A 72,089-nucleotide genomic window follows, 5' to 3' on the forward strand; every position below is an offset into this window, starting at 1 on the left:
GTACATATAACTCTATTGTCATACACACATTCTACTCCATCTTTAGGATTTTGAACAATACGAACAGTATGGAACGGTGTAGTTGTTGACAAGGAGACTTACATAAAGCATATTATTGCTGGTTGTATTACGGTACTTCTTATTATATTCTGTACAGTTGGTAGCAATAACAGTGTTTACCAACGACCTACCAGTTTTGGTCGTTTTTTAGGTTAGTTTTGTTGTTTTTACTAACAAGTCATGACAGCATGTCTTAATTTTTATTGTATTCCTATTGATAAAAATGGAATATATAACATGATTTAAACTTTATGACTTGACAGAAACAAGAGAGCATGAGACTCCAGACTGCGCTGCTCTGGGTGGCTTTCTTCAGTTCAACCCTTAGATCTGCAAACGCTTGTCTGTTCACAGCAGCATTTGACACTCTCAAGGATTTCTTCGGCAGAGCAGCAACACCTGTAGAGCCATGTCGAGAACCATGGATAAGAACAGAGCTCCCAAGTAAGTGTTCAAAATTTCAGTTTGGTTTGCTGAGTAATATTTATATCTCAATGCTGCTCAGAAGAACTTTAGGTAGGAATGGATAAGGGCAGCCGTAGTTCAGAGGTGTATGGTGTATGGGCCCTGGCATATTATCACTAGAATGGTGGTTCGAGTCAGAAAAGGACCATTGGTGGTTCTAGGTAGGGCATACAACGACAATTACTCTAGTGTCCAATGAGCAATTGGTCGCAATAAATCATACACCAGAAAGGATACTGTGTGGTAGTGGCATCTGACGGGAAAATCCAACAGAAGAAACATTTGTTAAAAACAGCAACATAATAAATAGAATCTTGAATATTGTAACACTGTTGAATTCTTGTTTTCAATAACCTCGCTTAGTAAAATAAAATAGTGTGCTAAATTTCAATGATTGAACACATATACATTTCATCTGAAGTTTGGAATTAAATTAATAGCTCTTATATTCTTTTGCTTTATTTGTTTTATAGACAACCAATTTGTGAAGTATCTGTCAAAATGATAACATTATTATGTAAAATGATGACTTAGTAATAAAATTTTAATATGACAAATTTTTTTTTTTAAATCCACAGATGATTTTATATTGATTGGGTTAAATCTTTAACAAGTGTTCTACGAGATCAATTTTATTTTGATGTTTAGTCTCGATTTCAATGCTAAACAAATTAAATCAAATCGGATCAAGTCAGCTTTCAGTTATTTTACAAATTGTAAAACTTCTACATATATTGGAACACCACCTTTATTTGAACGCCACCTCCAACAAATGTCACTATAGAAAAAGGGTTGAAAAATACAGAGTAACCCTTTAAATTAACAGCACCTCCATTTTTCCACCATTTTGACATGCTTTGATTTTAACAAACCCCAAATAGAAAGTGATCAGTAGATGCTACCAAAAATCGTACTAATAATAACTCGGTTAACCAATAACAACTAATTCTTTCGTTGCTGCTGTAATGGTTGCCATGATTTTAGTGACAGTATACCTGAGAATATCCATCTTCACAATCATCAGAACTGCACTCTGATTAGAAGCAACTAAGATCTAAATCACATCCATTGTTTTTAGATTTACCCATTTGTAGTTTACAATCTTACTTGAAAACTTTAAAGCATTTTGATGAACAATGAAAATATTCCTCATGAACACCGTACGATGTAATAACAGCCATTTTTATAGCGTATTCCAACTTTAAAACATTAAAATTGTCTTTAAAAATTAAAAAATTAATGTACGTTATGTAACACCAAAGCTTTCTGGCTTTTTTTTAAACTTTGAATGCAACACCATTAAGGATCACGCTAACATTTTATAATCAAAGTAGTTCCTTGTTTAGTCTGGTTTGGTACTTCGACATATATGAAAACGGTTTTACAGAAATGCTGAGGCCGACGACATCAATGTCGATTTGCCGGAAAGAGAGTGTAACATATAGGCGACATTGGCATCACTTCGTCAATAAAACAGTCAAAATTTTCTTCTCAAAATCCTCACGAGCTAGTCGAAAAATACATCGGCACCTTTTATTTGAATTCCAACTCTAATAAAACACCACTATAAGAAAAGGGTCAAAAATAAAGCCTTGGCGTTCAAGTAGAAGTTGACGGTATATATACATGTATATATATTTTATATATATGAAGTGCTCTCATTGCTTGCTTGCAAAGCTATGAAATATAAAAGACCTACTTGCCAATAGAGCTGACCTACTTGCCAAGAACGCTGACCTCGTTGCCAATAACACTGACCTACTTGCCAATAGAGCTGACCTTCTTGCTAATAGATGTGACCTACTTTCCAATAAAGCTGACCTACTTGCCAATACAGCTTACCTACTTTCTAATAAAGCTGACCTACTTGCTAATAGATGTGACCTATTTGCCAATAAAGCTGACCTACTTGCCAATAAAACTGACCTACTTGCCAGTAGAGTTGACGTACTTGCCAATAGGGCTGACCTATTTGCCATTGCTTTACATTCCTAAGATCTGAGAGAAGACTTGGAAGCTAAAGTTTATGGACAACATTTAGCAATAGACTCAGTTGTGAAGACAATACGAGCTCACCTACGTCATCCGCCTCGGAAGGCGCTAGTACTGTCTTTTCAAGGTAGGACAGGCACAGGAAAAAACTTGGTGTCGTCCATAATCGCCCAGAACTTATATGACAGAGGAATGAAAAGTAAATATGTTTATGTGCTCACTGCTGCAAAACATTTTACTCGAAAAGAAAGAGCTGACAATTACAAGGTAAGATTTTGTGGCAGTGAGTTTGAGGGTGAGGATGCTTTTGTGAAAAACATATTTTAAATGAATGCATTGTTCATTCAACATACATCTTTCCCATTGTAAACAAGCCTAAGTTCCATAATGAGTATAGATAATAGTGGGTACCGGTCACTCTAGGCTTGACACTGTTTCAATTCCTATCAGTCTGAAATTGCTTTAACAGGATCAGATTCAACAATGGGTGGAAGGAAATGTCTCTTCCTGCCCTCATCAGCTCTTTATCTTTGATGAAGTGGACACAATTCCAGATGGAGTGATGGATTCACTAAAACCCTTCCTTAATCACTATGAGTCTGTTCAAAGCACTGATTACAGATCATCAATATTTTTGTTCCTTGGGTACGCCTCTTTATCTTTTTTCTGTGTTACAGTGGTTGGGTGACATACCTTATTATACTTTCTTAAACCTTTTTGTTTACTGGTTGTCAAACACTTCTTGTGATGTCATTTAGCCTGTTTTCCAAATAGCTGTGATTCTTATTAGGAATCTTGGAGGAGAGGTGCTGTATGATGCGACATATATTCACCATCAATCTGGGAGAAAACGAAATAACTTAGAAGTGAATGATATGGAAAAAATGTTACGGACAAAAGCTTATAACAACAAGGGTAAGTTTGCAGAGAAGTTTAAGGAGTGTTTTACACAAGTGAGAATTGTTCAACTCTGGATAGCTTATTCTAAAGTTTCATCTTTGTTACCTGTAAATGAGCAAGAGAGGATAACAACTTATATTAAATGATACAGAATGATAAACTGGCATTGATATCTGTTGAAGTAAACAGTAGGTGCTCCTACTGTATAACGTATACCTCTTAAAACAAAAATTTCAGATAACATAGAACATTCATGTGAAGTTTTTGCTTCTTACAACGTAACAAATTCCATGTAACGTATTTTCAAATACACCTGAATAAGCCGCTAGACTTTCTGAAATGCTCAAGACCTTTATAACAATTACATGTAAATACTGTAAAGGTCTGGCCCCGGTAGCTGAGCCAGCTTTACTTTTCCTAGCAAGGCAGTGCAGTCTGAACACTGGGCCTTCCCCTCGTCGGCCTGCCTGACACACCTAGTGGTCGGGTCAGGCCGCGGCTGGGCATCCGCAGTTCAGGCTCACTTGGAAGGCTAGCACGGCCTGCTCTCTGAGACCCTATCTTGGCTAGTTTAGGTCCCGACTACTTACTGGAGGGCCTGATCCCCAATGCTATCCCATTTCTGATCCGGTCCGATCGTAACGTAGCCCACCCCTAGCCTTCCTTAGGTGTCTCCCCCAAGCAGTTCGTGTTTCGAAGCCAGAGCAGTTCTGGCAGAAGGATCCTCCTTATGCCAACCAGGCAGGCATCAAACGTAGGCAGTTTATAAGAATAGGTATAGTGTATTTAGCGTATATCAATACATGTATAACTTCGTCTTGACAGTATAAAATCTGTTAGCAGAATCCCAAAGAGTTGGCTTATGCCTTCTCCTTTTATACTATTTGCTCCGCCCACAATTATATAACATTCATTGTTTCACATCAGGCCTGTGAGGCAGGCCCAGACAATAGGCATAATGGGGTGCTAGCAGGCCTGTGAAGCAGGCCCAAAAATGTAGTATTATATAACAGTTTTACCAGGGTACTATCATACCCCGTTAAGAAATAGGTTAAGAAATATACAACAGGTTACGGTTAACAGTTAACAGGTTAAGAAATATACATAAGTGACTAGGCATAATGTGGTCTCAAGCACAAACATATGGTTTAGTATAGTCCCGTCCTCCACAATACTAAAGTTTAACAGATTCTTGGCCCAAACACCATGTGTAAAGTTTTGCTGTCTCTGTTAAATTTCCTAATTTGATAGCGCACTGCAATATCTAGTCACCCTGTATGATTCACTGCTCCTGCCTAGAATGATTGCCAGTTGATCTGTTGATCTTGGGTGGTCTAATGGTCTTGTGTGGTCTGTCTGACTTGCCATAGTGCTATACGTTTGATTAGGTGTGCTTAGAGTCATTGTTTTGTCAGCCTTTGAGTCAACAAGATGTAGTTTCAGCTTTAGTTTTTGATGCTGATACTTTCTTTTATCGGTATTACGTTTCTTCATTATGCCAATATCTATCGCATACATATATAATCAAGAATTAAACTCAAGGAGAATCACATACTATTTAGCAATCTCCTGGATGTGTTATTAAGGTAAATATTATATCTTTCATTTTATGTGTTTTATTTTATGTTACCAAATGGCTTTGCAGATGACTACCTGTATAATTAGCATACTTCCGATAACCTTTATCAACAATCAAGTTATTGTTTTATTGTAGTTTCACGGTGTTGACAAGCATACATAATAAACTTTTAATAGAATATACACTATACCTCATCACCGGTATGTGACAATATAACTACGAACCAGGGGATTCGCTACACCATGAGCTCCAAGAGTTTTATTGTGCTACTCAATGCAGTGAATTGTGCAACATGAAAGATACAGTGCAGAATATTAAAAAAAGACATGGGCATAGTCGATGGCAAGGAGAAAGCTCCTAATAAATTCTCTGATGCAAGAAAGTACTCGTAGTTTGTAGTCAGACAGAAAAAGGCATTGACAACCATCGCACTTTCTATCAACCTTTCTCTCCTATATGTATATCTGCATAGTGATCCAACCGACCCTATTCCAGTTTTATTCAAGGCCTAATGTAGGTTGTAAAAAGTTGCAAAAACAGCTCCAATGAATGACAAGGCTAACAAACTTGCTCCACAAAAACGCCTGAATGCTATGCGCTTGAAGGAAATTGAAGTTAAAATGTCCAAACCCATTAAATCTATGACAGAAATATTCCACGAGCTGTAATTAATGCAGTAATGGAAAAGGAGGACAAGGTAGTGAATTTACTGACTAGCTTATCGGAGTGATACAATATTTTTGTCACGGTATTAAAAGCAAATGCCGAAGTTCCAAAGATGGAAGCTGTGATTGAGTAGTTGCTTCATGAGGAATTTAAGCTAAAATAAGTTGAAGGTGAGGTGAGCAATTATGTGGAGCAAATGATGCTTGCTCGCGAGGCTAAAAGTAGCAAAAATTTACAATGTTATGAGTGTTCTAGTTATAGGCACATTCATCGCTTTAGTCCTCAAAACAAAAAATATATTGAGCCATGTAAGAAGAAACTTTTCATACATAGAGCTACCAAGCTGAAACCTTTCATACATAGAGCTAACCAAGCTGAAACCTTTCATACATCGAGCTAACCAAGCTGAAACCTTTTATACATAAAGTTAACCAAGCTGAAACCCTTCACACATAGAGCTAACCAACCTGAGACCTTTCATACATACTGCTAACCAAGCTGAAACCCTTCATACATAGAGCTAACCAAACTGAAACCCTACATACAGAGAGTTAACCAAGCTGAAACCCTTCTTACATAGAGCTAATCAAACTACAGCAGACAGGAATGACAGCTCAGATGCCACTTATGAAAGTGCAGTGTTTTTTGTTGAACATGCATTGATCAGCAGAGGTGAGAGAAAAAGTAAGTGGATAGTTGATTCAGGGGCAACATGTCATATGTTCCACTAGCAAGCAGCATTTTCAGAACTGACAACCTGGAAACACCTGCAATTATCAAACTTGGAGATGGTCGAGCTCTTGATGCTAAGGGTAGAAACGTTGTTATTTTGACTATGCAACTATCTACTGGAGGTGTTAAAACGGTTGACACACCCAATATACTGCATGTTCCTCAGCTGTCATATCACCTCATGAGTGTAATGAAAGCATCTAAAGTTGGACTAATCACAAAGTTATAGGCCATGGCTGTGAGATTGTCAACAAACGTAATCACCAAATTGCTGCAGCTAGAAGAATTGGTAGTTTGTTTTAACAACAGCGCTTAATGCATGAGGCTGTAAATGTTGTTGAAAGTAAACAGGGTTGACAAAAGGATTTATGGCATAGATGTTAGAGTCATCTGTAGATTGAATGGCAACAGAAATTCATTAAAGATACATTGATTACCAATTTGACTTCGATTGTAAGAAGAAACTAAGCTTTTGCGAGATATGCGTAATGGGAAAGTGACACCTTTGACCTTTTAAAAACATCTGAAGTGTATCCACAGAACCACTAAAGATGGGGAGCGACGACGTATGCAGGAAGTTGGATAGACATCCGCTAAGTGGAAATGACTTCTTCGAAAGCCTCATTGATGACAAAACTCAATTCATGTAGACATACCTTATCAAGAGCAAGAGTGCTGTCTTCAGTAAGTTTGTAGAATAAAAAGCTTTGGTTGAAAAGTTTTCAGGATTCTAAGTGAAAAGACTGTGCTCTGACAATAGTGGCAAGCATAAATCCAAGGAGTTTGAGAGCTGTCTACAGATTGAAGGATTTAGGCGATGCAAACTTGCCCGGCTTATACCTGCGTAACTCTGATTAAAAGCAAATGAAATGACATTATGTTAACTTAATTTCAACAACTATAACTTGAACCTGTATTAACACAACTTTATTAACAAACTAGATGAACATCTGGTGTTTTCGAGTAACAAAAAAGGTTTGTGCATAAAAAATTTATTAATTTTTCAATTTGTTAAGTTTTTTTCCTCAGTAAATTTTAATAACTTAAGCTAGATTCAAATTATGCTTACAAAAATTGTATATTAAAATTGTTTTTAAAAAACGCTATTTTTAAATTATGTTTGTGAAACCCTAGTACTGATATAATTGTAACAAATTCATAAACTTTATAAATATAATAACTATTTAACAAATATAAGAGAGTGAGGAATAACTGATAATTATAAACTTACACAATAGTACTGTATAGGCTTATATAGAGAGACATGCAGTAGTTTTGAAATATAAAGTCAATTTTCATAACACACCGGAAAAAGTCGGCAGGCAAAACTAGAGCTTCGCAATACTAAATACCTTAAAATGCAAACTGTATATTTTCATTTAAGGCAAAGGATTATGACATAAATAATGTGCGATAGTTTAGGTCAGCTACAATTATATAGGTCATCCGCTATAACATAGGCCTCTTGAGTTGATACTAATAATATGTGTAACTTATGAAATTATCTGTTCTTAGCATCATTATTATATGAGAAATGGCGCTGTTGTTGTCTAAGTTTTATATATAAATTAAGCTTTGACAGATTTGAGCATGGGCTTCTTTTGACCAGCCCGAGTATCTACATGTAGTTTAAACATTCCAGTTTGTAGTACCATGTTTATTCACCAGATACAACAAACTAATAGCAGCAGATTTCCAAGTGATCTACATCTGTTCACAGGTGGTCTCAAGGATTCACGTTTAATAAAATCCAACCTAATCAGCCACTACATACCATTCCTCCCACTTGAGAAGAGACATGTTCGACAATGTGCCAATGATGAACTTATGAAAAGAGATGTTGATTTTAAGAAGAGGAAGGAGCTGATAGATGAAGTAATACGTTTGTTAACCTTCACACCAGAAGATGTGGAACTCTACTCTACCTCAGGATGTAAGCGTGTAAGCGCGGAGATTGATTGGATTATGGAGGAATAGTTTCATCAAACCGGAGAGGAAAGAGCTGAAGACCAAGGCAAGTTATAGTCGACATCTGAGACTTTGAACCTCTAGTCTGCAAGCTAATATACAAACACACAAGCTGAATGCTCGCGTTCGACGGGTAATAAAAAGGTTTTTGCACAAAAATATTATTTTCATTCAACATATAGAACATTTACCACTCTAACTTTTAAATGATTGTGTTTGTTTACTTCTGTGCATGTCTGGCCAATGCTTAATTCAAATATTTAGAAAGTTGAGGCATAGCTAAAACAGGTTGTTGAAAAACATTTCTTACTTCTTATGCTAGGTATTAGCTCAAGACTGAAAACAGCCTATACACTTTGGTAGCTGATGTAGTTACCATTCGCTGAGTTTCTTTACCCAATAAAGTTGAGCAACTTAAGACAGCCTAAATATATATATAATAGAGTGTTTGTTTTATAAACTGTGTATTATAGTGCAGTGCATATCTATCATATCATAATGTTGATGTCATACGTTTGTGATAAAAAAACATTTTCCAACTCTTGCATGTGGCAGTCCAAAAATGTATATCTAGATTCAAAACAACATAAGCGTCGACAATGCTGGTAACTCTATGAATATCAGTCAATAGCTTGCGGTGTGTATGGGGAAAGTTACCTAAGCTTTTGTTCGTGTCTCTTGCATTTATAAACTGTGTATTATAGTGCAGTGCAAACATAATAAATTAGTTGAATGTTTGTTGCTCTGTTCTTAACAGCGATCGCCTTCACTAAAGTTTATTGTTCTACTTCATCATACATGAAGTTTGTCACCTATATATAATTCTCAAAATTTGTGGATATGTGTGGCCCTCCAGCTATAGCTACCCTAGGACACTTATGTATTCGCGGCATCTAACTTTCGCGTTTTCGCGGTGTTATCCTCTCGCGAAAATTTAATGAGCGAAACTAAACTATCATAACGAACGAGCGAAAATGCGAAGGTAAATAGCTTTGTTCATTGATATTCACAATAAAATCGTCATATTAGAAATGCAGGCAATTTTCGTCTGTGGTTGGGATCAATGGGAAATTTCTGGTACACTCATTATAGCTAATACACTGACTGAGCAGCATGGCAAAGCAAATTAAGATTATATCAGTTTAGTCACCGAATTTGTAACTGATGAGGATGAAAGTCTGGTAGGTGAAGTCATAAAATTGCAGAATAATTATTGTAGTGATGAATTTTATTACCAACCAAAAACAATATCAACCCTCATCAGGTCTAACCACATTATCTCTTCCACTGCCAACCATGTACAAATTAGCTACCGGCCTAGTGCCAGCCATTTTACCGAAATTGCCGATATTGCTTCATGATATGTATACAGTATTTTTTCAAGTTCTACTTTAATTATCTGTATAATCACGAAAATCTAAATTGGCTATTATGTCATCAACAACTAATTACCTGTTTTATGACTCGCGCGGGGTAGTTAATGAACTCACAGAAAAATGTTCGTTTTTAGATTAGCAATTCTCAAACAAAAGTTTAAAATTGCTTCGTTGTTTTAGGCTGATTTTATAGAGAAATCTTCGGACAACACAGTCAATTTCATAAAACACTTAAAGACCGTGGGTTATGTGGTCAACAAATAATAAAATCAGGTTACCAGACAATTGCTGAGAAAGTCCGCAAAATGCGTTTATGGCAGTGGCCCCTATATATATATATATATATATATATATATATATATATATATATATATATATATATATATATATATATATATATATATATATATATATATATATATATATATATATATATATATATATATGGATCAATCAGTGAGACTAATGCCTTAATCTACAGTACAGCAACCGTCATCTTGGAGGAGATGGATATTAAGCCACTGCCAACAAGGCTTCAAGCCATTCCATCCTGGCAGCTGAGGCTACAAAATAAGATCAAGGACTTGCGCAAGGAAGTTAGTAGACTCAGTGAAAGATCTAATCACAGTTAGGAGCATCCAAAAAGGGAAGCCACAATAGAAGCTCTAGAATCTGCCAAACAGCAGCTAGTAGCACTGTCGGCACGACTGAAGCGGGACACCAAAAAGCGGGATAACAAGAGAATGAACAAACTGTTCATCAATAATCCATCTAGAGTGTATTCCCAGTTCAAAGGTGAACTGCAGAGGCCAATGTCTGAGCCTCCCCGATCTAGCACTTCAAAGTTCTGGAAGGACATCTGGGAGAAAGAGACTGCTCATAACACTACTGCAAATTGGCTGAAGAGGCTTAAAAAGAGCCATCAACACACTGTGGCTCAGCAAGGACTCACCATCAGCAAAGAGAACATCAAGTGCAGAGTGCAGCGTATGAAGAACTGGGCAACAGCTGGACATGACATGATTCAAGCCTTGTGGTTAAAGAAATTGACATCACTTCAAACTAGAATGGCTAAGCAGATGGAATGCCTAATAGAACAAGGTGACCATCCAGAATGGCTGTCCATAGGACAAACTGTACTTCTGATAAAAGGTCTAAAGCAGGGGCCGATTCCCAAAAACTATCGACCAATAACGTGCTTGCCCACCACTTGGAAACTGCTCTCAGGAATAGTTGCAGACAAACTGGAAGAGCACATGAGTCACTATATGACCAGTGCTCAGAAAGGAATTGGGCGCAACACCCGAGGAGCCAAACATCAGTTACTGGTGGATCGGATGGTCTGTCAAGACAGCAGGAAAAGGCAAACCAAACTTGCCATGGCTTGGATTGACTACAAAAAGGCCTATGACTCAATTCTCCATAGTTGGATACTTGAGTGCCTCAGTATGTACAATGTTCAGCCTGCTCTTGTGGCGTTCATCAAGATGTCAATGACCAAATGGAAGACGGAGCTGGAGGCTAATGGCAAAAAGCTGGCGAGTGTAAAAATTAAGCAAGGCATCTATCAAGGTGACTCCTTATCACCGCTGCTCTTCTGCATATGCCTAAACCCTCTAAGCAATATCTTGGAGGAGACTCAATATGGGTACCAGTTTAAGAGTGGCACCAAGATTAACCACCTCTTCTACATGGATGACATTAAGCTGTATGCTAACAAAGAAAGGGAGATTGATTTGCTAATACACCTCACTCAGGTATACAGCAAGGACATTGGAATGACCTTCGGTATTGAGAAATGTGGAAGGCTAATTCTCAAGAAAGGCCATTCTATGCTCACAGATGGCCTAAGAATGCCAAATGGTACCATCAAAGATATAGAAGAAGGGTACAAGTATTTGGGGATTATGCAAAGCAACAACAACCACGAAGCCGAGGTACGTCACAAAGCCATTACCGAATACAAGAAACGCCTTCGGCAGGTCTTACAGAGCCAGCTCAATGCCAAGAACCAAGTCATGGCAATAAATACCTACGCACTGCCAGTAATAAGATATCCAGCAGGCATAATAAAGTGGACTGAGGAAGCCATCAAAGAAACAGATATAGCAACTCGTAAATTGCTGACCTTGCATGGAGCACTTCACCCAAAATCTGATACTACTAGATTGTATCTTGATAGGAAAGATGGTGGTAGGGGGTTCAAAAGTGTACAGCAGACAGTGAAAGAGGAGGAGCAAAACATCAAAGAATATGCAGCCTCCATGGCCATTTCAGATAAGTTGCTAGCTGAATTTCAATCGGCTGCTCTTACAACGGACCTACGCCCTGATGATGAGAAAATTGACTGGCACACGAAACCTCTTCATGGTGCTTACCACCAACAAATATCTAAGGTTGGCGATCTTCACCAGACATATATGTGGCTGAACAAAGGAAACCTAACGGCCAATACATAGTCGCTAATCATGGCAGCCCCGGAGCAAGTGCTCCCAACAAGGCAACTCCAAACCAAAATCTATCACACTAGAGACGATCCTAGATGCAGACTGAGCAAAGATGCACCTGAGACCATCCAACACATCATCAGTGGATGCAAGCAGCTAGCAGGAAACGCATACACTGAGCGGCATAATCATGTCGCAGGTGTTGTGTATAAAAGTCTATGTGACGAGTATGGCCGTAATAAACCACAACACTGGTGGGAAGCTCCTGGTAAGGTCAATGAAAATGACCGCGCTAAGATCCTCTGGGACTTCTCCATCCGAACTGACAAGCATGTCCTAGCAAACCAACCAGATATAGTTGTGGTAGACAGGGAGAACAAGAGAGCTACTATAATAGATATAGCAGTACCCAATGACTACAATATAGCCAGCAAAGAAAAAGAAAAGGTAAAGAATTATCTCCCTCTTGGAGAAGAGATCGAAAAATGCTGGAATGTAAGAACAACTGTAATCCCGGTAGTCATTGGGGCACTGGGCGCAATAACACCGGCGCATAAAATGTGGCTTGCCCAAATACCAACAACAATCAACTCAGGTGAGTTGCAGAAAAGTGCGCTATTGGGAACTGCTAAGATCTTGAGACGAGTGCTCAAACTCCCAGGTCTGTGGTAGGAGACCCGAGTTAGAGCAGAATTTACCACCCATACGGAGTATCCGAGGTGAGGAAACAATTTTTTTTCAATTTATATATATATAGCTCTGCAACATTATATATAATGCAGTGTATGTATTTTTGCAGTGTGTATCCAGTGAATAGGAATTGGTTAAAATACATCAACTGCGTAAAACTCTTGATTATTAAAAAACTAGTTGCGCTTCCCGGCATTGCCCGGGTATTAAAAATCAGCTTATAAACAGTGAGAAGTGATGAGAGTCGCCTGCCACTTGCTAATAGACTGGCACAGTGCCGATCAAAAGTTTGAGTGAGCTTACTATTGAGCGCTATTCGTCTCCATGATGTTATGCAATCACGCAAAGACCCTGCGTATAATGCAAAGTCATTGAGTATTTTCTTCCATATAGCAACATATATCGGCTTGCCAACACATTAATCTCTGTGGGCAAATTGGTATGGTGTCGGACTGGTGTTTAGGAGGATCTGAGATAAAATCTTATTCGGTGTGAATTTTTTATTCCAAGAATTTGATACCCTAGGACACTTATATTTCGCTAGTATTTAGTTTCGTGAGTAGCACACAGAATAAAATTTCGCTGCAACTTAATTTCGCGGCTCTGATGAGTGTGAAAATATAGTGATGTGAAAATAAATGCAGTGGAAAAAACAGATTACATTCCTCAAGTCCAGTTTGCTAATAAGAAAAAAATTCAATTTGGGACTAGTTCGTATTTGTAAACCACAGGTTGAAATTTGTGGGTGAGATCGGCAATTCATATGGATCACTTACTGCCATTTGTTTTTTAGACTATCAATGACGTCTAGGTTCCTACCGCTGTGGCTTTCACATTCGAATCCCAAGAAAAAGAAAATAGATAGGTAGCAACCAACTTCACAACCAAAACTGTATAACCCTTACGCTGCCATAAACGGATTTATGCGTTTACTAGGGGCCACTGCCATAAACGCATTTTGCGGACTTTCTCAGCAATTGTCTGGTAACCTGATTTTATTATTTGTTGACCACATAACCCACGGTCTTTAAGTGTTTTATGAAATTGACTGTGTTGTCCGAAGATTTCTCTATGAAATCAGCCTAAAACAACGAAGCAATTTTAAACTTTTGTTTGAGAATTGCTAATCTAAAAACGAACATTTTTCTGTGAGTTCATTAACTACCCCGCGCGAGTCATAAAACAGGTAATTAGTTGTTGATGACATAATAGCCAATTTAGATTTTCGTGATTATACAGATAATTAAAGTAGAACTTGAAAAAATACATGGTACATGGTTGTACATGGTTGGCAGTGGAAGAGATAATGTGGTTAGACCTGATGAGGGTTGATATTGTTTTTGGTTGGTAATAAAATTCATCACTACAATAATTATTCTGCAATTTTATGACTTCACCTACCAGACTTTCATCCTCATCAGTTACAAATTTGGTGACTAAACTGATATAATCTTAATTTGCTTTGCCATGCTGCTCAGTCGGTGTATTAGCTATAATGAGTGTACCAGAAATTTCCCATTGATCCCAACCACAGACGAAAATTGCCTGCATTTCTAATATGACGATTTTATTGTCATATAACACTTTTGCTCGGTCCCTTGAAGTTCGAGTTATCCATGTTTGACTGTATATATATATATATATATATATATATATATATATATATATACAGTCAAACATGGATAACTCGAACTTCAAGGGACCGAGCAAAAGTGTTCGAATCATCAGAGCATTCAAGTTATCAGAGCACTGTCACAAGTCCATATATTTACTTATTTATTAGTAGATACATGTACATATACAAACTATAATATAAATCAAAAGCACAAATGGCTTGTTTCAAATTAAATGCTTCTAATGTAAAGTTTAAAACGTTTTCATGAAAAATTATAGATATTTTTTTATCACTTGAGATCGGTTTGTTGTTTGAGGTGATGTTATTGCCAGGACGTTTTTCAGATTGACATTGGCAAAACTTGATCGTTGTTGAAATGCTCAAAAGAAAAGACTTTTTTTTTGGGGTTTTGCCCACGATCAATTTTGCCGTTTTTTCTTGAAGTTTATGCAGATTACCTTACTTTACCTGGGATTCGTTAAGAGCAACACTCCGAGGCAGTTCAATTGGAAGTTTTACGAGGTTTTACGGTACATTATATATCACTCACGCTTTTTTAATAGATATCTATTGAATGTACACATGTATTCTGTGTTTAGGTCAAACGATGAATAGTTTTTTGTAGCTCAGACAACGTATACGTTTAATTACAACATTTTTAAGACGTTTTAAACATTCAACATTCCGACGATGATTCAACACGGAATCAACGTCGGAAAACTATTCATCACGGGCTAGCCGAGTCACGCACTCAAGGATTTTCGCCACGCACATACAAAACAAGATGCGATTTTTGTTTTGTATGTGCGTGGCGAAAATTATTGCGCGCTTGACCTGCCTAGCCCGTGCTATTCATCGTATCGCAGTATAAATCAAATTTCACCAAACTTTTAGAAAAGTCGTTGACAAAAATATTTTGCCGATGGTGGTAATAACGACGCTTATGAATTACGAAAAGATGAAGTTTACCTCTATGGCTTTGAATAAAGTGATTTTCTAAAGCGAAAACAACCGTTTCGGTAGCTGTTGGGCAAAAAAACAGTTCGAATTAACAGTGTTGAGTTCGAGTTATCTATAGCAATTTATCATTACGTGGGAACGGACCAAAGGAAATGTTCGAATTAACCATGTGTTCGAGCTATCCGTGGACGAGTTATCCATGTTTGACTGTATATATATATATATATATATACCCTAGAACACTTATATTTCGCTAGTATTTAGTTTCGTGAGTAGCTCACAGAGTAAAATTTCGAAGCAACTTAATTTCGCAGCTCTGATGAGTGCGAAAATATAGTGATGTGAAAATAAATGCAGTGGAACAAATATAATTAGATTCCTCAGGTTAAGTTCACCGAAAAAAAAATAAATTTGCGACTAGTTTGTAATTGTGAACCGCAGGTAGAATGGTGTGGGCAAGGTCGATAATGCAATTTGATTGCTTGCTGCCATTTGTTTCTTGGACTATCAACAGACCCGTTTTCACTGGCCGGCTGAGCTGCCCCATCTTTTTGAGAATTTTTTTACGGTAAGTACAGTCCAACTCGGATAACTCGCCCTCAGATAAAATGTAACATTTCATCTCAAACACAAGGTCAACTCAAACGGATTTGTTTGGTCAGTTTCAATGCGATGATAAATTCCTTCAGATAACTCGACCTCAACATCATTTATTCGAAAATTTATTTGCCCAACGGCCATGGACGCGGTTTTTATCGCTGTAGAATATCACTTCATTCCAAGCCATAGAGACAAACATCAACTTCTAGTAGTTCTTAGGCATCTTTATTATCATCATCAGAGGCAAAATATTTTTGTTAACGACTTTTATAAAGGTTTGCAGAAGATTAAGTTTTATCAAACACCCGCTTGGCCATGTCCCATCTAAAGCGTAAAAGCCTCCGAATGAACTTAAAATAAAATCCGCAAAATTGATCTTGGTTAAAACGCTCAAAAGAAAAAGATGTCTTTTTTCTGAGCGTTTTAACTGTGGTCATGTTTTTCCTATTTTAATTTAAAAACGTCTCGGCAGTCACATCACTTAAAACAAAACAAATCTCAAAAAATGACAAGTTATTGAAGAGGTGTCAGTGGTGAATTCAAACCTTTTCAGAGCCATGCTGCTTGTGTAGTACTGCGAGTGTCAGTGTGTCTTATTTTCTTTCAACACACGGTGCTCGCTGCATTGATTGATGTCCCCAGCAAACGATAGCGCTACTAATGCATGTGCATTGACATCAAATTCCTATCATTATAAATCATTCTTAATGGGAAAATAATCATAATTAGTTGCAAAATAATAACGTAATAAAATTTTGGCATTCAAATTATTTTGTTGGTTTATATTTTAACGATGCTATGGTGGTCGTTAAAAACGTTAAGATAAATGTCGTTATAAAATTCCATTCTACTGTATCAACGAACAAAGCTATTTAGTTTCGCTTTTTCGCTAGTTTGTTATGATAGTTTAGTTTCGCACATGAAACTTTCGCGAGAGAATGACACCGCGAAAACGCGAAAGTTAGATGCCGTGAATACATAAGTGTCCTAGGGTATATATATATATATATATATATATATATGTATATACTAATAAATTATTTGAAAGCAATACTTATCTTTTTTTTCCAGCTACTGTCAAAAAAAAAAAAAAAAAAAAAAAAAAAAAAAAAAAAAAAAAAAAAAAAAAAAAAGATAAGTATTGCTTTCAAATAATTTATTAGTATATAGCTGCTCCAATATATTTGTTGAGCACTCTAATTTTAGTAATACTAGCCCATAATTCTTAGGAATTTATAGTTTATATATATGTATATATATATATGTATATATATATATGTATATATATATATATACATATATAGCTCTGCAAGCAAGCGATGAGAGCACTACAGGTACGTAAAATATATATATTTTACGTATCTGTAGTGCTCTCATCACTTGCTTGCAGAAAAAATATAGAAGACCTATATTATATATATATTGTATATAGAATATATATTATATATATATTATATATATATATTCATGCTATATATTTAGTTATTTAGTTTATTTATCATGTTAGTTTATTTTTGCGTGCACTATATGTCTAATTAAGTTCATGCTATATATACATATACTAACCAAATTTCCGCCGTTACATTGCTAATAGAATAATTACCTGATGAATTTGAGTAACTTACCTGGAAAACTAGATCTTTACTAAAATCTTTAACAACCCAATACCTGCATTTGAGTCAGCTGAACAACAGTTACATGTCGCGGTCAACAGTACTAGTTATGTAACCAATTTAATGACTATTTGTCCATCGAATCCATTGCATGTGGTATAGTTGAAGGCTAAAGTTTGGTGCTTCTGGACTAGAAGGTCTTGAGATCAAGTTCAGTGCTGTTCGAATTTTTCTTTGCTAGATTCGAATAGCTAAAACAAGACACAAGTCTAACACGATGACAAACACTGAGATGTGTATATAGATATAAATATATAGATGAATGTGGCTCCAGTTATTATTCACGTCTTAGAGTATAGACCTACATTCCAACTCATGTGCAAGATCTTATACTAAAATTATTCTTGCTACTTAAACTCAGTGTTTCCCAATACAACAGCCAAGAGAACAACCATAATATCTCTCACTTGTGCTAGTTTTTGTTCAATTTCCACGAAACTTCTTAGATTGTAGGCTCCTAGGTTTTGAGGCTCTCCAGTTTCTACGTGATTGTTTAGGTTACAAGTATATCGAGAAATAACAGAAATTTGAACAGTTACCATGGCTGTGAGGTGATATGACTAAATAAAGCTATTCTTTCTAGTAGGAATTAGTTAACTGTGAGTTGCTTGCTATTAAAAAATTTATGATGTTACTTCATACAACGTGGATTAGAATATTTTCACATAGCCTTAGCTCTATGTGAAAGATGATAAAAACTATAATTTGATATTTTTCACTTGCCAATAATCAGGTTGAACTTTTAATACATGTACTATGAGAAAAATCCTATTTTGATATATGGTCTCTAATCCAATGTTAGTCAGCTCGAATCAGATCAAATCAGATCATTTCAGTTCAAGTCAGATCAAGTCAATGCAAACAAAATCAAATCGGTTTTTAGGGATTTTAAATGCTGTAAAGCCTCGACATATAATTAAATGCCACCTCTATTTGAACAGCACCTCTAATAAAACGCCACTATAAGAAAAAGGTTGAAATTATTTCCTATGGCGTTCGAATAGAGGTTTTACATTATATATATATATAAATGAACAAACATATATATACATATATATATATATATATATATAAATTGTTTCCTCACCCCGGTTAACCTGTATGGGTGGTAGTTTCTGCTCTAACTCGGGTCTCCTACCAGAGACCTGGTAGTTTGAGCACTCGTCTCAAGATCTTAGCTGTTCCCAATAGCGCACTTTTCTGCAACTCACCTGAGTTGATTGCTGTTGGTATTTGGGCAAGACACATTTTATGCGCCAGTGTTATTGCGCCCAGTGCCCCAATGACTATTGGGATTACAGTTGTTCTTACATCTCAGCATTTTTCAATCTCTTCTCCAAGAGGGAGATATTTCTCTACCTTTTCTGTTTTTTGGTTGCTATATTGTAGTCATTGGGTACTGCTATATCTATTATAGTACCTCTCTTGTTCTCCTTGTCCACCACCACTATATCTGGTTGGTTTGCCAGGACATGCTTGTCAGTCCGGATGTAGAAGTTGCAGAGGATCTTAGCGCGGTCATTTTCATTTACCATACCAGGAGCTTCCCATCAGTGTTGTGGTTTATTAAGGGCATACTCGTCACATAGACTTCTATGCACAACACCTGCGACATGATTATGCCGCTCAGTGTATGCATTTCCTGCATGCTGCTTGCATCCACTGATGATGTTTTGGATGGTCTCAAGTGCATCTTTGCACAGTCTGCATCTAGGATCGTCTCTAGTGTGATAGATTTTGGTTTGGAGTTGCCTTGTTGGGAGCACTTGCTCCGGGGCTGCCATGATCAGCAACTCTGTATTGGCCATTAGGTTTCGTATTGGCTATCGGTTTACTGGCTATTAGGCCACGTATATGTCTGGTGAAGATTGCCAACCTTAGATATTTGTTGGTGCACCATGAAGAGCATTAGGCATTAAGCACCATGAAAAGGTTTTGTGTGCCAGTCATTTTCTTCATCATCAGGGAGAAGGTCCATTGTAAAAGCAGCCGATTGAAATTCAGCTAGCAACTTATCTGAAGTGGTCATGGAGGCTGCATAGGCTTTGATGCTTTGCTCCTCTGCTTTCACTGTCTGCTGTACATTTTTGAGTCTCCTACCGCCATCTTTCCTATCGAGATACAATCTAGTAGTATCATATTTTGGGTGGAGTGCTCCATGCATGGGCAGCAGTTTACTAGTTGCTATATCTGTTTCTTTGATGGCTTCCTCAGTCCACTTTATTATGCTTGCTAGATATCTTATTGCTGGCAGTGCATAGGTATTTATCGCCATGACTTGGTTCTTGGCATTGAGTTGGCTCCGTAGGACCTGCTGAAGGCGTTTCTTGTATTCGGTAATGGCTTTGTGACGTACCTCGGCTTCGTGGTTGATGTTGCTTTGCATTATCTCCAAGTACTTGTACCCTTCTTCTATATATTTGATAGTACCATTTGGCATTCTTAGGCCATCTGTGAGCATAGAATGGGTTTTCTTAAGAATTAGCCTTCTACATTTCTCAATACCGAAGGTCATTCCGATGTCCTTGCTGTATACCTGAGTGAGGTGTATTAGCGAATCAATGTCCCTTTTTTGTTAGCGTACAGCTTGATGTCATCCATGTAGAAGAGGTGATTTATCTTGATGCCACTCTTAAACTGGTACCCATATTGAGCCTTCTCCAGGATATTGCTTAGAGGGTTTAGGCATATGCAGAAGTGCAGCGGTGATAAGGAGTCACCTTGATAGATTCCTCGCTTAATTTTTACACTCGCCAGCTTGTTGCCATTAGCCTCCAGTTCTGTCTTCCATTTGGTCATTGACATCTTGAGGAATGCCACAAGAGCAGGGTGAACATTGTACATACTGAGGCACTCAAGTATCCAACTATGGGAATATGAGTCATTGGCCTTTTTGTAGTCGATCCAAGCCATGACAAGATAGATGAACAGATAGCGACAGATAGCGACAGATAGCGACAGATAGCGACAGATAGCGACAGATAGCGACAGATAGCGACAGATAGCGACAGATAGCGACAGATAGCGACAGATAGCGCAGTTGGTAAGGTGTCGGGACAGTGATCATTAGGTCCTAGGTTCAAACCCCAACAACTGCACCCTTCTGGTGATCCTTAGACAAGACCTTTGTTTGTATAATGTCTACAACTTATATGGTGAGTGCAATAACCAAAGCCATGCCGGCTCGGACATTGCCTGGTCAAACAAAGTTCGCGCTGCCTGTAGCTGAACCAAGACAAGGCAGTGGAAAATGGGCTACTGGGTCAAATTGGATGAAATGGACTCGGACTGATTATACGGATCTCATGCAGTGCTACTTTATGAGGGAACCTCAAAAGTGGGGCTATATGGGAAGGATGTGTCAACTGTGGATAAACATGCGCCCTGAATTGCCACTAACCGCTAAGCAACTTGTAGCTCAGAGGAGTAACATAATCATTGGCATCTCATATCAGAACTTGAGGTAGATGAAATTAGGGAACAGTTCACCTAAATAACCTCGACCAACAAGGAGTGCATATCAACACACACCGTCACACATACACAATCTTGTGTTGACCCACAAGTTGAAGAAGGCATGCACTTTGACCTTGACCCAAGGGTAAAGGAGCTTGCGGAAAATATCATCAACAAGATGCCAGCTGCTAATGATTATAGAAGCAGGGTACCACTACTGAAAGTTAGCAAAACCATACCCAAGAAGCTGTTAGAAGACATTAACTTGGCACTGGAATCGATCTCAACTGGATCAATCAGTGAGACTCATGCCTTAATCTACAGTAAGGCAGCCGTCATCTTGGAGGAAATGGGTATTAAGACACTGTCAAAAAAGGATTCATTCCATCTTGGCAGCTGAAACTACAAAATAAGATCAAGGACTTGCGCAAGAAAGTTAGTGGGCTCAGTGAGAGATCTAACCACAGTTTGGAGCGTCCAAAAAGGGAAGCCACAATAGAAGCTCGAGAATCTGCCAAACAGCAGCTAGTAGCACTCTCGGCACGACTGAAGCGGTTCACCAAAGAGCCGGATAACAAGAGAATGAACAAAATGTTCATCAATAATCCATCTAAAGTGTATTCTCAGTTCAAAGGCGAACTGCGGAGGCCAATGTCAGATCCTCCCCGATCAAGCTCCTCAAAGTTCTGGAAAGACATCTGGGAGAAAGAACCTACTCATAACAACACTGCAAATTGGCTGAAGAGGCTTAAAGATAGCCACTGTGGCTTAAAGAACACACTGTGGCTCAGCAAGGACCCACCATCAGTGAAGTTGACATCAAGTGCAGAGTGCAGCATACGAAGAACTGGGCAGCACCTGGCCATGACATGATTCAAGCCTTCTGGTTGAAGAAATTGACACCACCTCACACTACAATGGCTAAGCAGATGGAATGCCTAATAGAAGAAGGCGACCATCGGGAATGGCTGACAAAAGGACGAACTGTACTTCTGATAAAAGATCTAAAGCAGGGGCCGATTCCCAAAAACTATCAACCAATAACTTGCTTGTCCACCACCTGGAAACTGCTCTAAGGAATGGTTGCAGACAAACTGGAAGAGCACATGAGTCACTATATGACCAGTGCTCAGAAAGGAATTGGGCGCAACACCCGAGGAGCCAAACATCAGTTACTGGTGGATCGGACGGTCTGAAAGATCCACCAGTAACTTATATGTATATATCTACAGTATATATATCTCTGTGAGAGGTGCGGCACTATTAGCCTTTGTGCAAAGCTCATCACTTTTGTGATTTGAGCACTCTGGTGCCAGCACATTGGCTTTCTTAAAGTCTGTGAAGCAACCTAGTTGTTTCATGGCCGGAAGTCAACTTTCATTGGTAATGGGATTTGTGTCCCTTGCCTAAGCTCTGAGCTGCACGGATGAGGCTTCAATAGCCGAAGCAGTACTGTCTGTAGCATGAGTATATGTTCCCTCACTTCGGTTTGGTTGAGCACTCTGTGAGAGGTGCGGCACTATTAGCCTTTGTGTAAAGCTCATCACTTTTGTGGTTTGAGCACTCTGGTGCCAGCACATTGACTTTCTTAAAGTCTGTGAAGCAACCTAGTTGTTTCATGGCAGGAAGTCAACTCTCATTGGTAATGGAATTTGTGTCCCTTGCCTAAGCTCTGAGCTGCACTGATGAGGCTTCATTAGCCGAAACAGTACTGTCTGTAGCATTAGTATATATATATATATATATATATATATATATATATATATATATATATATATATATATATATATATATATATATATATATATATTGCACAGTCTGCATCTTTGCACAGATGCAGACTGCGCAAAGATGCACCTGAGACCATCCAACACATCATCAGTGGATGCAAGCAGCTAGCATGAAACGCATACACTGAGCGACATAATCATGTCGCAGGTGTTGTGTATAGAAGCCTATGTGATGAGTATGGCCTTAATAAACCACAACACTGGTGGGAAGCTCCTGGTAAGGTCAATGAAAATGACCGCGCTAAGATCCTCTGGGACTTCTACATCCAAACTGACAAGCATGTCCTAGCAAACCAACCAGATATAGTAGTGGTAGACAAGGAGAACAAGAGGGCTACTATAATAGATATAGCAGTACCCAATGACTACAATATAGCCAGCAAAGAAAAAGAAAAGGTAGAGAAATATCTCCCTCTTGGAGAAGAGATTGAAAAATGCTGGAATGTAAGAACAACTGTAATCCCAGTAGTCATTGGGGCACTGGGCGCAATAACACCGGCGCATAAAATGTGGCTTGCCCAAATACCAACAACAATCAACTCAGGTGAGTTGCAGAAAAGTGCGCTATTGGGAACTGCTAAGATCTTGAGGCGAGTGCTCAAACTCCCAGGTCTCTGGTAGTTTGAGTCTCAAGTAATCACTGTGTCAAGTTGAAGCAAACTCGGCAAAAGCCCATACAAGACAATGTGGAGTAAAAAGTATAACTATAATTGGAGAACTAGCCTGCTAGAAAAATGCCATAAGGTAAATAAACACAATAAAAATTTAAGAGCGTGTACATGCATGACTGTCTAACTGGTCATAATATAACAATGAGAGTTCATGTTCAGACCACCATAAGCAGGTGGTTTGAAAGATGCGGTCAGTTTACTCATGTTAATACTGCTCAACTGTCATGTTTGTATAACCAGTAGGCTTTTAGGCTGGTTGCAGAATCTGATATTCCTCAGATCAAAGTGCGATGTACATACTCAGTATCTTGCTTACCCTAGGACCCTTATGTATTCGCGGCATCTAACTTTCGCGTTTTCGTGGTGTCATCCTCTCGCGAAAATTTAATGAGCGAAACTAAACTATCATAACGAACGAGCGAAAACGCGAAGTTAAATAGCTTTGTTCATTGATATTCACAATAAAATCGTCGTATTAGAAATGCAGGCAATTTTCGTCTGTGGTTGGGATCAATGGGAAATTTCTGGTACACTCATTATAGCTAATACACCGACTGAGCATCATGGCAAAGCAAATTAAGATTATATCAGTTTAGTCACCGAATTTGTAAATGATGAGGATGAAAGTCTGGTAGGTGAAGTCATAAAATTGCAGAATAATTATAGTAGTGATGAATTTTATTACCAACCAAAAACAATATCAACCCTCATCAGGTCTAACCACATTATCTCTTCCACTGCCAACCATGTACAAATTAGCTACCGGCCTAGTGCCAGCCATTTTACCGAAATTGCCGATATTGCTTCATGATATGTATACAGTATTTTTTCAAGTTCTACTTTAATTATCTGTATAATCACGAAAATCTAAATTGGCTATTATGTCATCAACAACTAATTACCTGTTTTATGACTCGCGCGGAGTAGTTAATGAACTCACAGAAAAATGTTCGTTTTTAGATTAGCAATTCTCAAACAAAAGTTTAAAATTGCTTCGTTGTTTTAGGCTGATTTTATAGAGAAATCTTCGGACAACACAGTCAATTTCATAAAACACTTAAAGACCGTGGGTTATGTGGTCAACAAATAATAAAATCAGGTTACCAGACAATTGCTGAGAAAGTCCGCAAAATGCGTTTATGGCAGTGGCCCCTAGTAAACGCATAAATCCGTTTATGGCAGCGTAAGGGTTATACAGTTTTGGTTGTGAAGTTGGTTGCTACCTATCTATTTTCTTTTTCTTGGGATTCGAATGTGAAAGTCACAGCGGTAGGAACCTAGACGTCATTGATAGTCTAAAAAACAAATGGCAGCAAGTGATCCATATGAATTGCCGATCTCACCCACACATTTCAACCTGTGGTTTACAAATACGAACTAGTCCCAAATTGAATTTTTTTCTTATTAGCAAACTGGACCTGAGGAATGTAATCTGTTTTTTCCACTGCATTTATTTTCACATCACTATATTTTCGCACTCATCAGAGCCGCGAAATTAAGTTGCAGCGAAATTTTATTCTGTGTGCTACTCACGAAACTAAATACTAGCGAAATATAAGTGTCATAGGGTAGCTTCAATTGGGTATAAAGAACCCAAAGGGAACAAACTGTTACTAGAAGCAGTGGATTACTGGTTGAGAACTAACAAAAGGAAACTAATATAAAAAGAGAATGTTCGATCTGAGAATACTGAAGAGGTCAATTATTTACTCTCATCATTGAAATATTTTTTCTCTAAAAACTAGAAGTTGTGTTTATTTAACCTAGTTCAGGTTTTCAGTCTATGTTTTACCAAACTCAGATACCTGGATTACTAGCCGGTACACTACCAACTGAGCTACTCAACCACCTTGCCATATTGAGGAATAATTGTACAGTTATTTATTACACTTGACAATCTCTCATGGCACACAGGACTACCAGCATACTAGCACTTATAGATTTATCAGGTAAGGCAGTTTTATAACAGAACAAGTACTGAGACCTGTGTACTAGTAGGAAAAATACTAACTAACATGTTGAAATACATATTAGTAAACACGGAGCTAGAAAGTCTAACCTAGTTGGATGGAAATAAAAACAAACCATACATTGCTGTGGCAGAAAATTAGACCACTGCTAAAATTGAGAGGTGATGTGACTACGGACGGACGATACTTAATGTCAGTGGTTGGACAGCTATTAGAGCCTTAGTTAGTTGTGGGATTCTTCGACTAATATCAGCAGGCTCAAGTGGTGCTTGGTTGGTGGAGCTATGAAGTTGCTTCAGGAAATGTTGTTAGTAGTTATTGTCTTTGCAAATAATCTAAAATATTATGTTTTAATATGGCTTATATGCAGCGATTGTCCACTGATTTTATTGTCCACTGTCAGCAGACAATAAAATCAGTGACGAGATTGGTTAAAAGGGAGATTTACTCTAAAGTTAGAGCATGAGGAATACAGAAGGGAAATCACTATCTGTTCCTTCAACTTTTAAAACCAAGTACTATATACAGGTATTGGATTATTCATTTAAATAAGACTTAAAATTTATTTGAAATTTTATCTTAGTGAATATTTAGTGAAATAATAAGTGACTATAAGTTTGATGACCTAGGTGAAGTTGTCTGCCATTTTTACGTCTAGATTAGTAGAGAAGATAATTCCTAAGTTAGTGTTGGGCAAGCACGTTATTGGTCGATAGTTTTTGGGAATCGGCCCCTGCTTTGGATCTTTTATCAGAAGTACAGTTCGTCCTCTGGACAGCCATTCTAGATGGTCACCTTGTTCTATTAGGCATTCCATCTGCTTAACCATTCTGTGTTTGGTTATTAGTAATGCACAGCTGTTCATGATAGACTAGTGGCAAAATCCTAGTTTTCTAACAAATTAATCTAAAAGAATGGAGAAGACGAGTCTTGGCCTGTGTTTAGTTATTAGTAATACACAGTTTTTGAAGACATACTTCGAAGTGAAATATTATTTTTCCGAACATAAGTATCTATATGAACAATGGGTATATGCATCCTTGTATGGTGTTGCCGATTACAATGTAAGACTCGGTGTCAGTGATTTTGAGGCGAGGCTGGCTGTGTGCCGAACATATAGAATTATGGAGAGGACAATTTCTAACCTGTGTTTACTTAGCAATAATAGGCAATCGGTTATTCATGATATACTCAGGTGTATTCGTATTTCCTAGTTTCCTAAATTTGAACTTAGAGAGAAGACAACTCCTTCTCTATGTTAGGTTGTAGTAACCCATGGTTATTCATGAAGTACTCCGAGTTTATTTTTTGCACTTTAACCTCAACTTATTGAAAATGTTATAAATCCAAATTCTCTTAATAACTAGTATCTGGTTTGACTAGTTATCATGCTCTGCTTCATTGAACTACAAGTTGACTAAATGTTTTATTTCTATAACCTGCAGAGTTGCCTTGTTGAATGTTGTCAATGGCTGAAGTTAAAATCTTGAAAATCCACGAAAGGAAAGATTTCTGTACTGCAAAATTAGAGGATAGTTTTGATTTGAGAAGTCTTCAACATGATAGCACAATAGATAGACCAGCTGGTTCATAAATTAAAAAAATTTGATCTTAATCTTTTTAATCTACGCACATGAAGATCTAAGGCAAAGAGAGTTATCAATTGATTAAACATACATGTGCATAAATTGGATGTTTCAAGCACGGAGTGATTGAACCGGCGAGTGAATGATGAGTTGTTTATGTAAAGATACTATTGTATAGGAACAATATATGCCATGATTATTGAAAATCAATATTACAGGTTAGTTATCAAAGCAAAAGGTTTCACTGAATACAGATACTTGGTGGACTTCAATAAAAGGGTTATTTTATGAAGATCTGTGGAGAACTAGCAAAAAGAAGTAAGTAATTTCTTGTTGGGTTGTTGGTGCAATATAGTCACAAGAAGACCTTCACCTCGATGAAATGTGATTGAACCAATGTGTTTGACACCTCCACCTGCTATTACCTTTCAACAGAGTCTATAGTGATTACAAACTCATCCAAATTGGACACAGTGTCTACTGTGGACAAAATTAGAAAAACTTTAAAATAACCTTTTAATACCAGGTTTGATAGACTTTGTTTGATTGGGTATTAAAGTAGCTATAAGTTAGAGACCTGGGTTGTAATTGGTGGTGATTTAACTAGACGAATATTAGAAACAAATCCACTTCATAGCGATTTGAGTAAATTTTCACTTGGTCTGATCAAATTAAAAGGCAATTTGGGGCTCGAGTTGAAAAAATAAACTGATCTGGGAAATAAATAACCTGATAATATATATGCCAATAAAGTAATATATATATATATATATATATATATATATAAATCTCAAAGTTAGTCTGATGTTCATCTGTCCAGCAAAAGCTGATAAATTTTTGGTAACAGAAAATCCCCTTTATCCTGGATTAGAACTCACAACATTCAAATGGCCAGACTATTAAATTGTGTGCACAACCACGAGACTAAGCTGATCTTATCACATCCATTGCTATTATACTGTATACCCTTTCCGAGATTGCGCAAGGTAAATCTGAATTTTTTAGTATTAATTAATACAGTGTGCTCTCGGGTCACGATGCCCTTGTTATAAGATTTTTTCCAGTGTAGCTACGACAAGGACGATTTATTTTCACTTTTTACGCCATAGGATATAAACAATAAGTACTTTTAAAATTAAAAGTTGCATATATATAAAAATACAAAAATATATATACGTATTTATATTTTTGACATAAGCGCAGTGTCCATCTGCCTGTACGACACCACGCTAAGAAAATAATTTTCACGTATGGAAATTGAACTGAAGTACTCGGGTATACAGGGTTGTGTTGTTTGAGGTGATGTTATTGCCAGGACGTTTTTCAGATTGACATTGGCAAAACTTGATCGTTGTTGAAATGCTCAAAAGAAAAGACTTTTTTTTTTGGGTTTTACCCACGATCAATTTTGCCGTTTTTTCTTGAAGTTTATGCAGATTACCTTACTTTACCTGGGATTCGTTAAGAGCAACACTCCGAGGCAGTTCAATTAGAAATTTTACGAGGTTTTACGGTACATTCTATATCACTCACGCTTTTTTAATAGATACTTATTGAATGTACATACGTATTCTGTGTTTAGGTCAAACGATGAATAGTTTTTTGTAGCTCAGACAACGTATACGTTTAATTACAACATTTTTTAAGACGTTTTAAACATTCAACATTCCGACGTTGATTCAACACGGAATCAAGGTCGGAAAACTATTCATCACGGGCTAGCCGAGTCACGCACTCAAGGATTTTCGCCACGCACATACAAAACCATAGAGTTATCTCCCCCTAAAGTGATAACAATACGAGCGTTTCCGGTGCCTACAAGGAGCGTTTAAGCCACGCCTCTTTTTTGTGCTAGTCAGTCGTAGTGATTGACTAGATCAATAACATCAGCCATGAGAAGGGTTAAACAAGGAGCATGAATTTCCCAGTTAAGATAGTAATTAATGCTCATATTAAAAAATGATGATTATAGTTTATTACTCTAATATATGCTTATTATTTAAAGCAATTCAATTCCTACCAGGATCACTAAACATATTATGGAAATGTTTACATTTTCATATCCATTTCCATCAATGATATACAGCCCCCACAGCCCCATACAGCAATGGTATACAGCCAATGATATACAGCCCCCTGTATATCACTGTTTCCATAAACATAAATATTTCCATAATTTTAGGGAAATGAATATGGAACTTTTATTTTAGAAATATGGAAATGTTATTGAAATGGAAATAATATGGAAATGTTATTGAAATGGAATTAATATGGAAATGTTATGGAAATGGAAATAATATAGAATTGAAGTAGGGAGATGTTATAAAAATGGAAATGAATTAAGGAAATGATATAGAAACACTATGGAAAAGAAGAAGGGAAATGTTATGGAAATAGAAATAATATGGAAATGAATTATGGAAATGGAATTAATATGGAAATGAATTATGGAAATTTTATGAAATAAAAATAATATGGAAATAAATTATGAAAATGTTATGGAAATGGAAATTGTGACATACACGTAATCCCTAATACCTGCATGACTTGCAAAGGCACTGAATAGATAGTGTTAAGTAAATGAGTTAATGCAATCAGTTACTCATAGATAAGATAGATAGTCATACTGGGGTTGTATTACATTAGTGTGATGGGAAGCTAGTCGACTGCCATCAACTATGAGCTGTGCTACCCGAGTTGCTCGAGTAATAAAAAAGTCTTTGGACAGAAAATTTATTTTTATATAACATTTACCATTCTAACATTTAAACTTCATATAATGAGAAAATATTTTTAAGCAGTTCAAATGAATTAATAGGAAAAAGAAAACAACTGTAAAGGTTTTCAAGCTTTTTCAAAAAACTACAACTTTTAAATTTCATATCATGAAAGAAGTGTTTTGTTGAAATAAATTAGAAAAAAAAGCTGTAATTGTGTTTAAATGTGAAATAATTAGCCAGTAATGGCTAAATATAATCTGTTTAGCTATGATTACAATAAAAAATTATTTAATAAATAAAGTAATAAAAAAGTCTATTTTATTTTTAAATAATTAAAATTTAGTATAATTAAGTATAATTAATTTTTATCTAACATATAACAACATTTGCCACTCTTTCAAGATCTTTGCTTGCTTACATCAAGCAACGATGTCCACTAACTAGTGGACATCTTTGCTTCAAGCTAGTCTATGTATTTGATTGTTATGTATTGAAATCTAATATTACATGCAAGGGCTGTTTGTGGACTGTGGGTCAATGAATCACTCTATCACCATACAATGACAATACTTTCAGTTGATGGCAGTTGATTAGCTTTCCATCACACTAATGTTATACAAACCCAGTATGACTATCTATCTTATCTATGAGTAACCAATGATATACAGCCCCCCATGTGTGGAGGCTGTATATCATTGGAGTAACTGATTGCATTAACTCACTTACTTAATACTATCTATTCAGTGCCTTTGCAAGCATGTAGGTATTAAATTGCTTTAAATAATAAGCATATATTAGAGTAATAAACTATAATCATCATTTCTTTAATATGAGCAATAATTACTATCTTAACTGTGGAAATTCATGATCATTCTCATGGCTGATGTTATCGTTCTGTCAATTACTACGATTTACTAGCACAAAAAAGGGGCACGGCCTAAACGCTCCTTGTTGGCACCGGAAACGCTCGTGTTGATGAATGCGCAGTTATCACTCTAGGGGGAGATTACTCTATGTACAAAACAACATGCGATTTTTGTTTTGTATGTGCGTGGCGAAAATTTTTGCACGCGTGACCCGGCAAGCCCGTGCTATTCATCGTATCGCAGTATAAATCAAATTTCACCAAACTTTTAGAAAAGTCGTTGACAAAAATATTTTGCCGATGGAGGTAATAACGACGCTTATGAATTACGAAAAGATGAAGTTTACCTCTATGGCTTTGAATAAAGTGATTTTCTAAAGCGAAAACAACCGTTTCGGTAGCTGTTGGGCAAAAAAACAGTTCGAATTAACAGTGTTGAGTTCGAGTTATCTATAGCAATTTATCATTACGTGGGAACGGACCAAAGGAAATGTTCGAATTAACCATGTGTTCGAGCTATCCATGGACAAGTTATCCATGTTTGACTGTATAACTCTATTATACTCCATTTATAACTCTATTGTACTACAGCATATATAACTTTATTGTATTTCATATATAACTCAATTATACTCCATATATAACTCTATTGTACTACAGTATTTATAACTTTATTGTATTTCATATATAACTCTATTATACTCCATTTATAACTCTATTTTGTTCCATATAACTCTAATGTCATACACACATCTTACTCCATATCTACATTGTTGAACAATACACAGGAGACTCACATACATCATATTATTTCCAGGTGTATTATGGTACATCTTATTAAATTCTGTACAGCTGGTAACAATAACAGTGTTTACCAAAGACCCACGAGTTTTGGTCGTTTATAGGTTAGTTTTGTTGTTTTTATTAGAAAATAATGACAGCATTTTTCACTTTTATATTGTTTTTCTATTGATAAGAGTGGAATGTATAACATGATTTAAACTTTATGACTTGACAGAAACAAAAGAAAATGAGACTCCAGACTGCGCTGCTCTGGGGGGCTTTCTTCAGTTATAATCTTAGATCTGCAAACGCTGGTCTGTTCACAGCAGTGTTTGAAAGTCTCAAGGATTTCTTCGGTAGGGCAGCAACACCTGTAGAGCAATGTCGAGAACCATGGATAAAAACAGAGCTCCCAAGTAAGTGTTCAAAATTTCAGTTAAGTTTGCTGAATAATATTTATATTTCATCGCTACTCAGAAGAACTTTAGATAGGAATTGGTAAGAGCAGCCAGCTCAGAGGTGTATAATGTATGGGTCCATGCATATTATCAGTAGAAGTGGTTTGAGTCAGATAAGGACCATTGGTGGTTCTAGGTAGGGCATCCAACGGCGATTACTCTTGTGTCCAATGAGCAATTGGTCACAACAAATCATACACCAGGAAGGATACTGTGTAGTAGTGGCATCTGATGGGAAAATCCAATAGAAGAAAATATGGTTAAAATAACAACATAATAAATAGAATCTTGAATATTGTAACACTGTTGAATTCTTGTTTTGAATAACCTCGCTTAGTAAAATAAAATAGTGTGCTAAATGTCAAGGATTGAGCACATGCATTTGATCTGAAGTTCGGATTTAAATTAAAAGCCTTTATACTCTTCTGCATTATTTGTTTGATAGAAAACCAAAATGCAAAGTATCTGTTAAAATGATAACATTATTATGTAAAATGATGACTTGGCAATATAATTTTAACATCTTTTTAACATTTTGATCAGATAGAATTTTTAACACATGTTCCACGAGCTCAATTCTATTTTGATGTTTAGTCTCAATCTCGATGTTAAAAAGATCAAATCAGATTTAATCAGATCAGATCAAATCAGCTATCTTACATATTGTAAAACCTCTGCATATATTGATACACCCCTTTTATTTAAAAGTCACCTCCAAAAATGCCATTATAGAAGCAGGGTTGAAAAAGGCAGAGCCACCCTTTAATTGAACATCACCTCTATTTGCCTGCCATTTTGACATCCTTCGATTTTTACAAACCCATAAAAGCAAGTGATCTGTAGAAAAGTGTTCACAAAATTACACTAGTAATGACTCAGTTACTTCAATAACAATTTATTATTTTGTTGTTGCTATAGTGGTTGCCATGATTTTATTGTTGGTGTACCTAAAAAGATTGATCATCAAAATCATCAGAACTGTACTCTGATTCGAAGCCACTAAGATCTGAATCACATTCATTGTTTTTCGATTCTTTCATTATGTGATTTACAATCTGACCTGTAGACTTTAAAGCGTTTTGATGAACGATGAAAATACTCTTTATGAACACCTCATGATGTAATAGCATCCATTGTTATAGCGTAATCCAACTTTAAAACGTTAAAAATGTCTTTAAAAATTTAATGTACGTTATGTAGCTCCAAAGCTTTATGGCTTTTTTCCTAAAACTTTGAAAAAACCACCATTGAGTACCATGCTAATATTTTATAATCAAAGTAGTACCTTGTTTAACCTGGTTTGATAGTTCGACATATATAAAAACGGTTTTGCAGAAGTGCTGAGGCCGATGACATTAAATCCGATCCGCCTGGAAGGAGAGTGTAAAATATAGGCGACATTGGCATCACTTCGCCAATAAAATAGTCAAATTTATTTTCTCAAAAATCTCACAAGCTAGCTGAAAAATACATCGGCACCCTTCATTTGATTTTCAACTCTAATAAAGCGCCACTATAAGAAAAGGGTCAAAAATAGAGCCCGTAGCATTCAAATAGAGATTTTACGGTATGTATATGTGTGTATATATGTATGTTTTACGTATCTGAAGTGCTCTCATTGCTTGCTTGCAAAGCTATAAAATATAAAAGACCTACTTGCCAATAGAGCTGACCTACTTACCAATAGATAGCTGGTCTACTTGCTAATAGAGTTGACCTGCTTGCCAATAGAACTGGCCTAATTGCCAATAGAGCTGACCTACTTGCTAATAGATCTGACCTATATGCCATTGCTTTACATTCTTCAGATCTGAGAGCAGACTTAGAAGCAAAAGTTTATGGACAACATTTAGTGATAGACTCAGTTGTAAAGACAGTACGAGTTCACTTACGCCGTTCCCCTCAGAAGGCACTAGCACTGTCTTTTCAAGGCTGGACAGGCACAGGAAAAAACTTGGTGGCATCCATAATCGCCCAGAATTTATATGACAGAGGAATGAGAAGTGAATATGTTCATGTGCTCACTGCTTACAAACATTTTAAACAACATGAAGAAGAATGGGTTGTTTATTACAAGGTGAGATTCTGTATCAGTGAGTTTGAGATGAGGATGCTTCTGTGAAGAACATATTCTAAATGAATGCATTGCTCACTCAACATACATCTCTCATCATTGTAAACTTGCTTAAGTTCTGTAATAAGTATAGATAATAGTGGGTCATTACAGACTTGACACTGCTTTAATTCCAATCTGTCTGAAATTGCTTTAACAGGATCAAATTCAACAATGGGTAGAGGGAAATGTCTCCTCGTGCCCTCGTCAGCTTTTTATCTTTGATGAAGTGGAGGACATGCCAGATGGATTATTGGATGCACTAAAACCATTCCTTGATCACTATGAGTCTGTTCAAGGCACCGATTACAGATCATCAATATTTTTGTTCCTTGGGTATGTCTCTTCATTTGTTTTCTGTGTTACAGTGGTTGGATGACATACCTTTTTATATTTTGATGTGAATAAAATATGATATAAATAATACTAATACTAAATATGATGAGCCTGTGAAGTTTTGATCTGATCAGGGAAATGGAATCAATGGCTTTCTTAGTTAGAGCTGAAACGAGACCAAGAAATGCAGGGTTGGGCCAGACTCAGGCTCAGCAATGAGGGCCAATATCGAGTCGGGCCGTGTCAGCACGCGTGATTTTTCATTCATTTAAGGTTAAGAGATAGCTCTATTGCAGCCTAATGTTGTGACACCAATAACCTAAGATAAAAGAACCCATCATCACACCAATCATTATATTTTGTAGCCTGGTTTATGTGAAAACTCTGTGAAACTAAGAGGCTGCCAGTCTACTATGATCATCTTGATGATATTCTTTGTAATAATTATCGCCCGTGGGCGGCTTGCTGACGATTTTGATTTTTCATTCATAAAAAGCAGATAAAGTTGGTTGTTTACCTCTTTATCAATCTTCTGTTCTTTGCTAGATTGAAGGATCTTAGATGCGCTTTCAAGTTTCTAACAATGCCTTCGTTGTAAATGCCTCAATAGTATTGTGGTGGACCCTTCTTTGTGGCTTAACTTTCTGTTGCACATTGTACAAATAATTTGGTCTTTCCCTTTCATGATTGGCCTTTTCATGAACTCCAAGACCACCAACATGTTGATTACTTCATGCCGAAAAACGTTGTGAAACCCATAGTCTAAAGACGATTGTCGCAGACGTAAAAATATAGTCTTGACTCATCTTTTTTATTTTGCCTGGTCCTTCCGCGCTAAGGCTAAGCAAGACTCTATTTCAATCGCACTTAAACAGCGATATACAATTGCTCTCGTTTAGCCATAAACCTATCCGTGTCTTTGTATAGGAAGACTCGAGGGTCAGGTGGTCCAATCTGGGCACCTCTGACCCAATGGGTCAAGACCGGACGAGTTACCCGGGCTAGCTCTAGTTACAGTGGTTGGGTTACATACCTTATTATATTTTCTTAAACATCTTTGTTTACTAGCTGTCAAACACTTCTTGTGATGTCATTTAGCCTGTTTTCCAAATAGTCGTGATTCTTATTAGGAATCTTGGAGGAAAGGTGCTGTATAAAGCGGCACACAATCATCACCAATCTGGGGGAAAACGAAATGACTTAGAAGTAAAAGATATGGAAAAAATGTTACGAACGAAAGCATATAACAGCAAGGGTAAGTTTGCAGAGAATATTAAGGAATATTTTACAAAAGTGAGAATCGTTCAACTCTGGGCTAGCTTATTCTAAAGTTTGATATTTGTTACCTGTAAATGAGCAAGAGAGAAGAACAACTTATATTAAATAGTTTAAAATGATAAACTGGCATTGATATCTGCTGAAATATACAGTAGACACCCCTATAACATATACCTCTTAAAACAAAATATAACGTATAATATTTATGTAAAGTTTTTACTTCCTGCTAAGTGAAAAATTTCATATAATGTAAAGAGTCAATTCTTGCGAGTTTTAAACTTTGGTTTTAACGTTAAGTTATCTCGCCGCACTTGCGGAAGAAAAACCACTGTGCGTATAAAATTATATATAACTTTTGCGACGTTCTAGTTCATTGTAGTAGATATATAGATAGATAGACGACGGCCAGGTAGAACCGCTTTTTATAAAAAAATATTTTAGTGTTTTGTCTTATATAATTATTATACGTATGTAATAAATATTTGTTATCAGTTTTACTTTGCAGAATAGACTTTGTTGCATAGAAAAATAAGAAAATCGTTGTAAATGAGCGTGGAAATCGTGCAGTCCCTATATCAACTTGTAAATTTACTACAATCATTAATTATCTATAAAACCAGTGAGATTGATCATGAAAAAATTTGTCGACACAAGCCAATAGTACTGCAGTTACGGTACAGCCTACAAATTAAAAGAGTTAAGTCAAGTTTTTCCTTTTGTATGACCAAAGGGGTGAGTTTGTAAAGATCTTGGAACAAATTAGGCAATTTACGTGTATTTTACTGTTCATATAACGTAAATTACCTATAACATAAACATTTCTGGAATGGATTGTTTACGTTATAGTAGCAGCTACTATATAAAGATTATAATTAGCTGATGTCACATGACTTTCCCCAATAACTGTCCTACATACTCATACTTGGTTCAACCAAACAAGACTTAGTGTGCTTTAGTTCTATGATTACCTTCCGTATTGTCGTTATGTCCTCCTTGTTGTTTTCTTATTCAGTAGTTCAAATACACCTGAACAAGTTGCTAGACGTACAGTAATACTTCAACTTACGAGTGCTCCAACGTACGAGAAACTTGAGATACGAGCCAGCTTTTAAGCAAGTTTTAGCACTAACATACGAGCCATGTTTAAGATACGAGCACGGGAGTCAGCTGCCAAGTATGCTGGAGGTGTTTTATGAGACCAACCTGAACAAAATGTTAGACTTTCTGAAATGCTGAAGACTTTGATAACAATTGCACGTAAATCCTAAAGTTTAACAGATTATGGGCACCGACACCATGGGCTCTTAAAACTTGATTGTGCCACTCAATGGAGTGAACTGTGCAACATGAAAGACACAGTGCGGAATGATGTTTGGTAAGAATGAGACATGGGCATAGTCGACGGCAAGGAGAAACCTCCTGATAAAGTCTCTGAGGCAAAGAAGTACTCGTAGTTTGTAGTCAGACAGAAAAAGGCATTAAGAACCATCGCACTTTCTGTCGACCTTTCACTTCTATATCTAAATGGTGATTCATAAAGCTAACCAAGCTGAAACCCTTGATACATAATGCTAACAAAGCTGAAACCCTTCATACATAGAGCTAACCGAGCTGAAACTTATCATACATAGAGCTAATCAAGCTGAGACATTTCATACATAGAGCTAACTACATGTAACCTGAAACTCTTCATACATAGGGCTAATCGAGCTACAGCAGGCTGGAATGACAGCTCATATGCCACTTATAAAAATGCTTTGTTTGTTGTTAAACATGCATTGATCAGTCAACGTGAGAGAAAAAGTAAATGGATAGTTGATTTAGGGCAACATCTCATACTTTCCCCCAGCAAGCAGCATTTTCAGAGCTGACAACCTGGATACACCTGCAATTATCGCACTTGGAGATGGTTGAGCTCTTGATGCTAAGGGTAGAATCGTTGTTACTTTGACTATGCAACTGTCTACTGGAGGTGTTAAAATGGTTGACACATCCAATATACTGCATGTTCCTGAACTGTTACATAACCTCACGAGTGTAATGAAAGCATTTAAAGTTGGCCTAATCACAAAGCTGTAGGCCATACTAAATATATTAAAAATGCAAGCTGTATATTTTCATTTAAGGTAAAGGATTATGGTATAATTAGTTTATGAAAGTTCCAATTACCGTATATACACTAGGTCATCCACAATAACATAGGTCTTTTGAGTTAATACTGATAATATTTGTAACTTATGAGATTATTTGTTCTTCAAGTCGTTATCATATGAGAAATGTTTCTGTTGTTGTCTACGTTTTATATATAAACTAAGCTTTGACAGATTTGAATATGGGCTTCTTTTGACCTGCCCGAGTAACTAGTTTAAAAATTCCAGTTTGTAGTACCATGATTATTCACTAGATGCAACAAACTAATAACGTCAGATTTCCAAGTGATCCACATCTGTTCACAGGTGGTCTCAAGGTTTCACGTTTAATAAATTCCAACCTCATCAGCCACTACATACCATTCCTCCCACTCGAGAAGAGACATGTTCAACAATGTGCCAATGATGAACTTATGAAGAGAGATGTTGAGTTTAAGAAGAGGGATGGGCTGATAGAGAAAGTAATAAGTCAGCTAACCTTCACACCAGAAGATGTGGAATTGTACTCTACCTCAGGATGTAAGCGAGTAAGCGAGATGTTTGATCTGATTATGGAGGAAGGCTATTACGAACCAAGAGAGAAAGGAAATTATGACAAAAGCGAGTTATAGTTGACATCTGAGACTTTGAACATCTATTCTGCAAGCTAATATACACACACACAAGCTGAATGCCCGCACTTCATGGTAATAAAAGGGTTTCTGCACAAAAGATTGTTTTTATTTAGCATATACAACATTTACTATTCTAACTTTTTAATGAATGTGATTGTTTATTTCTGTGTGTGATCAGCCAATGCTTAATTCAAATATTTTGAAGTTTGAAGCAAAGCTAAAACAGATTGTTGACAAACATTTATTACTTCTTATGCTAGGTATTAGCTCAAGATTTAAAACAGCCTGTACACTTTGGTATCTGATGTAGTTGCCATTCGCTGAGTTTCTTTACCTAATGAATTTGTGTAACTTGAACTAGTCTCAATATATATTTAATAAACCGTTTGCCATTTGTAGTTTTTCTATTTATATATTTGATTTTATATATTTATACAGCATTTTTGAGCTTTTTGACACTTACTTTTGTGATTTTTGCACCACTAGGGAGGTAGACAAATGGCGATTTGCCAATTTTTGAAGGTGATGGGTTTTCCAGTAGATATATCGATCCCTGAAATTTTCTGTCATGTGTACAATATGTAATACAATACAATATGTAATACAATATGTAATATCTAAATACTTTGATTGTTGTTGAACGGAATGCATTAAGGCACATAATTTAATAGCAACTGGCACAAAAATTAGCGATCAAGCGTAGTCAGTAATTGATAGAATAACAAACAAATTATAATGTCATTCCAACAGCACTATGGATGGTCATTCATAAATAGCAAAAAATGGTGATAATTCATGATAACATGTGACAAACTCAATGTTGATCAGCAACAATTAATTCTAATATTGATATCAAACATTCGTGAATAAAAACAAACTTTCTACAATTCTCGTCCGCATCAGCTCAAGAATATTCACCTAGGTAAAAAATAGCATAAACATCAACAATGCTAGTAACTGAGTAAGTCTCGAACACCGATGCATACATGTAGCATACAGATGTGCATAGTGAAAGTTACTTAGGGTTTGTTCATGTATATATATATATATATATATGAAGTTTATTAAAAACTACAGGTTAAAGTCATTACTACTATTAGTTTCATGCAATCGTGTTGCAATCTTCAGGTAGATTGCAACACGATTGCATGAAACTAATAGTAGTAATGATTTTAACCTGTAGTTTTTAATAAACTTCATACACAGCTCTAATTGACTCAATTATTGAGCACTTCACTTTACAGTGTAAACCACATATACTATATATATATATATATATATATATATATATATATATATATATATATATATATATATAGCTATTGTTCTTCACAGAAGCATCCTCACCTCCAACTCACTGATACAAAATCTTACCTTTGAATAGGTAACCCATTCTTGCCCGTGTCGCGTAAAATGTTTGCAGCAGGGAGCACACGAACATATTCTCTTCTCATTCCTCTGTCATATAAGTTCTGTGCAATTATGGATGCCACCAAGTTTTTTCCTGTGCCTGTCCAGCCTTGAAAAGACAGTGCTAGTGCCTTCTGAGGGGAATGGTGTAGGTGAGCCTGTGAGTTTGTAATCACTATGAATTCTTTTGAAAGGTAATAGCAGGTGGAGGTGTCAAACACATTGGTTCAATCACATTTCACAAGTGTGAAAGTCTTGTGACTATGTTGCACCAACAAAAAGTCGCTTACTTCTCTGTGATAGTTCCCCACAAATCTTCACAAAATCACCATTTTATTAAAATTCACCAAGTATCTGTATTCAGTGAAACATTTTACTTTGATAACTAACCTGTATTATTGATTATCAATAATCATAAATTAAAAAGATTTGATCTAATTTTTTTTAATCTACGCACACGGAGATCTAAGGCAAAGAGAGTTATCAATTTATTAAACATACATGTGCATAAATTGGATGTTTCAAGCACCGAGTGATTGGACCGGCGAGTAAATGATAAGTTGTTTTATGTAAAGCTACTATTGTATAGGAACAATACAGGTTTTGTTGCAGGTTTTCAGGTTCTTAAGTTTTTTTTGTAATTGTTTAGGTTACAAGTATGACAAGAAATAACAAATTTGAACAGTTACTATAGCCAAGAAGTGATATGACTGAATAAAGCTGTTCTTTCTAGTAGGGATTAGTTATTTGTGAGCTGCTTGCTATAAAACGAACACTTCTAAAGTACTTTTTTCAAGTTTATGGAGTTATTTCATAAAACGTAAATTAAAGTATTTTTACATAGCCTTAGCTCTATTGGAAATATGTTAAAAAGGCATAATTTAATATTTTTAATTTGCTATTGATCAGGTTAATTCTTTAGTTCATTTTAAACGATAACAATCCTATTTTGATATAGGGTCTCTATTTCGATGTAAGAATGATCAAATTAGATCAAATCAGATCAAATCAGCTCTCAGCTATTTTACATGCTGTAAAACCTCCACAAGTATTTGAATGCCACCTTTAAATAAACGCTACCTCTGAGAAAACGCCACTTTAGAAGAAGGGCCGAAAATTACAATGCCACCCTTTAATTGAACACCACCTCTATTTGACCACCACTATAACATTCTTTAATCTTTACGCACCTATATTAGAAAGAGATCAGTAGAAAATTCACCGCAAAATGGTACCAATAGCAACTCGAATTCATCAATAACGATTAATTATTTTGTTTTTGCTGTAGCGGTTACCATGTCAATATGTAACTATGTACCTGAGAAGACCAATTGACACAATCATTAGAACTACACTTTAAAATCTCTAAAGTTCAAAGTTACTAAAGTCTAAATCTCATTCATTGTTTTCAGATTCATCCATACTGAGGTTTACAGTCTTACTAGATAGCTATAAACCGTTTTGATGAATGCTAGAACACTCTTTATGAACATCGTATGATGTAATGGCAGCCATTATTATAGCATGTAGTAGCTTTAAAAAAACATTAAAAACACTGTGAAAAGTTTAAAAATTCACTGCCCATTTACCAACTCCAAAGCTGAACAGTTTTTTCCTTGAACCTTTGAAAGCGATAATATTGAAATAATTAATAACAGTACTATGCTAATATTTTATAACCAAAGTAGTTCCTTGTTTAACCCGATTTAATGCTTGATGATATATGATGATGATGATGATATATAATAATAAAATGGTTTAGCACAAATGCTGATACCAACAGCATTAATTTCGATCTGCTCGAAGGAGAGAGTAAAAAATATTTGCGGCATTGGCATCGCTTTGCCCATTAAAGGGTTAAAATTATCTTCTCAAAATTTTAAGAGCTAGTTTGATAAATCCAGACTCACACTATATTTGAATTTCACCTCTAATTAAATGGTACTATTAAGAAAGGGTTGAAAAATAGAGCCTCATGGTGTTCAAATAAAGGTTTTACAGTATATATACTTGTACGTACAAGTATTTCATGTATCTGTAGTACTCTCATCGCTTGCTTGCAGAGCTATGAAATATAGCACATCTATACTTGCCAATAGAGCTGACCTACTTGCCAATAGAGCTGATTTACTTGCTAGTAGAGCTGACCTATTTGCCAATAGAACTGACCTACTTGCCAATAGAACCGACCTAATTGCTAATAGAGCTGACCTACTTGCCAATAGAGCTGAACTAGCTAAATATATTACTTTATTGGCAATAATTTTATTTCAAATAGAAGTGTTTTTTAAATTATGCATACAAAAATAGTAAAACAAAATGACAAAAAAAGCGCAACAGCCAGTAAATCGAATGAAGAGTTTGACAAATAGTGTTTAAAATGACTTCTTTTGCTAAGAGAATGAATATTAGGTAGAAGATTGTTGAAGCAGCTTGCTATGATGTTTTCAAAATAATTGGTAGTAGCTGTATGCAATTTGTTCATATCACGTATGTTAAAATGAGTTGAGAACCTAAAATTGTCATGGGAAAAAAGAAGACAAACGATGAAAATTCTTAAAACCTTTAATTGAAGTAAAATAAACATTCAGCATAGGCAGAGTAAGAAGTTACAGAGATTTGGAAAGATCATTCGTTGGAATAAGATAAGCAGGAGTATGTTGATTTGGAATTAAGTCACAAATCACGAAGTGGAGTTATCCGACTTTGAAGCTGCACTAACTGAATTTATAATATTGGTAACGATTTTTGCAACACGTGCATCTGGACCAATCAAAGAGTGATCTGTCTAAATCTGAAGTTAGTTTAGCCAATAGAAGTCTCCAACCCTCAGAAAAACTCCTGAGAACTGTTTCTATGCTAAACAGAACATACTGAAAAATGGCGTCCGATAAAAGTAATCGATTCTTTTTTGCCGATTTTAAAGATAACTCTGACATTTTGAAGACTTTTAATAAGTACTTTAGCATTTCAACTGATGTCAAAAGCGATGAAAGTACATGTAAAGGGAATGACGATGATATTTTCTTAACGATTCTTATAAAAATTATTATAATACTTAAATAACAAAATATTTATTTGATTTTATATGATTATTATAAGATTTAATTACAAGAATAACTATTCGAATTTACAAGATCGGAGTATATAGTGTCAGATGGTGTGCAATATGTTACTGTTAATATTTTTTTAAGGTTTTGTTGGTGATACTACGGCTGTGCCTAAAATCGCGATAGCCCTACTGCCCGCCGTTTTTGATAACAGCAAAATTAAAAGTAGTACAATTTCTGATAGATATATATACAGCTATTTCTATGACAGCCAGCTAAAATCTGCATAGACTTTTAAATTCAGCATAATATTTTGTATATAAATACAGGAATATAGATAGATATCAAAACTTCTTGATATTGGTTGCTATGACGTTTTGAAATGTAAGCAAAATTGTGCATTGGTTTCCGTTTCTCCAACTTTAACACCAGTTTTCTAAGAACTATGTTTTTGAACTAATAGTGACCGCGCATTCAGTTTATTGATCTTAAAATCTGCTGTAATTAAGCTAGAATCAAAATTTATTTTGCAAAATAACTGAGAATTTCCTCCTTCTGCTAGTGTAGATAACTCCAAATCTCACACACCCGACTTAACCATGGTTTCTGAGATCATGAACCAAATGCTCTTTTTCACAATAAAAATAAATTCTTTGCGACATATTTTGAAGCTAGATTATAATAAGTGTGTATACCATAAATAGTATGGCAAAAGATAAACTTATAATAAAACGCAATAACAGATTTTGAGTTCATGTATGGCCTGCAAAACTGGAGCAGAGTCAATGACTTTGTAACCTTATTACAAATAGTTTTGACATGATTACTCCAAGAGAGATGATGATCTGTCACAACAAATCCTAGCAATTTTGTCTCACGTCTACAAGTGATAGATTGACTGTTAAACTTAAGAGTTAACTGTTTCGAAGACTCTCATCAGTATTAAAAAGAAGAAAATGTGATTTTTATAAACCGATTGTCATATGGTTTGAAATACACCAGCTGCTGATAACTTGCATGATAAGATTGCAGTTTGCCTCAAGGCATTGTACATCTTGGTGATGACTCACAAAGACAGTATTATCGGCGTAAGCAAAGCCTCTTGGAATAAGTCTAAGAAGATAATTTATATATATTAAAAATAATACTGCATGGGGAAATAAGGGACCCCTGTAGAACACCAACAACTATTTCTTGCATCAAGGATGTTTTGTCATTTACAAAAACCTTTTGACACCTTTGGTAAAAATAGGATAGAAGTATTTGCAGAGATTTACTTCTAAAACCAGCAAATTTCAATTAATGAAATAATATTTTGTGATTGACAGTACAAAGCTTTGCTGAAATCTAAAAAACATTAAGCAAATCTTTTCATCCTTGTTTTAAAATTTAAACAATCTGTGATTAGTTTATGAACAGCATCAGCGCATGGGTGATTTTGTGGATGTGAAATATCATGTTTGGACAAATGAGAGCAGATGTGAATATTTAAGTGTTTTTCAAAAACTTTGCATAAAATAGGGAGTAGGGGAGAAGTGGGTAATGTAGACAGTTTTTCTTTTCGTTACAGTTACCACTATTCTATTCAATTTAAAATACTCGAAATAATATATTTAGCTTGCAGAGTTTGTTGGCTCTCTTTTCTTAATTGCATGTTCTGTAATACAAGCAATAGTTCTTCCAGAATCCACCATATCGTAAACCACATTATTGCTCACATTACCCACCATCGGTAGGTAATGTGAACAGGTGCACTGGGTAGTGTGAAAATGTCATTTTTTGTCATTAAAAGTAAAGATTTCTCAGATATTTAAATAACTACAAGTAATATATGCATTTGGTTATATTCAATTTAACGTAAACTGTACAGGAATAATTCAAATCTGACAATATAAGATAATAATTCTACTAAGTCATGGTAATAAATCAGATTGTCTTTTAGTGTTGTTGGTATAACAAATTATGTCTCTCTTAAATTGAATGCCGATTGCTTAAAACTAAATATGAGTCAACTTCTGGTTCTTTCTGTATTTCTCTGTGACAGCGGTTTAGGTAAGACTAATTCGAACTGGCTGCGGCTCACATATTTACAATCTGGTAGGTCTGGCTCAAAAATTTCTACTCCTGTGCCGGTAAAAGTCTACTTGCAACTCTTCAGAGGCAATAGTTTTAATTAAATTAAGGCAATTAATTTAACATTCATTTTTCTAATTACAACAATTAAAAAACCTCGCGTCTACTAATCACAATCAATAGATGGTACAAAACAACATTCACTTTCGCATTCGTAGTTATTGGCGAATAATTGTTGGACTGAGAAATTTACATTTATGTATATTAGTAAATTTTCTAGTAAGCCTAGTAGTAGTAGTAAAAATTTAGACTTGACATTGAAACTAGCAAATTAAGCAGCTTATATCATATGACTTGCAGCACAGGGTAATTTGGGCATGGCATAAGGATAATGTGGACATGTCCACATTACCCCATTTTATATATTATTACAAATTTTGAAAAACCTCATTCATAGTCAAGAGTTGCCTTCTGACAATCAATAGAGATAAACAGCACAATATGCTTTGTTTGTGTTCATATTGCCCCAAAAGTTCCAACAACATTCACACTATGTAACCCAATTAGTAAAATTTAATTAAAAATTACTATTTGTATGATGAATATTAAGATGCTTACAGATCGATGTATGATAGATAGAGACTTCCAAATTAGCTTCTTCTAACAGGAAAAGGAAAGGTTTTATAATATGAAACAAGTGGAATTGGTTATAAACTTTAGCTAATCATTTAACTGTCCACATCACCCAGCTGTCCACCTTACCCACTTCTCCCCACTAAGATAGAGCAAAAATTCGATGGATTAGAGCTTGCCAATAGAGCTGACCTACTTACCAATAGAGCTGACCTACTTGCTAATAGAGCGGACTTACTAGCCAATAGAGCTGACCTACCAGCCAATAGAGCTGACCTACTAGCCAATAGAGCTGACCTACTAGCCAATAGAGCTGACCTACTAGCAAATAGAGCTGACCTACTTGCCATTGTTTTACATTCCTCAGTCCTGAGAGCAGATTTGGAAGCTAAAGTTTATGGACAACATTTGGCGATAGACTCAGTTGTAAAGACAATACGAGCTCACTTACGTCGTCCCCCTCAGAAGGCACTAGCACTGTCTTTCCTTGACTGGGCAGGCACAGGAAAAAAACTTGGTGGCATCCATAATTGCCCAGAACTTATATGACAGAGGAATGGAAAGTAAATACGTTCATGTGCTCAGTGCTACCAAACATTTCACTCAACACAAACTTTCTCCAAAGTTTAACAATTTTTTTGTGATCAGAATAAGCATGATAATCATTTTGCAGTTAGAATGTTCTACTTATATTTAGAAGCAATGCATTGAACATGATTTGCTATACTAAAAAAAAGGAGAGACAAAGACACCGTTTGATGGATAGGAAGAGAAACGCAAATTAGAGAATTGTAGGAGTGACGATGCGACACCCATTTACATGTATTGTCAAAATCTAACTTAATGGGTACGTATTAAAAACTAGTACCAGGCAGAGTATGCTGCCGTACCAGATCGCTTGTGGATACTTTACCTTGAGTACTCATCTTTCCTTCTTTTCAATCATACAAGCAATCACTGTGTCAAGTTGAATCAAACTCGGCAAAAGTCAGTACTAGACAATGTGGAGTGAAAATTAATTATAACTATAATTGGTGAAATAGTATGCTGGAAGAATGCCAAAAATCAGATCGTCACTATAATAAGAGCCGTGCCTATTACATATTGTATATATTTGCCAATTGAGTATCACTGATGCTTGAAATGTGTGTGTATACGCTTATACCATTGACCGTAAAACTGCAAAGCAAATGTACATAATAAAAGAAGCTATACAGTAAGTGCATAAAACCCAAGCAAACTGAATGTATGAACCAACCAAATGAAGCCGTCTTACCTCTAGTTATCTTTCCATACAGATGAGCAAAATTCTTGCTACTAATAGCGTAGTATAAGCAAGGACGAGTGTTTCTTGGCGAGAAGTTTTCCTTTGTCCTGTCCATAACAGTGATAAGGGGTGCTTTTATATGGCATGACAAAAAAATAATCCTATAGCTGGTGTTGTAAACTATGAGGTGCCTAACGGATAGCATGATACTTATACACATACATGTAAAGCTTGCTTAGTGGTCTACGGAAAGCCTGCACATAGCGGAAGAATATCTCATGATAACCTCCATTACAGTGCCTGTCTGTTAAAAGCCATGCTAATAGCGTTAGAAAAAACCACTTGCACTGGGGTTGAACACAGAGACACCTGCTCTCTAGAGAGGTGCACTGACCACTATGCCAAGCGACCACATTGCCATACTATGGATTCATCGTGGGCATACTACACTTGCCACTTTTTCATGATGCACGAGACTGTTTCTGTACTAGTAATCATAATAGGAGTTTGACAGTGTGTACGTGCATGAGTCTGTAAGTAAATAGAAGTATGTTCAGTAGAATTAATCTTTAAACCAACATTAGCAGATGGTTTAAAAAATACAATCAGTTAATTCATGCTAAACCTGTCCATAATAAAGATTCGCTTTCTCAGATCTCTTTGTTGGTGTTACCCAAGAGCTCTAAGGTTAGTTGCGGAATCTAATATTCCTCCATATATAGCACAACTAAGTGTGCTTCCCGGCGTTGCTCGGGTACTAAAAATCAGCTTATAAACAATGAGAAGTGATGAGAGCTACCTACCATTTACTATTAGCCTGGCACATTGCCAATGGAAAATAGTATTAAAAATCAACTTATAAACCATGATAAGTAATCAGAGTTGCCCGCCACTTGCTATTAGCCTGGCACATTTCTAATGAAAAATTCCAGTTAGCTAGTTAATAAGCGCTAGGCTTCTAATTACGGTACACCATGACGTTGCATCAGCGTTGTCCAGCTGCAGCTATTCTAATAATTGCTATAGCTGGAGGGACACACATACTTTCATATTTGTATATATAGAAGTACTCAATGTTTCGTTGAGCTTCAATTGGAAATACAAATCACAAAGGGAACAAACTGTAACTAGAAGCAGTTGATTACCGATTGAGAAATAACAAAAGGTGACTAATATAAAAAGAGAATGTTTGATCTGAGAATACTGAGGAGGTCAATTAATCCACTTTCACCGTTTAAATATTTGTTCTCTAGAAACTAGAAGCTGTGTCTATTTAACCTAGTTCAGGTTTCAAGTCTACGTTTTATCAAACTCAGATATTCAACTTACCATTCAAGTGCACTACCAACTGAGCTACTCAACCACTTTGCTGTATTTCAGAATAATTGTGGACATACTTACTAGACTTGACAATCTCTCACGGCGCACAGGACTACCAGCATACTAGTACATATAGCTTTATCAGGTAAGGCAGTTTTATAACAGAACAACTACTGAGAGCAGTTTAATAGTAGGAAGACTTAACCTTGCAAACCTTGCATTAACCATGAAACTAACTAACTTGCTGAAATACATGATGATGAAAATATGAAGCCAAAAAGGCTAACCAAATTGAACAGAGATAACAACAAACTGTACACTGCTGTGGCAAAGAATCGAACCACTGCTAAAATCGAAGGATAATGTGACTAAAAATGCTACGTAATGTCAGTGGTTGGCCAGCTATTAGAGCATTAGCTAGTTTTTGGGTGCTTAGGCTAATATCAGCAGGCTCAAGTAGTGCTTTGTTGGTGGAGCTATGAAGTTGATTCAGAAAATGTTATTAGTAGTTTTTGTCCTTGCAAATAATCTAAAATATTATGTTTTATTATGGCTTATATGTAGCGGCTGTCCGCTGTCAGCAGACAATAAAATCAGTGATGAGATTGGGGAAAAGGGAGATTTACTCCAAAGTTGGAGCATGAGGAATACAGAAGGGAAATCACTATCTGTTCCTTCAACTCTTAAAATCAATTACTATATAAACATATTAGATTATTCATTTAGATAAGATTTCAAATTTATTTAAAATTTTATCTTAGTGAATATTTAGTGAAATAATAAGTGACTATAAGTTTGATGGCATAGGTAAAGTTGCCTGCCTTTTCTCTACGTCTAGATTGGTAGAGAAGATAATTCCTAAGTTAGTGTTAAATTCTGTGTTTAATTATTAGTAATGTACAGCTGTTCATGATATACTAGTGGCAAAATTGTAGTTTTCTAAACTTTCATCTAAAATAATAAAGAAGACAACTCTTGGCCAGTGTTTAGTTAGTAGTAATACACAGTTTTTCTTGATTTACTCGAGATGAAATTCTAGTTTTTTAAACATGAATATCTTTATGAACAATAGGTAAATGAGTCTTTGTAATGTGTTGCTGATTACAAGGCAAGACTCGGTGTCAGTGAGTTTGAGGCGAGGCTGGCTGTGTGCCGAACATATGGAATTATAGAGAGGACAATTCCTAACCTGTATTTAGTTAGCAGTAATAGACAGCTGGTTATTCATGATATACTTGGGGGTATTCGTATTTCCTAGTTTCATAAACTTGAACTTAGAATAATAGAGAAGACAACTCATTCTCTACGTTTTGTCAGTAGTAACCAGCTGTTATTCATGAGGCACTTGGGGTGTATTTTTTGAAGTTTAACCTCAACTTGTTGAAAGTGTTATAAACACAAATTCTCCTAGTAGCTAGTATCTGGTTTGACTAGTTATCATGCTCTGCTTCACTGATCTACAAGTTTACTAAATGTTTTAACTCCATAATCTGCGGAGTTGCCTTCTTCCTGAACATTGCCAATGGCTGAAGGTAAAATCTCGAAAAGCCACGAAAGGAAAGATTTCTGTACTGCAGAATTAGAGAATAATATTGATTTGCGAAATGTTCAACATGATAGCACAATAGATAGACCAGCTGGTTAATAAACTAAAAAGGTTTGACCAATTTTTTTTAATCTATACACACGAAGATCTAAGGCAAAGAGAGTTATCAATTGATTAAACATACATGTGCATGAATTAGATTTTTAAGCATCATGTGATTAGACCGGTGAGTGAAAGATGAGGTGTTTATGTAGAGCTGCTATTGTATAGGAACAATATGTGCGGTGATTATTGAAAATCAATAATACAGGTTAGTTATCAAAGCAAAAGGTTTCACTGAATACAGATACTTAGGGGACTTTAATGAAAGGGTTATTTTATGTAGAGTTGTCGGGACCTAACGAAAAGAAGTAAGTGATTTTTTGTTGGCTTGTTGGTGCAACGTAGGCACAAGACTTTCATCTTTGTGAGATGTGATTGAACCAACGTGTTTGACACCTCTACCTGCTATTACTTTTCAAAAGAATCCATAGTGATTATAAACTCATTCAAATTGTACACAGTGTCTACTGTGGATTAGATTAGAAAAGCTTTGGAAGAACCTTTTAATAACAGGTTTGATAAACTTTGTCTGATTGGGTATTGAAGAAGTTTTAAAGGTTGACTTGCAATAAAATTCACATTACAGTTATTTGGTATCAAAAAATTTACCATGTCTTAATCTGCTGTTGTAGATGCAAATTATGTGGAAATGTGATTACAAGCTCTTAAAAGCTCAAAAACAAAAAGCTGCCGTAGATTGGAATCAGTTTATTTCTCTGACGTAGTCATTGCATTTGGTTATTGTTTTGTCACATGATGTTCTCACGTGAATTGAAAAGCCAATAAAAAGCTCAATATGAAACTTCTCGTATCGCTAGTTTATGACCAACACTTCGGGTTTTACCGAAGACCCCGTATCAAATATAGATGCTCGCTACTTTGCAGTTTTGTTTCGGCTTGGTCTAATCGTCTAGTCGTAATCTGATCATGTGACCCATACTTCACAAATAACTTCTGCAGCATTTTTCGATTATCACAGGTGACCAACAGGTTTGTCATGTTTATCTGACAATCATATGAACTCCTTCGAGTCAAGGTTGAAAATTTAAACGAATTTTTGCGGTAGGTTTTGAGATATCAGTGCTGAAAGTGACAGCATTACAATGACGATAGAATAGACGCGTAAGAACAATAGACATGGTTTTATTGAATGCGTGAAGTATATTTGTGAAAACCTTTTGACGAATGAGATTGCGTGAAACTGTAAACAGAAGCCATCTTGTACAACTACGTCCCATTCAAATCGCAAGTCTAATAACAAGTGTGAGTAACCACTAAGCTAAGTCATTATTATCACATCCATCCTCCAGCTCTTATCATATACTGTACATCCTTTCCGGGATTGCATAAGCTAAATGTGCACTTTTCAGTATTAATTAATACAGTGTGCTCTTGGGTCACGGATGCCCCTGTTATAAGATTTTTTCCAGTGTGGCTACGACAATGATGATTTTTTTTCTCTTTTTTCGCCATACGACATCAACAATACGTTTTCTCAAAATTAAAATTTCTATATATTTATATAAAAACACAAATATAAATTTATATACATGTACATATACATGTATATATATATATATATATATATTTGACATAAGAGCAGTATCCATTCGTCTGGACGACACCATGCTAAGAGCATCCAAAAAAAATTTCCACGCATGGGAATTGCATTGAAATACTTCACACATCCATGTATAGAAAGTGAGTAAAGAAATACTCCCCTGATCATCAACTTATTACTAGTACATATATCACTACAATAAAAGTGGAAATTTATCGTGACTGAACTAACAACTCTATTGCAATTCATATATAACTCTATTATACTTCATTTATAACTCTATTGTACTCCATATATAATTTTATAGTACATCATATATAACTTCATTGTAGGGTATTTATAACTATATTGTGCTATGTACAGAACTCAACTGTACTCCACATATAACTCTATTGTACTCAATATGTAACTCTATTGGACTCCATATATAAGTCTATAATTGTGCTCTATATATAACTCAATTGTACTCCATATATAACTCTATTGTGCTTTATATATAACTCAATTGTTCTCCATATATAACTCTATTGTGCTCTATATATAACTTTATTGTAGTACATATATAACTCAATTGTACTCCATATATAACTCTATTGTGCTTTATATATAACTCAATTGTTCTCCATATATAACTCTATTGTGCTCTATATATAACTTTATTGTAGTACATATATAACTCAATTGTACTCCATATATAACTCTATTGTGCTTTATATATAACTCAATTGTTCTCCATATATAACTCTATTTGTTCCATACATAACTCTATTGTCATACACACATCTTACTATATCTTTAGGTTGTTGAACAATACACGGGAGACTCACATAAAGCATATTATTGCTGGTTGTATTATTGTACTTCTTATTATATTCTGTACAGCTGGTAACAATAACAGTGTTTACCAAAGACCTACAAGTTTTGGTCGTTTATATGTTAGTTTTGTTGTTTCTACTAACAAATCATGACAGCATTTTTTACTCTTTTATTGTATTCCTATTGATAAAAATGGAATGTATAATATGAATTAAACTTTATGATATGACAGAAACAAGAGAGCATGAGACTCCAGGCTGTGTTGCTCTGCGTGACTTTCTTCAGTTACATCCTTAGATCCGCAAACGCTGATCTGTTCACAGCAGCTTTTAACGCTTTCACGTTGGCAGCATGGTTCAGAATCGTTCCTCTCGATGATTTATTCCGCACAGCAGCACCATCTGTAGAGTCTTGTCAGGAACCATGGATAAAAACAGATCTTCGAAGTAAGTGTTCAAAATTTCAGTTGAGTTTGTTAAATAATATTTACATTTCATTGCTGCTCAGAAAATTTCAGGTAGGAAATGATTAGGGTAGCCATAGTTCAGTGGTGTATGATGTATGGGCCCTGGCATATGATCAGTAGAATGGTGATTTGGAGCACAGAAGGACCCTTAGGGGTGTTAGAAAAGGCACCAAACCACAATGTGTCAAATCTCCTGAGCAATTGGTCACAATAAATCATACACCAGGAAGGATATAATGTGCAGTAGTGGCATCTGATGAAAAATCCAACAGAAAAAGAATTGGTGAGAAATAACAACATCATAAATAGAATCTTGGATATTTTAATACTGTTGAAGTTTTGCTTTGAAGTACCTCGCTTGAAATAGTGTGCTAATTGTCAATGATTGAACACATGCATATTTGATCTGAAGTTTGAAATTAAATTAAAAGCTCTTATGCTCTTCTGCATTACCTGTTTGTTTAGGAAGCTAAAATGCAAAGTTTCTGTCGAAATGATAAAATTATTATGCAAAATGATGACTTGGCTATAGAATTTTAACATTTAAAACTTTTTTAAAACCTACCATTGATCAGGTTAAATTTTTAACACATGTTCTAAGAAATCAGTTCTATTTTTATGTTTAGTCTCAATCTCAATGTTAAACAGATCAAATCAAATCAGATCAAATCAGCTTTCAGCTATTTTAAATATTGTAAACCCTCGACATATATTGGAACACCACCTGTATTTGAACGTTACATCCAACAAATGAAACTGTAGAAAAAAGGTTGAAAATACAGAGCCACCCTTTAAATGAACACCACCTCTATTCGCCCACCATTTTGACATTCTTTGATTTGTCGTGTGATCAGTAGAGGCTACCAAAAAAATAGTACTAATAATAACTCGGTTACATCATTAGCAATTAATTTGGTTGTTGTTGTTGTGGTGCTTGCCATGATTTTAGTGACAATGTACCTCAGAAGATCCATCATCAAAATCATCAGAACTGCACTCTGATTCAAAGTAACTATGGTCTAAATTCTAGCCGTTATTTCCAGATTATTTCATAATGTGGTTTACGATCCTACCTGAAGACTTTAAAGCATTTTGATGAACAATGAAAATAATTTTATAAACACCTCACGACGTAATAGCATCCATTTTTATAGCGTATTCCAACTTTAAAATGTTAAAAATGTTTTGAAAAATTAAAAATTTAATGTGTGTTATCTAGCTCCAAAGCTTCATGGTTTTTTCCTTTAAAACTCTGAAAGCAACACCATTGAGGACTATTCAAATATTTTATAATCAAAGTAGTGTCTTGTTTAACCTCGTTTGATACTTTGACATATATGAAAACGGTTTTGCAAAAGTGCTGAGGTCGATGAAATTAATGTCGATCCGCCGGGAAGAGAGTATAAATTTTAGGCAACATTGGCATTGCTTCGCCAATAAATTTGTCAAATAATCTTCTCAAAATTCTCACAGGCTAGTCGAAAAATACAGCGGCGCCCTTTATTTGAAGGCCAACTTTAGTAAAGCACCACTTTAAGAGAAGGGTAAAAGATAGACCCCATGGCGTTGAAATAAAGGTTTACGGTATGTATACATGTATACATATTTTGTGTATCTGAAGTGCTCTCATTGCTTGCTTGCAAAGCTATGAGACATGAAAGACCTACTTGCCAATAGAGCTGACCTATTTGCCAATAGAGCTGACCTGCTTGCCAATAGAGCTGACCTACGTACTAATAAAGCTGACCAACTTGCCAATAGAACTGACCTACTTGCCAGTAGAGCTGACCTACTTGCCAATAGAACTTACCTACTTGCCAATAGAACTTACCTACTTGCCATTAGAGCTGATTTACTTGCCAATAGAGCTTACCTACTTGCCAGTAGAGCTGACCTATCTGCCATTGCTTTAAATTCTTTAGAGCTGAGGAAAGATTTGGAAGCTAAAGTTTATGGACAACATTTAGCAATAGACTCAGTTGTAAAGACAATACGAGCTCACCTACGTCGTCCCCCTCAGAAGGCACTAACACTGTTTTTTCAAGGCTCGACAGGCACAGGAAAAAACTTGGTGGCGTCCGTAATCGCCCAGAACTTATATGACAGAGGAATAAAAAGCAAATATGTTCATGTGCTCACTGCTGCAAAACATTTTACTCGAAAAGAACGAGCTGCCGATTACAAGGTAAGATTTTGTATCAGTGAGTTGGAGGTGAGGATGCTTCTGTGAAGAACATATTCTAAATGAATGCATTGCTCACTCAACATACATCTTTTCTCATTGTTAACTAGCTTAAGTTCTATAATGAGTCTAGATAATAGTGGGTCACTAGAGACTTGACAATGCTTTCATTCTAATCAGTCTGAAATTGCTTTAACAGGCTCAGATTCAACAATGGGTAGAGAAAAGTGTCTCCTCCTGCCCTCATCAGCTTTTTATCTTTGATGAAGTGGACAAAATGCCAGATGGATTGTTGGATGCACTAAAACCATTCCTTGATCACTATGAGTCTGTTCAAGGCGTTGATTACAGATCATCAATATTTTTGTTCCTTGGGTATGCCTCTTTATCTGTTTTCTGTGTTACAGTGGTTGGGTGACATAACTTATTATATTTTCTTAAACGTTTATGTTTACTAGCTCTCAAACACTTATTGTGATGTCATCTAGCCTGTTTTCCAAATAGCCGTGATTTTTATTAGGAATCTTGGAGGAGAGGCGCTGTATGATGCGACATATAATCACCATCAATCTGGGGCAAAACGAAATGACTTAGGAGTGAAAGATATGGAACAAGTGTTACGAACGGAAGCAAATAACGGCAAGGGTAAGTTTGCAGAGGACATTAAGGAATGTTTTACAAAAGAGAGAATTGTTCAACTCTGGATTAGGTTATTTTAAAGTTTGATATTTGTTACCTGTGAATGAGCAAGAGAGGATAACAACTTATATTAAATAGTTCAGAATGATAAACTGGCATTGATATCTGCTGAAATATACAATAGATGCTCATATAACGTACACCTCTTAAAACGCAAATATCAGATAACGTAGAATATTTATGTGAAGTATTTGCTTCCTACTACATAAAAATTTCTATAAAACGTAAAGTGTCAAGTCAGGCGAGTTTTCAAATTTGATTTTAATGTTAGCTTATCTCGCCGCACTTGCGGAAAAAATCCACTGTGCGTATAAAGTTACATATAACTTCTGCAACATTCTAGTTCATCGTAATAGATCATTAAATGTGTCAACAAAAATGAAAATAGGATAGCTGTGCAGTTGTTCATAATTACAAAGGCGATTTAGTAGTGCAGGTGTTACAGAATCGGTCTACAAATCGGAATGGCACGAGTTAAAGTATCATCAAAAGTTATCTTATATATTAACCTTGACCCCCTAGATACAGGTAGATGACGGCCAGGTAGAACCACTTTTTATAATAAAAATATTTTATTGTTTTGCCTTATTGTACACGTAATAGATATTTGTTATCAGTTTTACTTTGCAGAATAGACTTTGCTGCTTAGAAAAAGTGAGAAAATCGTTGTAAATGAGCGTGGGAAATGTGCAATCCCAACCCACTTATTGTAAAATTATTGCAATCATGGTCTATAAAACCAGTGAGATTGATCATAAAAAAATTTGTCGATGCAAACAAATAATACTGCAGTTACGGTACAGCCTACAAATTAAAAGAGTCAAGAGGTGAGTTTGTAAAGATCTTGGAACAAATTAGGCAATTTACATGTATTTTACTGTTCATTTAACATGAATTATGTATAATATAAACATTTCTGGAACGAATTATTTATGTTAATGTTACGAGCATCTACTGTATAAAGATTATAATCAGCTAATATCACACGATTTTTCTGATAACTGCCCTACATATTGACACTCGGTTTAATCAAACATGTGTGCTTTAGTTCTATAATTACTTTCCTTGCCGTTGTTATGTCCCACTTGTTGTTTTCTTATGTCCAGTAGTTCAAATACACCTGAACAAAATGTTAGACTTTCTGAAATGCTGAAGACTTTTATAACAATTGCATGTAAATGCTAAAGTTTAACAGAATATAGGCCAAAAAGAATTTTATTGTGCTACTCAATAGAGCGAACTGTGCAACATAAAAAAACAGTGCAGAATGATGCTTATTAAGAATGAGACACGGGCATAGTCGAGGGCAAGGAGAAAACTCCTGATAAATTTTCTGAGGCAAAGAAGTACTCGCAGTTTGTAGTCAGACAGAAAAAGGCACTGACAACCATAGCACTTTCTGTCGACCTTTCTCTTCTATATCTAAATGGTGATTCAACCGACCCTATTCCAATTCTATTCAAAGCCTATTGAAAGTTGGAAAAAAATGGCAAGAGCAGCTCCAATGAATGACATGGCTAATAAAATTGCTACACAAAGACGCCTGAATGCTATGCGCTTGAAAGATGAAGTTAAAATGTCCAAATTCATTAAATCTATGACAGAAATATTCCACGAGCTGGCTGTAATTAATGCAGTAATGGAAAAGGAGGACGAGGTAGTGATTTTACTGACTAGCTTACTGGAGTGATACAATATTTTTTTCACCCTATTAAAAGCAAATGCTGAAGTTCCAAAGATGGAAGCAGTGGATGAGTAGTTGCTTCATGAGGAATTTAAACTAACATAAGTTGAAGGTGAGGTGAGCAATAAAGTGTAAAAAATGATGCTTGCTCACAAGGCTAAAAGTAGCAAAGAGTTACAATGTTATAGGTGTTCTAATTATAGGCACATTCATCATTTCTGTTCTCGAAACAAAAAATATATGTTGCCATGTGAATAGGAACCCTACATACGTAAAGCTATCCAAGCTGAAATCCTTTATAAATTGAGCTAACCAAGCTGAAACCCTTCATGCATAGAGCTAACCAAACTGAAATCATTCATGCATAAAGCTAACCAAGCAGAAACCCTTCATACATAAAGCAACCAATCTGAGACCTTTCATACGTAGAGCTAACCAAGCTGAAACCCTTCATACTGTTGTGGAATGTGATCCACTGAGAACTGAGCCTAGGACTGAGCTAAGCCAAGCCGAGCTGTGCTCAGTCCGGCAGAATGACAAGGTGAGAGTTAAGCCCGTCAGAGCCAAGCCGAGCCAAGTAGAGCCAAGCCGAGCCGGGTCAAGCAGAATGTGAGGCAGGGCCTACCCGCTATATGAGCCTGAACATTTGTGCTAGAGAGCAGAGCTGTTCTGGGCATTTTCATTGCCTGTTACTTGAGCATTCTTGCTTAACTTATGAACTAAGCAGAAAATATATGTCTAAACTCATGCACCGAGTGTTGTACTTGTGGAGGAAAGTGAAGGTCCCACAAAACCTTTATACTGGTGGCAGCAGTGGGATCTTTGACGGTCCCAAGAACTCCACCACAAGACTCGCATCAGGATCACTGGACTCTGGATGAAGTTGACTGCCTGAAAAACGGCAACACTGCTCCTACTAGAAGAACTTCTGAAGAAGAACTGGCAACAGGAAGAAACCCAGAATGGAACCGGTGGCCACGGACTCAGTTGAGGCACTGCTCTGGAAAAGGAGCAGAAACCTACTGAAAGCCAAAACATGACTGTAAACATGGCCAATAGGAGAGCACAAAGCACTGATCTGGGACCCGATCGACTAGTCGAAGTATTAGAACAGGTATTGCAGCTGCCAATGACGCAGGAACCGGCACCACACTTCAGGACTCCCCAGCACGCTGGAAAGGGAGATGTGGAATACTTCATTGCTTGCTTCATGGAGGTAACCGACGCCAACCAGTGGACAGAAGGAACAACCCTGTTGCCTCCCTGAAAAGCATTGGGCAAACAAGCTGAGGACTACGGGCAGGCTGAGGACCAGGAAGTCATTTTCAATGCCCTCCGGACTAGATTTGAGCTATCCGCTAAGCAAGCGCTAAGCCAGCTTAACTCCCTTAGGCAAGAAAAAGGAATGACGCTTCAGGAGCATGCTATGGAGGTCGAAAGGCTAGTGCGCATTGCGTGCGGGGACCTGCCGAATCGACACCGGAATAGCATGGCCATGGAGACCTTTTGCAGCTCACTAAGGGACCCGGCCCTGCAGCGACATCTGTTGGCCGCACATATGCCCACACTAGCTGACACTGTATAAACCGGAAATGATTACCTCCAGATTCAGGGAGGCGAACGCAAAAACCCACAGGGTCTTCAGTACGAGCCCTGGAGGGAGGATCCTCTGACCAGGTGAACCTCGGCCAAAACCGATTTCATTGGATGACTAGCCGGGCTAGTCCAATCTCTCACGGAAAAGATGGAATGGCTCCAGAAGCAGGTTCACACTCCAACCGAAAGGAGTAACCAGCCAGCTAACCTTTGCTAGGGCTGTGGCCAATCAGGGCACATACGGAAAAATTGCCCTCGCTACTCAAAATCGGCTTCAGGAAATGAAAAGAGGCCACATCAGTAGCTCTGACTACTGGCTGTGCCAAAGCCAAACAACCCCAGAAACACAGTAGGACTACACGGGTTTCGGTGACAGCCGACGGTTGGTCGCAACCAGGAAGGACTAGGCTGAGGAAAATTCATGCACAGAAAGGCCTGTGGAGACACGAAACTACTACCAGTTTTTGAGTGAGGCTAGTCTGGACATTCCCACTGTCCCAGATACCACCTACGCCCCTCCGTGCGAACGACAGGGACGTAGCCTGAAACGAAGGAGGGTGACTCTCAAATTCCCTCCACCCCAGACATTGAGAACCACCCCCACTGGACTGGATGGTCGAAAGCCTGCCTTAAAAACAGCAGGACCAATCCCTTCTCCGCCTTAGGTATGGCAATCACAGGAGCCGCGGGTCTACCCCGGATGTGGGACGGCCTGAGGGACCGACCCCGCCCCACCGCGGAGAGGAAGTCTCCCAGGCCTCACGGAAGATGTCTTGGAAGACATCACTAGGGGCGCAAGCCCTCAGCCGATTTCACTCCACCAGCTATTTCCTCTCAGGAAGAGTGGAGGGGCAGCCCATCCAGTTTTTTTTACATACAGGATGCACCACAAGCTTTATCAATAAGCAGGTCTTTGACCGTTTGTCAGGAGCCGTACGGGACCAATTCGAGGAGAGTGACAGCCACAGGTTATTGACTGATGGAACACGGCTCTCCTTCTATGGGGTAATCCATTTGACCATCCGCCTGAGCGACATAAGGACGTAGGAAGTCTTTGTGGCCAGCCGTCTAAGCGAGGCTGCCATACTCAGAATGCCATTTTCCGTGGCCCATCAGTGCTCTCTCGAGTTTGAGCAACCGGTGGTCCGAGTAGATGGTAGGCAGCTAGTCTGCACAGATAGGCAGGAAGGGCTGCTACAGAGCAAGGTACAGGTGATCATGGAAGTGGTGGTCCCTGCCCGAACGGAGATGGCGATACACTGTTGCATCACCACACGGAACTACTGCCCCATGGGACTGATTGAAGGATTTCCCGACGAACTCCCGGTAGCAAGTAGCCTGAATCAGCCGGGACCCAAAGGACAGGTCATCACCCGCTGCATGAATGCTATGGAACAGCAATTGACCTTTTGGTCCGGAGCTACTATCGGAACTTACACCGGGGTAGAGACCCCGAAAGTTGAAGAGTACTACCCTTATTGTATGAAGCCAATCCAACTTCAATCAATGAAATGCCAGCTCACCTTGAAGAGTTGTTTCAGGTGGACCGGCTGAACTGTGAGGGGACAGGCCAGATGGCAAGGTTGGCATCCTTGCTGAGTCGATATACCACCCTGTTCAGCACGGATGACAACGACGTAGGGAGGACCTCCAAGGTAGAACATTTCATTTCGCTTAAGGAGGGCACTCAGCCGATCTGACAACCCCCACAGACTCAGACCGGAAAAGGAGGCAGAGGCCGACAGGCAGGTTCAGGATCTACTTAAGAGGGGGCTTATCGAACCAGCTGGAGGAGCTTAAAGATCTCACGTAGTGTTGGTTCAAAAAAAGGATGAGAAGTGACGCTTTTGCATAGACTACTGAAGTTTGAACGCCGTCACCGAGCAGAACGCCTACGCCCTACCCAGGATTAATGACAGCCTGGATGCCCTGTCTGGCATCCGCTACTTCAGCACTCTTGACCTGGTGAGCGGGTATTGGCAGCTACCCCTAGATGCAGAAGCGCAGGAGAAGTCGGCTTTCTCAACACGGTCCGGATTGTGGAAGTGGAAGGTGTTGCCTTTCGAACCGACATCCACCCGAACCACCTTCCAAAGGCTCATGGAACGCGTTTTAGATGGCCTCCACTAAAGAACGCTGCTACTGTATCTTGATGATGTTATAGTCATCGCACCGGACTTCGATACGCGCTTGCATCGGCTAGAGGAGGTTTTCCAGAGACTCTACAGGGCCTGTCTGATACTAAAGCCATCCAAATGCAAACTGTTGTATTCCCAGGTCCACTGCCTGAGTCACATAGCAAACCAGGGTAGAGTCTCTGCAGACCCCGACAAGGTAAAGGCAGTCACGGAGTGGCCCAACCCGCGTGGAGTGAAGGAACTCCAAGGATTCCTTACAACCATCGGCTACTACCGACAGTATATCTCGGAGTTTGTCACTATAGCACATCTCTTGCACTGGCTGACAGCGAAAGGACAGCCCTAGAGATGGATGAAAAGGGAACAGGTTGCCTTCAACAAGCTGAAGGACAGTATCAGCACCGCCCGATCTTGGGCAACCCACACTCCCGGTGGCAGTACTTTCTGGACATGGACGCCAGCGGATGTGGAGTGGGAGCCGTGCTTTCCCAAGTACAGGAGGGCTGCACAAGGGTCATTGCCTACTACAGCAAAACCCTCACCCCTTCAGAGTGCAATTACTACGTCAATCGATGAAAATTGCTTGCGGTAGTCAAGGCAGTTAAGCACTTTTGGCCTTATCTGTATGATCAGGAGTTCTTCCTACAGATGGACCACACTTTACTCTGGTGGCTATGTAGGAGGAGGGAACCCTCGAACCAGGTAGCCTGGTGGCTTGAGATCCTGACGGAATTTTGCTACGTTCTAGAACATTGGTCAGGGACTCGCCACAGGAATGCAGATGGGCTAAGCAAGCAAACCTGCGAGGACTGCCAGAACGCAATAGCAATGAGCAGAAGAACGGGAGCCCCTCACTCACAGAAGGAGTTGGCAAGGGAACAAGGGCTGTTAGGCACCTGGGTACCAACCAGTTGCCTGGATGAGATTCTCGTTCTTGACAGGGCGGGATCGACCCTGGGCACCGTCGCATACCCCGGGAGCTAGCTGGCAACTCGCACGGGACTCCCGCCACAATAGTGGCGGGACTAAACCTGGGTGCCAGAGGTTCCTCTGAGGGGCTATTGGCCACATCAGGGATTACAGAACTGAAGGGCAAGCTGGCAAGGTCGCAGGCCACCGGAAAAGGACCAATGGCTATCATGTACCTTGCCATTGACACAGGAGAAGGAGTACCAGCGGAACAGCTGGAAGTCGGAAGCAGGGAGCTGGATATCCTGCATCAGATGCGAGGGTCTCTGCGCATACGACAGGACGGCATGCTGGAAGCGCACGTGGCCCCACAGGGCCATGCCAGATGGTGCGCCGTCTTCCCCCAACCATGCAAGAGACAACGGTGTGGTAAAAGCATGCCCTGGCTCACTCTGGGATGGAAAAAATGATAAACCGCCCCAACTGACTTGGTACTGGCCCGAACTGATGTCCACAGTCAGACGGCTCATCAAGAGTTGTGAAGTGTGCCAGGCCGCAAAGCATGGAGGGACAAAGGTGGCCGGAAGGAAAAAAAGGCTCTACACCAGACGACCCTGACAGAAAGTAGTCGTGGACCTGTAGGGGCCATTTCTGGTCTCGCCTAGGGGGAACAAGTGGGTGCTGGTCCTCACTAACCACTTCACTTGATGGCAGAACGCACTGGCACTACCTGATGCCACGGCCCCGGTGGTCGCAAACGCACTGGATGAGCAGGTCTTCTGCTACCTGGGGTTTACTGAGCAGATCTACACAAACCAGAAAGCGCAGTTTGCGAGCCAACTAATGGCCAAACTGTGCCAACTCCTGAACGTGAGGAAAACCCATACGACTCCTTACCACCCACAGACCAATGGAATCGTGGAACGGAACAACTGGGGACTCGGAGATTCTTTGAGGGCATTGCACCTGGCCAGTGGACAGGCCGAATGGGATCTGTTGCTTCCCCAGCTGATGAGGGCACATCGAGGCACCCCTCACTCCGCAACCGGAGAAACAGCCAACATGCTGATGTTGGGACAAGAGCTGAGGTTGCCGGACCAGCTGAAAAGTCACCCCCACCTACGAGTTCTTTCCGTCCCAAGAGCACGCCCTCAAGGTGCAGCTAAGGCTACAAACGGTACACGAGGCACTACGACAGAGCTAGATAGAGATGAGACAAGAGGACCGAGAGGAGCCAAAGCTGTACGCCCCAGGCAACTAGGTATGGCTCATGAGCAAACGCCGGAGACAGGAAGAAAATCCTAAGCTGCAAGCGAAGTTCATGAGACCATACCAGGTCCTGAAGGCCTAGGGCAACTACACATATCTAGTGGAGAGACAGGGCCAGTCTTTCATTCAGAGCGAGGCAAGACTGAAGTCCTACCATGCTTGCCCGGAAAGACTGGGACAAGCCCCGGCCACTCTGGAGCCAAAGAGGGGCCCTAACATGAAAGGGGCTCAACCCAGCAGTTCGGAGAGAAAGCCGAAGGAAGTCAGGAGCGACCCAGTGCCAATAATGCCGCCCCAACTGGAAAAAATTGTTGATGGAAGTTGCAGACAAACAAAGACAAGAGACAACTCCCAAAGAAAACCCGGCAAGACCGGAAGAAGGGGAGCGCCAAAGACTGGGTTCAGTAAAAATCAATCCGGTCCCACTAAGAGAAGAAGTTCCAGGAGAAGAAGTTCATCAGCTCCAATCCGGCTTAATCCGAGACCAGCCCGAACCACTAGGATGCTGGAACGGTACAGAGATAGGCTATGCTACTCCATGGAATTGTCGGAAAAGGGTCCGGAAATCAAACAGGAAGGCAGCAAAGCGGTCCTCACAAACGCGACCAAAGCTTTCCTTTTATAATACTCGTTCTGTCTGGACGACGTTAGATCACTCGAGTAGATGGACAGCGAAGGTAACACCTCGCTACAGGATTTATTGACTTCGGTAACAACTAGCTTGAAAGAAGCTGAGGAAGCGCTGGGTGCACCGGAGCCGGTAGGTGTAGCAGCACCCAAGGGAGATCAAGAGTGGGAGGAGGCGACTGCCGAGGCCAGCACGAGCTGCTCTAGAAACGTTGTCTTCAAAGCGAATGACGAGGACCTGGACAGAACCTTGACAGGAGAGAAGGAAGTCTGCTGAGTGACTACCATAAGCTCTCTTTCAGGGTCTAGATTGGAGACCGTGGTCACCAATGGAGGAGAGGTTGTTGTGGAATGCGATCCATTGAGAGATGAGCCTATGGCTGAGCTAAGCCAAGCCAGGCTGTGCTCAGTCAGGCAGAATAACAAAGTGAGAGTTAAGCCAGTCAGAGCCAAGCCGAGCCGAATAGAGCTGAGCCGAGCCGAGCTGAGTAGAGCCAAGCTAAGCCAAAGCCGAGCCGAGCCGGGTCAAGCCTAGTCAAGCAGATTGAGAGGCGGGGCCTACCCGCTATATAAGCCTAAAAATTTGTGCTAGAGAGCAGAGCTGTTCTGGGCCTGTTCTGGGCCTGTTCTGGGCCTGTTTATTGCCTGTTACTTTGAGCATTCTTGTACAACTTATGAACCAAGCAAAAAATATACGTATAAATTCATGCACCGAGTCTTGTACTAGTGGAGGAAAGTGAAGGTCGCACCAAACCTTTAAAATACATACAGCTGATCAAGCTGAAACTTTTCATACATAGAGCTAATCAAGCTACAGCAGACAGGAATGACAGCTCAGATGCCACTTATAAAAATGCTGTGTTTGTTGTTGAACATGCATTGATCAGCCAAGGTGAGAGAAAAAAGAAATGGATAGTTTATTCAGTGGCAATATGTCATATGTTTCACTAGCAAGCAGCATTTTTAGAACTGACACCTTGATACACCTGCAATTATCACACATAGAGATGCTCGAGCTTTTGATGCAAAGGGTCAAAGCGTTCTTACTTTGGCTATGCAGCTATCTACTGAAGGTGTTAAAACAGCTGACTCGTTCAATATACTGCATGTTCCTGAACTGTTACATAACCTCGTGAGTGCAATGAAAGCATCTAAAGCTGACCTAATCACAAAGTCATAAGCGATGGTTGTGAGGTTGTCCACAAATGTAATCACCAAATTGCTGCAGCTAGAAGAATTGGTAGTTTGTTTTGACTGCGGTCTAAATTCATGAGGCAGTAAATGTTGTTGAAAGTAAACAGGGCTGACAAGAGGATACATGGCATAGATGTTACGGCCATCTGTAGATTGAAGGGCAACAGAAACTCACAAAAGATACCTTGGTTACCAATTTTGACTTCGATTGTAAGAAGAATTTACGTTTTTGCGAGGTATGTGAAATGGGAAAGTGAAACCTTTTACCTTTTCAAAACATCTGAAGTGTATCCACAAAGCCACTAAAGATGGGGAGCAAATACGCGTGTAGAAAGTTTGACGCTAAGCCGCTAAGTGGAAATGAGTTCTTCGAAAGCTCCATTGATGACAAAACTCATTTCATGTAGACATACCTTATCAAGAGCAAGAGTGCTGTCTTCAGTAAGTTTGTAGAATAGAAAGCTTCGGTTGAAAAGCCCTCAGGATTCTAAACGAAAAGGCTGGGCTCTGACAATAGTTGCAGGTATAAGTCCAAGGAGTTGAAGAAATGTTTAAAGAATGAAAAAATTTGACGATGCAAACTTGCCCGTCTTATACCTGCATAACTCTGATTAAAAGCAAATGAAATGACGTTATGTTAACTTAATTTCAACAGCTATAACATGAACTTTTATTAACACAACTTTTTTAACAAACTAGATGAACGCCTGGTGTTTTCGGGTAAGAAAAAGGTTTTTGCATAGAAAATCTATTTTTAATTTGCTAAGTTTTTCTATCCAATAAATTTGAATAACTTAAGTTAGATTCAAATTATGCTTACAAAAAATGTATATTAAATTTATGTTTAAAAAACGCTATATTTAAATTATGTTTATGAGACCATAATACTGATATAATTGTAATATATTCATAAACTGTATAAGTGTAATAATTATTTAACAAATATTAGAGAGTAAGGAATAACTGATAATTATAAACTTACATGATAGTACAGTATAGGCTTATATGGAGAAACATGCGGTAGTTTTGAAATATAACGTCAATTTTCATATTATGCCATAAAAATTTGGCAGGCAAAACTAGAGCTTCGCAATACCAAATATATTAAAAAAATACCAGCTGTATATTTTCATTTAAGGTAAAGGATTATGATATAAATAATTTATGTAAATTACACTTACCGTATATTACTAGGTCATCCACAATAACATAGGCCTTTTGAGCTAATACTAAAAATATTTGTAACTTACGAGAATATCTGTTTTTAACGTCACTATCATATAAGAAATGGCTCTGTTGTTTCTATGTTTTATATATACTAGAAATTCCCCTGTCATACAGCCCACGACCAAAGTGATAATGGAAAAAGAAAGGGTACTGACGGTTGAAAAATGCAATATTAGCAGTCAAATGGCACTGTAGTGCAATAGAAGAACTGCAATAGTAGCTGCGATGGTAGCGCTAATGTACTATAGGTGTTATTATGTACAGCAAACCGCAATAATGAAAGGAAAAGATTATATGTTTATATCTCTCTCCTGCAATAGGAGAAATGCAATATTAAAAGTAAAATGGCAAGCTGCTGTGTAATATACACAGGCTGGGGAGCTGTATATCATTGGTCGTAGCAATCAATATCAAGAAGTTGTAATATTTATCTAGATTTCTGTATTTATATCTAAAAAATATGCTGAATTTAAAAGTCTGATTTTAAATGGTTGTCATAAAAATAGATGCATATCTATAAGAAAATGTAAGCCTATTGCTTAATTTTGCAAATATTAAATAGAAATTCCTCCTGTCATACAGCCCACGACCAAAGTGATATTGGAAAAAAGAAAGGGTACTGATGGTTGAGAAATGCAATATTAGCAGTCAAATGGCACTGCAGTGCAATAGGATAACTGCAATGGTAGCTGTAATGTACTGGGTGTGGGTGTTATTATATACAACACACAGCAATAATGAAAGGAAAAGATTATATGTTTATATCTCACCCCTGCAATAGGAGAAATGCAATATTGGCCAATATTAGAAGTAAAATGCACTGATAATATTAGAATAACCAGTATTATTAATATAGTAATAATAGAAAACCAATCCACAATTTTGTTTACATTCCAAAACGTCATAGCTAACAATATCAAGAAGTTGTGATATCTATATAGATTTTTAGAAAATCTATTTAACAAAACTATTTAGAAAAATAATAGCAGTAACATATTGCCCATCATCGATGTTGTTAGTGTGACTATAACACTTCAATAGTCATTCAAACTTATAATTAAATATTGTAATAATCTAATAAAAATCGTTAGAAAAAAATATCATCGTCATTTCCTTTACTTTCACTGCTTTGGACATCAGTTAGAATACCAAAGTACTCAAAAGTTTCCAAAATGTCAGTTACTTTGAAATTAGCAAAAAAGAAATGATTTTAGTACTCTTACGTTAATTACAGAAACCTTCGGCAATTCGTCAATGCTATAGACTGGTAAAATGTGCACGTTATTCTTTCGTGAAATGCGCACGACTTAATGGTTCTATTCTCTGTCACTGGGCGTTTCAATTGCCAGTCTTAATCTTGACAAAAGTAAGACTTAGCAAGTTTTAATAACGATTTTCGGCCAAATTAATCTGTCTATTTGTGTACTAGAAATTCCACTGTCATACAGCCCACGACCAAAGAGATGGCCAGAGATATTGGCAAAAAAATAAAGGGTACTAATGGTTGAGAAATGCAATATTAGCAATCAAATGGCTCTGCAGTGCAATAGGATAACTGCAATGGTAGCTGTAATGTACTGGGTGTGGGTGTTATTATATACAACAATAAGCAATAATGAATGGAAAAGATGTTTATATTTTCCCCCTGCAACAGGAGAAATGCAATATTGGCAAATATTAGAAGTAAAATGCACTGATATTCTTAGAATAATCAATTTTATTAATATAGTAATAATAGAAAACCAGTACACAATTTTGTTTACATTTCAAAACGTCATAGGTAGCAATATCAAGAAGTTGTGGTATTTATATAGGTTTTTAGAAAATTTATTTAAAAAGTGTTTGGTCATGACAAACAACAACAATGAAAGGAAAATATTACGTTTATATCTCTCTCTTGCAATAGGAGAAATGCAATGTTGGCCAATATTATAAGTAAAATGCACTGATATTATTAAAATAACCAATATTGTTAATATAGTAATACAGCAATAATAGAAAACCTATGAGCATTAATACGTCTCGAAGATTTCTGCAAACTGCAGCAAAATAAAAGCTGTTATAAAAGTGTTATAAAGCTATAGGCCTAATTTACTGTAATGTATGTAATTCAACAACGATAAAGAAATATGTTTATTATAATTCTGAAATGCAAAATTAGAAGTAAAATGGCAAGCTACTGTGTACTATACAGTTTCAAAGTTGGTTGCGTTGAATGGTTTTGATAAGCGATCTTTAACAGAAAGCGGGTAGGAGCATTCACTCGTATAAAAATGTAGCAAAATAAAAAATGTTCTCGTCATGAAGGGGCGTTGTAGTTTGGCCCTAGCTTGTACGTAAGCTGTAAAGAATTTCGGCTAACGTTTCAAATAATGAAACCTTCGGTGATTGAACAAAAAACATAGGCTGATAAACGGTGTACCACAATTTCGTACTTGTAAATCGGTCTACGCCTCAAACGGTCTACGTTTATTACAAAAACCTTCGAATAAATTCGATTACAAGTAAACAGTACCATAGACTGGTAAAATAAACACGGTTTTCTCGTGAAATACGCACTACTAAATTGTTCTACAATCGGTCGAACGGCTTTATTGGCGTTTCAATTTTCGGTCTTAACTTTTATTAAACCGAGCTTTTCAAGCTTTTGTGGCGATTTTCGTTCAAATAAATCTGTCTATTTGTGTATAATCCGATCAGATGGGTAAGTTTAAAGATAATACCGACAATTTACAAAGACTTGGTAACATATTTAAATAGGTTTAAATGTGTTTTGTATCGTTATTATACTTTTACGACTTTACATTCCGATGCTTAAATTTCTTGATGAAATTTCTAGCCAAGGGTTCGTCTCATTGTTGATGAATAATTTTCGTAAGTTATGTGCACATGCATTTATCATAAAAAACTCGCACACATCGCTCCGCTCGTTTGCTCGTGGGATAATCTGTTCAGATGGGTAAGTTTTAAGAATATGTTGACACTTTTCAAAGACTTGGTAATATATTTAAATAAGTTTATACATGTACGTGTTTTGTATCGTTATTATACTTAAACGACTCTACAGAAAAATGGTTAAACTTCTTGATGAGATTTCGATACAAGGGTTTGCGACGTTGTTGATGAATAATTTTCGTAAGTTGTATGCGCATGCATTTATCATACAATCTCTCAAACATTCGCGCCGCTCGTTTGGTCGTGGGAAAACGGCCTGGCGGTACCGCAATATCGGGCACAGCCGTAGTATCATCAACAAAGTCTTTAGAAAAATCATAACAGAAACATATTGCACACCATCGGTCACTATATACTTCGATCTTGTAAATTCGAATGAATATACTTATAATTAAATCTTATAATAATCCTATAAAACCGAATAATTATTCTTACAACTAAATACTGTAATAATCTTATAAAAGTCGTTAAAAAAATGTCATCGTCATTTCGTTTACTTTCACTGCTTTGGACATCAGTTGGAATATCAAAGTACTCATTATAAGTGTCCAAAATGAGTCCGGTAGAATCGGGAAAAAAGAAACGATTACTTTTCAGTACATCTACGTTAATTACAGAAACTTTCGGCAATTGGACAATGCCATAGACTGGTAAAATTTGCACGCTTTTCTTGTAAAATGCGAACGACTTAATGGTTCTACTCTTTGTCGCACGGCCTTATCGGCGTGACGTTGGCTGGTCTTAATTTTGATTAAAAAGAGCTTGTCAAGTTTTTATCACGATTTTAGGCCAAATTAATCTCTCTATTTATGTATAATCTGATCAGCTGGGTTAGTTTTAGAATATTGCAGAAACTTTTCAGACTTAGTAACATATTTAATTATGTTTATATGTGTTTTGTGTCATTATTATACTTAAACGACTCTACATAAAAATAGTTAAATTTTTTGATGGGATTATTGTACAAGGGTTTTGTAACGGACCTTGACAGATAATTTTTTGGGAGTTGTGTGCGCATATGCATTTATCAAGAAGCTCCCAAACATTTGCTTCGCTCGTGTTTGGTAGTGGGAAAAAAGCTTTGACAGATTTGAATATGGGCTCCTTTTGACCAGCCTGAGTATCTAGTTTAAACATTCCTGTTTGTAGTACCATGTTTATTCACCAGATACAACAAACTAATAACAACCGATTTCCAAGTTATCCACATCTGTTCACAGGTGGTCTCAAGGTTTCACGTTTAATAACATCCAATCTCATCAGCCACTACATACCATTCCTCCCACTTGAGAAGAGACATGTTCGACAATGTGTCAACGATGAACTTATGGAGAGAGATATCGATATTAAAAAGAGGGATGAGCTGATAGAGGAAGTAATAAGTCAGTTAACCTTCACACCAGACGATGTGGAACTCTACTCTACCTCAGGATGTAAGCGTGTAAGCGCGAAAATTGATCGGATTATGGAGGAAGACTATTACGAAACCAGAGAGGAAGGAACTGAAGACAAAAGCGAGTTATAGTCAACATCTGAGACTTTGGACATCTAGTCTGCAAGCTAATATGTAAACAAAACTATATATCCATAGATCTAAAAACTAAATTCTATAAGTATCATATATATTTTTATTTAGCATATACAACATTTACCATTCTAACTTTTAGAGGAACGTTTTTCGTTTATTTGTGTGTGATCAGCCAGTGCTTAATTCAAATATTTTCAAGCTTGAGGAATAGCTAAAACAGATTGTTGACAAACATTTCTTACTTCTTATGCTAGGTATTAACTCAAGGTTTAAAACAGCCTATACACTTTGGTATCTGATGTAGTTGCCATTCGCTGAATTTCTTTACCCGATGAATCTGTGTTACTTGAACTAGTCTTAACACATTTAATAAACTGTTTGCCATTTTTAGTCTTTTCTATCTACATTCTATATTTGATTTTTCATATTTGGACAGCTTTTGTGAGCTTGTTGACACTTACTTTTGTCGAGTTTGTACAATTAGGGAGGCAGATAAATGGCGCTTTGTCAATTTTGTGAAAGTGATGGGTTTTCAAGTAGATATATCAATCCTTGAAATTTTGTATAATGTGTAATATCTAAATACATGTACTTTGATTGTTGTAGTGAGTAATTGGTAGACTAACAAGAGAATTATATTCTTATTCCAACAGCAGTACAAATCGATAGTAGTCAGTAATTGGTAGATTAACAAGAGAATTATATTATTATTCCAACAGCAGTACGAATCGATAGTAGTCAGTAATTGATAGATTAACAAGAGAATTATATTATTATTTCAACAGCAGTACGAATCGATAGTAGTCAGTAATTGATAGATTAACAAGAGAATTATATTACTATTCCAACAGCAGTACGAATCGATAGTAGTGAGTAATTGGTAGATTAACAAGAGAATTATATTATTATTCCAACAGCAGTACGAATCGATAGTAGTCAGTAATTGGTAGATTAACAAGAGAATTATATTCTTATTCCAACAGCAGTACGAATTGTCACTCATAAATAGCAAACAAAGGTGATAATTCGTGATAGCAAGTGACAAACTCAATATTGAACATCAACAATTAATTCTAATTTTAATATCAAACATTCTTAATTAAAAACAAACTTTCTAAAATTCTCGTTTTCATCGGGTCAAAATATTTATCTAGGTAAAAACAGCATAAACATCAACAGTGCTAGTAAGGCTACGAATATCAATAAATAGCATGTGATGTGCTTAGTGAAAGTTGCTTAGGATTTTGTTCGTATTTTTCTATATATATTTCTCAAAGTTTGTGTGTGGATATGTCTGTAGTTTCAGCTATAGCTATTATAGCTT

The 72,089-nt window shown here is 37.2% G+C and overlaps 2 protein-coding genes across 2 annotated transcripts; both read left to right on the forward strand.

Annotated features, from left to right (window-relative positions):
* Nucleotides 1–335: 335 nt before the first annotated feature.
* Nucleotides 336–8,371, forward strand: LOC137406221 (torsin-1A-like). The gene is made up of 5 exons (XM_068092756.1): nt 336–504; nt 2,522–2,784; nt 2,987–3,162; nt 3,308–3,432; nt 8,115–8,371. Exons 1-5 carry the CDS (start codon nt 336–338, stop codon nt 8,369–8,371), a joined length of 990 nt encoding a protein of 329 aa, XP_067948857.1.
* Nucleotides 8,372–22,096: 13,725 nt separating this feature from the next.
* Nucleotides 22,097–38,510, forward strand: LOC137406223 (torsin-1A-like). Its single transcript, XM_068092757.1, has 6 exons — nt 22,097–22,165; nt 31,800–31,980; nt 33,831–34,099; nt 34,296–34,471; nt 35,602–35,726; nt 38,206–38,510. Exons 1-6 carry the CDS (start codon nt 22,097–22,099, stop codon nt 38,508–38,510), a joined length of 1,125 nt encoding a protein of 374 aa, XP_067948858.1.
* Nucleotides 38,511–72,089: the final 33,579 nt, after the last annotated feature.

The sequence above is a fragment of the Watersipora subatra genome, chromosome 10 (genome assembly GCF_963576615.1).
Source record: "Watersipora subatra chromosome 10, tzWatSuba1.1, whole genome shotgun sequence".
NCBI lineage: Eukaryota > Metazoa > Bryozoa > Gymnolaemata > Cheilostomatida > Watersiporidae > Watersipora > Watersipora subatra.

Bases quoted from the DNA above. Each gene is read 5' to 3' on its own strand.
- LOC137406221 (XM_068092756.1), top strand. From the start codon at position 336: ATGAGACTCCAGACTGCGCTGCTCTGGGTGGCTTTCTTCAGTTCAACC. The intron at 505-2,521 runs GTAAGTGTTCAA...TACATTCCTAAG, and splicing joins GATAAGAACAGAGCTCCCAA to ATCTGAGAGAAGACTTGGAA. The intron at 3,433-8,114 runs GTAAGTTTGCAG...ATCTGTTCACAG, and splicing joins AAAAGCTTATAACAACAAGG to GTGGTCTCAAGGATTCACGT.
- LOC137406223 (XM_068092757.1), top strand. From the start codon at position 22,097: ATGGCTAAGCAGATGGAATGCCTAATAGAAGAAGGCGACCATCGGGAA. The intron at 34,100-34,295 runs GTGAGATTCTGT...TTGCTTTAACAG, and splicing joins AATGGGTTGTTTATTACAAG to GATCAAATTCAACAATGGGT. The intron at 35,727-38,205 runs GTAAGTTTGCAG...ATCTGTTCACAG, and splicing joins GAAAGCATATAACAGCAAGG to GTGGTCTCAAGGTTTCACGT.